At 34.7% G+C, this 72,089-nt stretch overlaps 2 protein-coding genes across 2 annotated transcripts; one reads left to right on the forward strand and one right to left on the reverse strand.

The window, feature by feature from the left end:
* Window positions 1–21,091: 21,091 nt before the first annotated feature.
* On the forward strand, window positions 21,092–21,756 carry LOC145064967 (Calcium-binding EF-hand family protein). The gene has a single exon (XM_079012324.1). The coding sequence runs from the start codon at window positions 21,187–21,189 to the stop codon at window positions 21,610–21,612; it is 426 nt and encodes a 141-aa protein (XP_078868450.1). The 5' UTR covers window positions 21,092–21,186; the 3' UTR covers window positions 21,613–21,756.
* Window positions 21,757–54,834: 33,078 nt separating this feature from the next.
* On the reverse strand, window positions 54,835–55,257 carry LOC145063948 (uncharacterized). Its single transcript, XM_079011498.1, has one exon. The coding sequence runs from the start codon at window positions 55,255–55,257 to the stop codon at window positions 54,835–54,837; it is 423 nt and encodes a 140-aa protein (XP_078867624.1).
* Window positions 55,258–72,089: the final 16,832 nt, after the last annotated feature.

The following is a 72,089-nucleotide window of genomic DNA, read 5'->3' on the forward strand; positions in this document are numbered from 1 at the left end:
TGAGATCCGGGTAGTTGTTGTTATGTTGTTGCTACGTTATGTTTGCATCCTGAGAGCTAGGATGGTATATAGAGACCTGTTTGAGATCGGTATCCTGAGAGATAGGGAGATGCTATGCTAGTGACCTGTTAGGTCGGTATCCTGGTTAGGAAGATGATATGCTATGCGATCTGTTTGATATGCCTGTTGCCTGTGAATTGCTATATGATTGTATGTATATGTGCACATGGTTGTTTGGACTGGAGTTGGGTTGAGGCAGGCCCTGTTGCGTGCTATAGGCCAAGATACCCAGGGCGGACCGGTTGTCCCGAAGGCCCAGCGAGCGGTCCGGATAGGTTGTAGGCCCCGAAAGGGCGGACCAGACGTGCCGAAGGCTCGGAGAGTGGACCAGATACACTGAAGGCCCGGTGCGGGCGGACCAGTCATACTGTAGACTCAGAGAGTGGACCAGGTGGATTGAAGGCCCGGGACCGGGCGGACCAATCACACTGTAGACTCGATGGATGTGGATAGACTCAGAGGGTGGACCAGGTGGACTGTAGGCCGGTGCGGCGGACCAGTCACATAGTAGACCCGAAGTGCATGGTTGTTCTGTGATCGGATATGTTATGGCATGTTATGCGTGTATGGTATTTGTGGTTGGTATTTTGGGGATATCTCACTAAGCTTTCGGGCTTACAGTTGTGGTTTCATGTTTTTCAGGTTCTTCAGGAGATCGTGGCAAGGCGAAGGCGTGATCGTACCGCTCCTCATGATTTTGTAGTGTGTGATTCTGGGAACACGTTAAATGTTTTGTATTGAAAACCCTTTTTGTAATGAATTAATGGAAGCGAGATGTTTTTGAAAAATTTAAAATTGGTTGTATTTTCGGTTGTTACAGAAGAGAAATAAGATCCTTAAATAGGGTACCAAGTCCCGAATTTAGGGTTTTCCCAACCCAGACCAACTCGCCGAGTCGGTCCCCCGACTAGTCGAGTAGGTCACTTAACCCGCGACCCAAATCGTGCTCCTACTCGTTGAGTCATCTCACCTACTCGACGAGTTGCTTCCTGATTTTGAGGGTTTCCTTTCCTTTCTTGGTCTTCTAGATTCAGGATGTTACAACTAACGTCTTATGTAAAGTGAAATGTGCAATTTCATTGATTAGCGTCAAATTCACATTTTTCCTAAATTAACTAAGTATGAGATTTTAGAAAATAGTTTAGTTACTTTATATCATTATACTTTTAATTAGATTATGTCCTATCAAACCCGTTCGACTAACGACCCGCCACCATACATGAGAGATATGGGTAAGAATGGATACCCAATGGCAATTATTTTATAGGCCGATTCCTTAAACTCCCCTTATAGTATGGCTTAGTGAATGAGGTGTACTAGCGGTTTGACTGACTTTTCTTATACATATAATATATATTAAACTTTTAATTATATACATAGTATAAGGTGTATTTTAAAACATTTTAAAATAATAGGTTTAATTACTAAATTTCAAAAACTAAAACAATTTTAATTTAAGTTTAAAATTAAACCAAATGATTTAATAATTATTTATTAATTAAACATTTAATTAATTATTAAATAAATTTTGGATTATCCATTAAATTAATCAACATAAATTAACCTAATCCACTCCTCTAATAATTTTCGAAAATATAGGAGGGATCCACAAAATCTTGCAATTATCTAGTTAAACAAGTAAGAAGATAATTACCAAAAATAAGAAATGTCTATCATATGTAGCAATTTTCAAAAATATGAAAGGGATCAAACAAATCTTGCAATTATCTAGTTAATCAAATAAGAAGATAATTGCCAAAATTAAGAAATCCCTACCAAAACCATAATTTCCAAAATTGGGAAAATCATGGGGAGGAAGGAAAGGATTTCAAATCCTTGTCATGATTTCGAAAAATCATAGGGTTAGGAAACCCTAAAAACGAAATCTTATAGGCCAACGGAAAGGGTTACAATCCTTTTCCAAAATTTTGAAATCCAGGGTTAGGAAACCCTAAATTGCGAAGAAAAAAGAACCTATGTCCAAAAGGGTTTATTTGCCATATACCCTAATTGATCAAATTCAACTAATTGCGTCATATTCAATAGAAAACAAATCTAGGCTCTGATACCATTGTGGGTTTTGAGCATAACAAACAATCCCTATGTGTGCATGCAACCCTAATATACTTGGATCTATGTTTTCTCTAATTAAACATACAAGTATTGAACATCAAAAGGAAAGCCCTAGGAGGTATTTACTATTTTCGAAAATCATAATAAATGATAGTAAAAGTATCTTTAATTGTTATGTAGTAATAAAAATTAAAATCTTTAGTTTTGTTGAAGCTTCGAGAGAACGCACCACAAATGTCGTGCCTCTAATGGTTCACACCCAAACTAAGCAAGAGGATGAGAGAGGAGAGAGGAAGAGAAGACCTGAAAATTTTGGCTATCCTTATTAGGTTTGGAGTGGCCAAAATCAGGAGGGTATAGACCTATATATCGTTGTGTTAGCTTAGAGCCAAAGCTAGGGTTTTAAGGAGGAAGCCCTAATTCTTTAGCTTAAGGCCTAAGTAGCCCAAGAACTCCATCCAAGAGGCCCTTGGACAAAATTTCTAGGGCCTTCCTAGAATATTTCATCCAACCCATCTAGGAGGGTCCTATAGCCCAATTCCACAACTATCAATAAATTGCCAAACAAGCTCTACACTTTTAATTAATTCATTTAATCCCAAAATTAATTTCACATTAATTCTGATTAAATATTAATTAAATAATATGATTTCTAATTAATATATTATTTCGATAATACATTAATAAATCAATTATCTCAATTTATTATCCAAATAATAAATATAATCTCTCTCTCCAAAATTCATCTTGCCCAGTTTCTAGTATGAGGGCAACTCAAAAGGATTGTGCTACTATCAATTTAAATATATATTAATTATAGTTATGGTTTAGACAGCTAATACAACAATCACCACATACAAAAAAATATTATTTTAGTTAATTAAACAAAAATATATAGAATATATATATATATATATATATATATATATATATATATATATATATATATATATATATAGAGAGAGAGAGAGAGAGAGCGAGCGAGCTAGAGAGAATATATATATATATATATATATATATATATATATATATATATATATATATATATATATATATATATATGATTGGGTCTGGTCGTTTGTGGAGCTGACCACATTTCACCACAAGATCATAGGGTGGTTTTCACATTCCACCACATTGCCACGTCAACCATATTTGTCGTCAGTGACGAGTTTCATTTATGAAATATTTATATACTAATTTATAATGATAATCGTAATTTAAAATATTTAATATTAAAATATAATATGTTAACTATATGATGAGGCATTATAGAACTTTTTAGATAATTAAGGATCAATAGTTAAATTCATAAAAAAAATATATCAAAAAAGTTTAACCATTGGAGGGGTCATAGAGGTCAAAATTATGACAAAACAGTTTTCTAAAAAAGTGGTTGATTGTTTTTCCATGCAAAATTTGGACGATATACTATGGAAGGAAAGGGCAATTTTTCCCTTAAGGGATTGGTGCACGTTCAATTCCTAAAATGGGTATGCCAGGGTAATTTAGTCTTTTCATCACCCCACCCCGATAGTTCTGACTTCATGGTCGTCGGTAATTAGTGACCTGTAATCATTTCACTTATTAGTCCTGTTAACTTTATTCCCCAAGAAATTTTTCATCTTATTCAAAGTAAACCCTACAGACAAACCTTTTTGAGTTCTTTCGTATTACAATCATCCAAAAAAATTTGGTTTACATTCGACGTCGAAACCAAAAGGCATTAATCCACCTTCCAAGAGAATTATGGTATGAGATTCTAGCATGTATAAGATCAAATTCTGTAGTTGATCTTTCTAATGACCAACTTGCGTAAGATTTATCTACGTTGAATGGTGTAATCGAGATTATTCCTATGAAATCATTACCATAAATATCTATTTGAAACCGTGATTGTTTTTTTTATGTAGTTGACATGTCGGTTTTTTACTTTATAGTTGCAGGGTTTTCTGAGATGCAACATCTGATGATGGTGTGTATAGATGTGTTTCACTAGAGATTTTGCAAACAATTTCATGGACATAAAGTGTATATAGTCAATACTTTAACTCATTCGTGCATAGATGTTTGGAGATTCGAAATCTTGAAGTCATATTTTGGGATGGAATGGTATGATCAAACATGCACATTAATATATAGTATTTTGATAACTTGATTTGGATTTCTCTAAATCCCAATGTATTACATCCCAAAGGGGAAATCTAAAGGCCACTTTTGTTGTAGGGATGATTTTCATTGCAACAACATTCCTATCCCATGAACAATGTTTAAAACTTTTGAATGCAAATCATTGGCCTCACTTTCTTTCTTGTAAAAGAAAAGTTTTTACTTGGTTTGGTAAACTCTTTGTCAATTATAGATTCCAAGGTTATTTCAGATTTGTTTTGGATGGCCCAATAATAGGCCATAATTTAGGTCGCTTAAGAAATATGGATTACAATCATAATGATCCTGAAATTGAAAGTTGCCCATCATGTAGGTGGTATAGACAGTTTATGTTGTTCAGTAGAGGTGTAAATGTACAAAATTAAAACTTTTTACCAATTAAATCATATATATGGCTACTGATTTGTTATATATATTGCCAATTACAATGAACTCCATAGAGTTTCATGGATTGCCACATCACCTTTCTACATTCCATGCATACTATGAATTATTTCCTACAATGCATCAACCTCTATAAAGTTCAATAGAACCTTAAATCCATTAAATGATAAGTATAATTTCATCCTCTTTCAACTCTCACATTGAACTCATCATTGTAGATGATGTGTAAATCTAGAAATGGTGTCTTAATTTATCTATCATTTCCATGTGCATGTAAAACTTATTGTTGTAAATTAACCAAAAAATGGTTTGAAAAAATAGAAGGGAACATTTAGAGTATGTACAAGGTTCCTTTAATTAAGGATATTATGACTTTTTGTATCTTAGAAAGTCATTAAGAGTTTCAAGAACGTAATTAGGATATATATCATACATAATTAGAAAATATTATAATATAATGTCCTTAATGAACCTCATGCACTCTTTATGGCTTTATTATGGATTTTTAAATATTATACGTAATTGGAATTTATTATTTTTTGTAAGTGGTGGTAGAATTGTAATTAAACTAATTTTAATGATCTTTTAATTTACAAAATTGAGTTTTATTTATTTAAATATTTATATTGAATTTACAAAATGGTATTAATTAGATTAGATCTTTTTTCTTGGAGTCTTTTATTTTAACTTATTTAAATTTTTATATTGAATTAATTTACATTATACTAAGCACCACTAGAGAAAACAAAAAAAACATAAATAACATTAATTTAAAAGTTAAAACTCAAACATGACAACATAGAAACAAAAAGTCTATGTTTCCTAAAAACTCATCTTGACTCAAGGTCTGGTCATCAATGGTTTTCATGGCCTTCTCAATCCTCTCAACCAATTCTGTCTTCCTCGTGATCTCTTCATGCAGATAAAACAAAGAGGCATTACATGCACCAACAGGTGGAGATTGCTCTAACAACTCTCTGTGCTTGTCCAGGTCTTCTTCTTTTTCATTAAAAAGTAGTTGCTCGAATTTTAATCCCTAATTTCTGCATTTCCCACGTTCATTGTGGTGTTTTATCATTTCACTTACTTTTACCTCATAGTTTTCTACCGTGACTTTTTTTTTTGCTTCTTCATCTTTGACGAGCTTGAAGAAAAGGACGCCATGATAAAGAAACACAAATTGTGAATGGAGAACCTCTCTATAACTTAATGGTTAATTTGATTGATTGCTTTGATTTATCTGGATTAGGAGTTAATTTATAAAGTCTATTGGAAAATCAATATCAATTAATGGCATGGGGGTAGGTAGACAAATTTGGTAACCAAACCGATATTATAAATGCTCTGTTAAATACTTTAGAAAAAACGGCAAATATTGTCAGTTCTACACTTATATATATATATATATATATATATATATATATATATATATATATATATATATATATAATATCAATCTATCCTTTTCATTCTGTACTCTCATATTGTTTTTTATCACACTATTTTGGAAGTGTGATCATCAAATATCTACGTAATTAAGTAGTCTAACGACATGGCTGCCAAACCGAACAATGTAGACAAAGAAGCTCTTCTCAAATTCATTGAGAACGTCATCAAGAATGATCTTGAACTGAAAGGTCGTATCCACTCCATGATCGCTAAGACTTACAAGGAATACGAAGAGAATGATGAGATGGTTCAATGCATCACTACCATCAAGTCATCTCTCAAACAAATGCATGCAACATTTTTCTTGATAAGTGATAAAAGAAAGGGTTTTCGTGCAATGGGAAAGTTGGCCAAAATCGTCATCCTGAATGACAAGAGGAATGAAGAGAGGCAAGAGTGACTTGAGAGGTTAAAGAAGGAATAAATGGGGTTTGTTTTGGTTTCTTTGGTTTTGGTTCTTTGATTTTTGTAAGGCTTTAATTTATAGTAGTTAGAGTGTGTTTTGGAATGCTTGTTTAATTTGGCATAGAATGACTAATGAGAGAGCTAGGTAGATATTAGGCTAACCACTAAAATAGATGCAACAAGTAAAGTCCATATATAAAAGTCAAGTCTAACAAAATGTTATGAATTTAAAAAAGGAAACAAATTAATAAAATTTAAAAATATCAATGAAAAATATTTTATTTAAACAGTCAAATCGGTAAGTTTTGTATTTGTACACCTTTAGTCTCAAAGAGAATCAAGACATTTTCATTTGTCTTAATAGCAAATTTGCAATGTACTTTCTTACAACCATTTGTCTTAACCAACATATCAAAAAATTTAGTCATTTGTCATTCCTCATATTCTCAAAATAGCAATGAACTTTCAGCGAAAAGATATTTACTTATCTAGACCAAAATTTTGTGTTTTAAGATATTGTATTGTAGAACTTTTTAAAGCATAAATTATTGTGTATTAAGGAAAATTATTGTGTACAAATCACTTTCCATCCTAATTCGTTATTAGTTTCACATATTTTAGTTTACGCACTTGGGGTAAAAGAGTTTATCAATTTCATATTTATACTCATAAAAATATATCATTGGACGAAAATAATGTATTGGAATGACTTAGAAAGTATAAGTACTTCACTGGCAACTCTTGTAGAAATATAAATATGAACATAACGAAAAAAGCGCTTTTGTTGAAATGTGGATTCGAGTAATCTGATATTGATTCTGTAAACATAAATATATATATTTTCAATGAAACTGTTGGTGTAAAAATTAAAATTGCGTCATTCATTTCTCTTTGTCTCTCGTCATCCTTTGATTGCTACCTCATCTTGTACAGTAATGGTATCAATTATAATAGGTTATGTTGATGGTTTGCATAATCATTGCTACTGATATTTGTTACTTTTTTCTAGAACAAGGACAAAGGTTTAAAAGGGCTATTGTATACAGTAAACGAATCAAAAAATATACACATGCAGTTTTGGTTTCTATTTTCATTTGTAATTATTAGAACTAAATTTTATGTTTCTTTTTTTCTTAGATTTGTAGTTGGTGGTGTGTGTGGCATATGATTCAGGTAAAAATATATGTTGAATATTTTTATGTGCTATAAATGTTTTTGACTATTGGTGTTTGTTATCTGTGTATCTTTTTTAGAGAATGTCCGCCATATTGTTCATAAGTTGCCAATTTTGGTCCCTTCTTTAACATTAATTAGAGTGAGTGACAATACTTTCTATAACTTGGCATAATCATTATGAATAATATGTTTTCCCTTTGAAATTTGAATTAACAAAAAAAATCACAAACACGCACTGTATAGTAATGTTTTTTTTTAAATGGTAAATTTTGAAGATACGAAATTTGGTTATGAACTTATCGTCATTGCACTTGCAACCCAAGATATGTGTAGAGCTCTTTTTGAAATTTAAATGTTGATTTTTAATAGTATGAAAAAAAAATTTGGTTAAATCTTCATTATTTAACTAAAATATGAAGAAAACAAATCTACTTTTTACTTCTATGTGATCTTAATAACTCAATGTTCATTGATGTCTGGGAGTATTAGGACTGGAATGGAATTTCCAATTCCCTTGAAGAGATCCACAAAAACATTCTCTCAAAGAAAATTGACATAATATAATGGCCTTTTCATGGCTGACTACATCAATAATTAATTAATTAATTAATTAAGAAAATTTAGAGCATAAAAAAATAGTAAATAATTAAGTTAAGTTTATAATCTTTGAATTGACTTTGCCCAACAGGCTTCAATCAATGCTGCCACTTAAGGGTTTACATCACGAGGAATCTCGATCCTCTTGCATTTAAACCCAATAATTGCCAAAACCTAAAAAACAGATTATATTTATTTGTGTATTTTGGCAATAAATATGAAAATCGAACTTGTGTAGGATTTAGGTTACCCAAGGGTTGTTGTAAAGTAACAAGCTCCCATAAAATCACACCAAAATTGTAAACATCTGATTTCTCATTTGAAGTTTAATCACGAAGAACTTTAAGTGCCATCCATTCAGGCTATATATTTTAATACACAAACCATGTTCAATTAATTATAATTATATACGTTTTTTTTGCGTTTATTTTATAAATAGTATCTGAGTTGAATGAACAGGAAGGAACTCATTGTTCCTGCTGCAGTGTTGGGACAAGTCAGGTCTCTTTTTTTTATTTATTTATTTATATTTTATTCTCATTTTGATTTTGGTCATGTACTTCATTAAAACTATTAGTAAATGTTTCATTTTGACTTAATGGACTTAATGACTCAATCAAAATCCTCTTACAATCTAGAAAGGAACCAGATTTATCCAGATAGACATCATTACTTACCTATGTTAAGGGGGAAAAGGGAGCAAGGGCTTACTTAGTTTTCAATTTTGAGCTTGCTTTTTAATAAATTACAGGTGGTTGCTGGAAATAGGGCACAGGATGCACTTGTTGCACAAGGTCTTATGTCACTAATTATGTCATTTGTAAAACATTAACCTTCTAAGCTCTAAAAATTAAATGAAAAAAAACAAACACAAAAGAAACTTTCCTTTTCTAGATGAAGACATCATTTTGGTTTTTTTTTTGTTAATAGAATCTTCTTTCCATATGCTAACGGGTCTATTTATAGTTGAGGCTATTAGGGTTTTATGGTGGAAACCCTAACTTCCTTGCTTAGGCCTTAAGCAATCCATGAAGCCCATCTAAAAATCCCTTGGACGAAATCTTCCTGGACTCTCCATAGATTTCATCCAATCCCTTTCTATTAAGAATCCATAAACCAACTAGCAACTAACATTTAATTGCAATCTCAGCCCCTTTTATTTAATCAGACTCTTTTGATTACCAAATTAATTTCTGATCAATACTAATTAAATAATATGATTTCCAAATAATATATTAATCTTGTAATATATTAATAAAACCATTTTGAGTATGAATTTATTATTCATATAATAAATTCTACTCTCTCTCCCCTCGTCATCCTATCAAGTTGAATGAGTGAAGGCAACCCAAAAGGACCATGCTCATAATCGGGTCAAGTACATACCAAAATAGTTATGGGCTTAGACACCTAATCCAACAGTCTCCCACTTGGATAAGTCTAATAACTATTTTGCAAGTATGACTTTAGAACCTGATTAGCAATCATAGCTTTCAAAAGCCGTTGTCGAACTCTGATCTTATCAGCAACGTGTCCTTTAGATAAGGGATCATATATTCCTCCATTCTAGATATCATATGAACCGAGACATGGATTATTATCATTCTCTCTGTTCACGTGTTGTTTCCCGATTTCCGATTGATGACGACTGACAACAAACTATAATTAAACACATCAACTTAGTCAAGGTTTGGCCAAACGCTTAAGGTGTCATCACTAAATCATCGAGAGACCCTTAGATATCGCTTTTATCTCTCTTAGGGTAAAAGGAACGGATAAACTTCGACTCAAATGGTCGCTTGTACTTACTCATCAAATCACACACAACAATATGTTTAATAACACTAAGTTACTGGTGCGTTTACATATGTCAATGTGCAACCGACTTGCAAACTACAATTCACATGTCTCCGTTTCAAGAATACAAGATATTATCGTCTCACTAATCACTCATGATAAAATCCATGAAGTGATTCAAGTGAGCGTGAGTTTAATCCAACACTCAAATCTTATTTCGGGAGCACTCATGAACACTGCAACTGACTTTTTCTATGTCTAGAACGCTTTAGACAATTGATGTGTGTAAAATGCACTGGTTTTATTCCTACTTTTAATTAATAAATTTAGCACACAAAGGCAGTGAACCTGTCTTTTAGTGGTATAGTTGGATAAGTAGGGTGTCGAACTCAGGGAACTGAAATTAAATTAATAAGTAATTTTAACTAAGCAAGTAATAAAAGTAAAAGGGTTTTTCTCTAGTTTTACAAGACTAGAAACTTAAACACACCACTTAAGCACTTAATTAACTAAATAACGAAAACAAGTAACTAATTCACCAAATTTGATAAAGATGTTTATGTTTAGGTTCAACCAATTCACTCCTATGGTTATTTTGAATTTATGATAGATTAATTGCTATTGGTTACCAACTATAGTGGTTAAGTTCATGTTCATTACTACTAACCCTTAGACAATTAGTTAATTCAAGCAGTGATCAAGTGTTTAAACTAATTAATTCCCTAGTTTAATTATTTGGATTAAATAAGATTTGTAATTGGTTAATCAAATTGGTGTTTCAATTAACCTCTTGTTTGTTAGTTTCTCAAACAAGCTCACACATTAATTTACCCATTCTCTTGTTAATCCTAGTTTCATATTCATTATTCCTAAGCATATGATAAAGTGTTCACATAAACATATGAGGTTAACAACTAAGAGATGTTCATGCAGCTTAATTGTCTTCCAATTAACAGAAAATAGTTGTGGTTAATGCATAAGATTCTTTAATAAACTTAATTTAATAGATCACCAATAAACAATCAATCAAAAAGTAATAATTAAACCATATGAGTTACTTGGTCTTCCCAAACAGAAACAAAAACGAATTTAGTTCATAGTTGCAGTAAAAACAAACACAAAAACAAGTTCAACTAAGCTAAACATGATTAATCTCTAAGATTAAGTGGAATGTATCACCTAAATTGGCTTAATTCTTCAAAGGATTGAAAACTAGGGTTTCTCAGCTCCTCAAAGGGTTCTTAAATCGCAGATGCACCTTCCAAAAAGCCAGAAAAGTCCCCCAGTTCGGATAAAGGCGAGTAGATCACCCAAATCGTCGAGTAGAAGCATGGAATCCGCATTTGGCCTGGAGTCTTAGCTTATCTTCGGGAACCTTCTTATGTACTCGCCGAGTACTCTCGTCTACTCGCCGAGTAGGAGTGTGTTATTCCTTCTTTCTTCAATCCTTGGTCTCTAATTGCTTCTCTTTGTTCCTTTTACTTCCAAGCATGCCCTTTTAGACTGAAAACATAATTTAAGCATTATTAAGTACATTTTGTCCATATTATGCACATAATTAGCTAAAAATGAATAAAAATGCATGCTAAACATATGACTAATTATGCAAATATCAACAATCTACAGTCGGATTCATGACAGTCTTACCTCAATACCTACTTCCAAAGTATGATTGACTATGGATATTTGAATAACCTAGTTATTATGGAAGTCAAAACATGCGAAGTGAAACACAATAATAATCGAATCCAATATGGTCTCAAAAGTTTTGAGTATAAATAAAACACATTTTATTTAATCACCATATCGATTACACATTATTCATTGTATAATGTTTCGAATAATCAACGTACCCCTTGAATTGAAACAATAGTAACCCAATACTCCAAGCATGCACACACTATGTTCTATGGTCTTTACTTTGTAAAATAGATCAATTGAACACATTTCCAATGATGCCCATTTCACAATTCCCAACCCTTATCACAAGTGTAAGAATACCAAATTCTTGCCACTATTAGAAATTTCATGCAATGACCCTTTTGTAATGTCACATCACAAAAGTCACAAAGACTTTGCCAATGATATTACAAAATACATATTCAAAGTACATTCCTTTGAACACCCTTCTTGCATAAAAGTTTTCTAATCTACATAGATTCTTAATATCCAACTCCTATTATGGAAACATTTCCATATTTATCATATGATAATTCATTCTAAACAGAATCCTAACTATTTATAATAATGTCGATATGTTCCATCCAATACTATACTTCCAACTGCCCACAAGTGACCAATCCTTGGCGAACCTTACAGTATATGCAATCGATCCTATACCCAAAGTGTATGGGATACGATACATAACGTCTTACATAAAGACATGATACTTTACCAGTCTCCTGCCATAATATTGCCATATATAGAATTTCCTATGTTGAATATTTTCAACATAGCATTCATATATGTCCTTTGACTAAATTTGATTAAAATTTCCCGATCTAAGCTTTTAGATTTGAAATGAAGTATAATATTATCTCCCTTAATTATGGTCAAACAACTTTTCAACCTCTGCGACTTTGCAAATTAAAACTCTTGTTTTCTATAATTAACATTGCTAACTTGCAACATATAATAATCATGCTCCCATTAACATGATGATTATATCCTTATCAGCATAACTCTTATGCTCCCACTAGCTTTGACATGTACTCAAAAAACACCTGGACTTCTAGAAATCAATACTTATTGACTTTCTTACCAAAGTTCATATTTCTGATATGTGATGCTTCGATAAGTCTTTATATAAGCTCATACAACTTTTATTAGAAAGCTCATATGTGTGTGTCTAACATTTCAGAACTTACAACAATAAGTCTTAAATATCAAACTAATTGCCAAATCTCACAATTCAAACTATGAAGAGGGATGTTGTAATCATAATCGAACTGGAGAATGCAATTTACACAATCACTATCTCCTTAAAATCTTCCTAGTGAAAGCGTTTCCTCACAATCATTTTCATGAAGCAGAGAGAAACCTTATCACTTAGGTTTTATGGTGTATGCGTTCCTATCCATGTGAATTTTTCATAACCATAATCATAAGACAATGTTTGTGACAAATCCCAACTCATATGGACTGAACTTGTTCAATTTTTATAGTTCTTGCCATCTGGCGACCCAAGGGCCTACCATGTCTTCCAAGTAGTTGCGCAGCTCACCCATACATATCAATGAACTTTCATTGATTAAGGTGCTTTGCCTTTATGCATTCAAATGACAACTCATAGAACTCACATGCATAGTCAACTCAACTGGAATGGCACAGAAAAAAGAATGTGTCAACAAGATAGGTTGCAAACCTCAAGTCGTGTGCTAGTGTTTAATAATAGTTTTACTCTTGATTAGTTCTTGAAACTTTTCAAGATCATTTAGACTCCTACTGACCTCTTGACATATAAGATTCTCTTGTCAAGAAACATTCCTTGACAAACAAATATTCAAGAGTTAGTGCGGGTTCTTATCAAGACAAACACTTCACACAATTGGTCTTAGCTGATCTTTATCTTATCCAAGACATCACAACTTACCTATTTCAAATGTGTAGGAACAACAAGACAATTTCTAGTCCACATTTGATGAGTGTGTTATAAGCCTTCTTAAAGATGATGTCACTCAAGTCACAATCTCGGAGGATAGCTCTAAGACTTGTTTTTAGAACGAAGTATGATTCACCTTTTGATTTAACCATTCCAACAATTTCCGATTCCTCTTCTTAGCCATGCTAGTGCGCTAAGGTGTCCTTAGAGGATCAATTGCGACACGGTTTCATAATCACTAAGTCAATCATAAAACAATATACTTAAGTACTTTCCCTTCTTTTCAGATTGGAGACACTTTTATCTTCCTGCCTAATTGATTCTTCCTATTCGTTCTGCTTTACATCGAAACTTTTTCAATGATTTAGAATCACACTTAGTCTTGTAAGCATAACCATATTTACTAAACTTTTAGCAAATCATGATGAATATTCTTATCGTTCTTTGTGGTGGACTTGACCTAATGCACAACAATGCGTACTAGATCTCCTAGTCCTTCACTTGACTCACATACTTTTGTGAACAAGGAATTAGTCTTAATTTCTCAAATATGAATATTCTCATTCATCATACAATACCAGTTGCATGATTCCAAGTTTCTGTCCAATTGAAACTTGGGTGATGAGAATCTTTCCTTATTTGGTAAATTTTCAACACTACCACAAATAACATAACTAAGAATCACATCCTTTTCAATATTGCTATCAATAGAAACATACAAACATCAATTTTCACAAATGCCATTGAAAGAATATATAAATAAGACAACACAAAATTTATTTTATTTATAAAAGTGCGGAAAAACTTGTCCTTACAATGCAATTACAAATGAAAACTATGTTACTAAACATTTCTAAGCAATCTATCCTAACTCTTAAACAACAACTCAAAAATATGATATTCAAATCATGCGATTGAAATCCATTTCTTCATGATCAGACTCATCACACTCTTCCTTTAAGTTTCTTTTCTTTTCTTCGATCCTACAAAACATCAAAATGCAATTTAATCACATCATGTATTAAGAATCTACAAATAAGAACTTAATAGAGTTAGATAGTGAATCTTACCTGAAGCAGAGTCATACATCTTGACTCTCCCATCTTCGTGATCCTTCAGGTAGATAAGGCAGCTTCGCATCTAATTCCCCTTCTCTTGTCAGTAGAAACAAATGGACTCTTTTAAAACAACACATGGGATAATCTCAGATTTAGCCTTTCTCTTTACCATCCGGTCAAACGGTTTGACCTTGACCAATCTCTTTCCATTGGGAAGAGAAGACTTTTCTAGATTTCCAATGTTGCCATTGCCAATATTCATGGAAATTTAGGAAGTTGACTTACCGGTCAAATTGGCTTTACCAGTGTGCCAAAGCATTTATGATTCAGCAGCAATTAGCAAATAGGTAAGATCAATGAGGGTCATGTTGTGGTCTATCATATAGTACTCTCTAATGAACTCACTATATGAGTCAGCAAGTGATTGAAGAACCAAGTCAACAGCCAGCTTCCTTGAGACATCGACACCCAACATTCCCAACTTGTCAATATGTGACTTCATCTCCAAGACTTGTGCACACACAGACCTTCCATGTTCATATTTGCTTGCCAACAGGGCTTGAGTGACCTTGAACTTTTCAAGTCTTTGAACACGTAGGTTAGGGAGAATTACAGGAGGAGGTGGAGGAAGTGAAGAATGATTTCTATTTCCACAATCAAATCGTGGAACATCATCTTCATGTGGAAAGCTTTTTCCAAAGGATTCGGGAAGACCATAGTTGTTAGATTTTGACATCTAAAAAACAGGCGAAATTCAAGTTAGTTGATTCCATCCTTAATATAACACCCAAATGAAATATTAAGGTTAGGATCCAACACAATATTCTACAACTTGGAAGAGGTATGTCGTAATCCAGTTGCAGAATATTTGAAGGTAGGTAAATAACAATTTACTAATTTCCACCATGAAAAACGAAAATCGAAAATTAGGTTTTAAATGAATTGAAACTCCTAGATCTTTTGAAATTTATTGAACTTTTCAATGGCATGTTTAATCTCGATTATGCCTTTCATGTTTGCAACCAGGATGCCGAGGATCACAAACAAGGTGTGGATAACCATGTAAATTTGCTTGGTACTCTCGAAGATGTCTATCACCTAATCAATGTGCCGGTTAACCACACATGCTAGATTGATCTATGATAATCTACAAGCTACCCATTGTCATCCTTCATTGGTCCCATATTAGTGTGTCGGTTAACCACACACGCTCCACTAACGACCAACAAGGTGCAATGTGCAATTTCATGGATTAGCACCAACTCCACATTTTTCCTAAAGTAACTAAGATTTGGGAATTTATAAAAGTCTTTAGTTACTTCGTATTTCATTATACTTATAATGGAAGATTGTGTCCTATCCTACCCGTTCGGCTAACGACCCTCCACTAGTCAAGGGTACGGTGGGTAAGAGTGGATACCCAATGACCGTCATTTTACATGCCACTTCTTTAAACACCCCTTATAGACCAGCTTCGTGAATGAGGCCTACTAACGGTAAGACTGACATTTACTCATACATATATTATATTAAAATTTTAATTCTATATAGTATAGGGGTGTATTTTATACTTTTAAAATACTAAGTGATTTAATCTACTAACAAATTACTTTTAATTTGATTAACCTTCAAACCATATTATTATGGATTTATTAATTTTCTCTTTTAATTAAACTCTTAATTAATTTAATAAAATCCATAAGGGTGTAATTTGAACTATTCAAAATACTAGGGCTCTAGAATTTAATATTTCAAAATTAATAACTTTTAATTAAATTTTAAATTCTAAAAATTGAGGACAAATTTTGAAACCTTTCAAAATATTAGGGTTTAACTATTTAAATTTCAAAAACTAAAACTTTTTAAGTTCAAATTCAAACTATAAAACCTAAATGGTGTAAATTGAAAATTTTCAAACTTACTAGGTCAAATATTTGAATCATAATAATCTTATATTATCCATATTTAACCAAATCCATTAATTTTATAAGGATAACCACACCAAACATGAAAGATCGATTTTAGGCAAGAAGAAAGAGTTTTGGTAATTATCCTCATCAAAAACTGCTCAAAAAATCGAAAATCCTGGCAACAGCACCCTGGACTCGCTGAGTCCACTGATGGACTCGCCGAGTTCATGCAACTCGTCGAGTCTACTGATGGAATCGCCAAGTCGGCTTCGTAGATAGCAAAAAATCGACTTTTTGATCCTTTGACAGTTCACTTTTGCATCTATTCAACTAGAAAAATGACCTAATCTTTGATACCACTAATGGGTTATAAGCATAACATCATTCATATGGTGTACATGCAACCCTAATTGCTTTGATCTATGTTTTTCTAATTTGAAATACAACATTGAATACCAAAGCAATAACCCTATAACTAGCATATAACAATCGAAATTGACTTATAAACTAGTTAGAATGATTACCTCAACTTGTTATGTAATAATAATAAGAACACCCTAACCTTTGAAAGCTTAGTGCTTTAAATGTTGCACCTCTAATGGAACCACAAACACTCTTGCAACAAGATGACTTAGGAGAGATGAGGAAATCGGCTAGGGAAACTCAAAGAAGACATATAGGGCCGATTTCCATATGCTAAGGGATCTATTTATAGTTGAGGCTATTAGGGTTTTATGGTGGAAACCCTAACTTCATTGCTTAGGCCTTAAGCAATCCATGAAGCCCATCTAAAAACGCCTTGGACGAAATCTTCTTGGACTCTCCATACATTTCGTCCAATCCCTTTCTATTAGGAATCCATAGCCCAACTACCAACTAACAGTTAATTGCAATATTAGTCCCCTTTATTTAATCAGTCTCTTTTGATCACAAAATTAATTCCAAATTAATTTCCGATTAATACTAATTAAATAATATGATTTCCAAATAATATATTAATCTTGTAATATATTAATAAAACCATTTTGAGTATGAATTTATTATTCATATAATAAATTCTACTCTCTCTCTCTCTCTCTCTCTCTCTCCTCTCGTCATCCTATCAAGTTGCATGAGTGAAGGCAACCCAAAAGGACAATGCTCATAATCGGGTCATGTACATACCAAAATAGTTATGGGCTTAGACACCTAATCCAACAATCTCCCACTTTGATAAGTCTAATAACTATTTTGCAAGTACGACTTCAGAACCATGATTTCTCGAAGATTATAAACACCATGGCCTCACGGTGGGCGCAAAATTTTTTTGGTCAAAAATTTGATCAAACAAAGATCAACCAAGTTGTATGAAAGGTTGTGGTGTTGTAGCTAATACAAGAATCGAATTGAAGTTAAAATGACAAGATTGGTTTACAAGGAAATCCCTTGATTCTAGTTAGGATCTCCGGCATAAAACCTTGGAAGGTGATAATCATCACCTAACTTGTTTGATTTTATTGATTGAAGAATGAATTACAAAGATAAGCTTGATAATACAATTACAAATGATAAAATGAGACTAAATGGGTAAGGTGTCAGAGAATTGTGACCTTGTGTACATGTTACAAGTGTATATATAGTCTATGTTATGTAACTAAAAGTCTGATATTTTCGGGATCTTGTTGAACTGGTATTTGCAACATGCTTTGACTTGGTATTCCTGGGTTTTAAGCCTGGTTGAAGTGATTCTTCGTTGTGAATGAGTCTTATGTTGACCATTTCTGCACATGTGAGAAATAAATAAGAAATAAACCCATTAAACTTGTTAGAAAATAATAATGACGATGTTCAAGATCCCGATGTATGTTCGGGATCCTAATTCTCCTTTAAGATCTGGGGTCCTGGATAGGTTTCAGGATCTTGACCCCTAACACGTAGGATATTGATGACTCTTGATCTAGGCTTTCTTGCATGTTCCTTGTTTGGTTATGGCTCTAGAGTAGGATCATTTGTCCCGGTTTCTATCTCACCTCCGGTTACATATGGCTATGCATTCCATGGAGATTTGATGGTAGTAAAACAGTGTGATGTGAGGGGTCGAGTAGGCAGTATGGAGTTGTTCGGCAGATAGATTCATAGTTTCATGTGCTTATGTGCCTAGTTGATTATTTTTTTTTAATATATATGTCGATATATTGTTATGGGTTGAGGCGGTCCTGTTGTGTGTTGTAGGCCAAGATACCAGGTGTTAGCTGGTTGTAAGCCGTAGGCATGGAGGCTCGGGAGGGGTGGTTGGTTTAAGGTAGCAGGTCAACATACTCGGGGAAATCCAGTCCGATGATTGTGGGCCTAATATGCATGCTTGTATAGGTTTTGTGTTGTGTGGTATTTTGGGGAAACTTACTAAGCTTCATGGTTACCCAATTGTTTATGTTTTTAGGTACTATCGGTGATTGTGGGAAGGCGGAGACGTGACTATACACACTCATTAACATCATTGAGGATTTCATGTTTATTATATTGCTCTAATTTTTGTTTACAAATATAAATTGGAACAAATGGTTCTTCTTAAAATGGATTTTATAACTGTAAAATTTTACCTTAATTAAAATGAAAATTGTTTGTTATTAAAATGAGACGTTACATTGATCATAATTAGATTATTCAAAAGATATTGGTTTCTTGATGTTCCATGAACAATAGACTTGACTTTGATTATATTATGGAAAGGTTAAGTAGGTATACTACTAATCATAATACTCAACAATGAGAAGCAGTTCAAAAAGTAATCAAGTATTCAAGTATCCCAAAGGAACAATAAATAATGGCTCGAGTTACTTTGAGATATCCTTTGGTTCTAGAATAGTATTTAGATTCAAGTTGGATATCTAATAAGTAGAATTATTATGTTGTACTTCAAAATTGACAAACAAACAATACGACAATAAGTATTATGAACTTATATATATATATATATATATATATATATATATATATATATATATATATATATATATATATATATATATATATATATATATATATATATATATTAGTTAGTAATATCAAACGGAAACAAGCCGAAAAATAATAAATCCAACTATTGTTATTAATCAAATCCAATATAAGAAAGGTATTCGGAGAATTGCTTCCCATACCTAATAGCCAAATAAAACTAATTTGTAAGACGTTAAAGCATAACTTAAACAAAATAGAATGATTTTTTAATGTATTTTAAATCATAAGAAATAAAAATATAACTAAAAGAAATAGTATAAATAAAACTATAAAAAAATATACAAACACTTAAATGAGTCCGTCGACCTCAAGAAACTTTAAAATCCTTTTTATTATCGGGAAATGAACTTAATAAGGTAATTAACTTTTCGGTTTGTTCACATCTTGGTAACTATCTTTTTTTTGTACACATTTAGGTAACAAACTTTTTGTAAGTGTTCACATATGACCATTATGACCGGCTGTAGCAGGTTATATCCGGTCATAATCAGTCATAATGGTCATACGTGAACACTTCTAAAAAGTTCGTTACCTAGATGTGTACAAAAAAAGATAGTTACCCAGATGTAAACAAACCGAAAAGGTAACAGTAAAATACACGAATGGTCCCTGTAGTTTGGGTAATTTGTGCGTTTGGTCCATAACTTATTTTTTAACTTAGACGATCCTTACTATTTATTTTTGTTCTGTATTTGGTCCCTGTGCTACCTCAAAAGATTATTGTGGCACCCAATTTAAATTTCTCAAATGTGGTTTCAGATTTAGGGTGAGGAGATGCAGATATATGGGGTCTATTAATTTTTTTTAATATATAAAAAATAAATACATAAATAAGAAAAAAAAATAAAAAGGGCACAATAGTCTTTTGAGGTAGGACAGGGACCAAATGCACAACAAAAATAAATAGTAGGGATCATCTAAGTTAAAAAAATTAGTTATGGACCTAACGCACAAATTACCCAAACTACATAGATCATTCGTGTATTTTACTGTTACTTTTTCTGTTTGTTCACATCTGGATAATTATCTTTTTTTGTACACATCTAGGTAACGAACTTTTTGAAAATGTTCACATATGACCATTATGACTGGTTATGACCGGATATAACCTGCTACAGCCGGTCATAATGGTCATATGTGAACACTTCCAAAAAGTTCGTTACCTAGATGTGTACAAAAAAAAGATAGTTACCCATATATGAACAAACTGAAAAGTTAATTACCTTGTTAAGTCCATTTCCCTTTATTATCTAATAAAAAAAAGGTCTTATAAGAATACTTTCTTAAAAAGGGAGAAAAAAGAAAAAACTTTACATAAATTTATAGTAAATTATATCTCCAATTATCCATCACTCAACAGTACATGCGTCGTGTGTATCTATCTCTATCTCTACCGTACATGTATATAAAATATCTTCGTCACCACTCAACTCTGTGTGCTGCAAACACGTTTCACCAACTCTCTCTCTCTCTCTCTCTCTCTCTCTCTCTCTCTCTCAAACATACAGATATGGGTGTAATAATCATCGACGGGTCCACCGTACGAGCCTTCGTGAACGACGAAACTCAGTTCAAAACCAGCGTCGACGCCCAGTTCGATTCCCTCGATGTCAACAACGACGGCGTTCTATCCAGATCCGAGATGCGTAAGGCTTTTGAGTCCATGAGGTTGCTGGAAGCTCACTTCGGAGTTGACACCGCCTTGCCCCCGGAGGAGCTTACCCGTCTCTACGATTCTGTGTTTCTGGGCTTCGATGAAGACCAGAACGGCACCGTTGATCTGGAGGAGTTTAGGTCGGAGATGAAGAAGATCATGCTCGCCATTGCCGATGGGTTGGGGTCTTCGCCGATTCAGATGGCGGTGGAAGATGATGATCAGAGTTTTCTGAAAAAAGCAGCTGATTTAGAAGCGGCGAAGATATCTGAGAGTTCTTAGATCTGACGGTGGCACTATTAGCTGTCATTTTGTTGCTCGTACTCTTTGTTTAGGAAAATAATATTTTATATAATGGCATGTTCGGAAAAATACAAATATATGAGATAAATTAATTTAAATGTTAGAACCTCAACTTTTGTTTAATTAATCCTCTAATAATTGCGAATTTGTTTTTGGTTTTAATATTTAACCGTTAAAACCAGCAAATCTTAAAATTTGGTTAATATTAACAAATAACAAATAGTGGTTTACCATCCCAACAAGACTCCGCTTTGGATCAGGGTTGGGCCTAGAGTATGGGCAAGCTGGGGCGATCGTCCCAGACCTCGCCAAATCTTTGGGCTCCCAAAATTTCGATTTTTTTATATATACATGTAGTTTATATAAGATATAATATGCAAAGAAAAACAAAAGCAATATTGGTTAAGGTGGCTGACATGCATAAGTTTAGGTTTGTGAAGTCTCGTGTTCGTTCGTTGTTTTGGTAAATTTATTTTAACTTTTACTTATTTTACTTATTAATCTATTAAAGGCTAAAGGCCCAACAACGTATTCCAAGAGAGGACGCTTCAGTTTTCAATAAGCAATCAATGTCTCATCATACTACACAGCTTCACACAACAATTTTCAAGAAGACAAAAACTTAAATGGGTGAGAAAGAGACCGAAAAGCTGCCATATTGTTTCTCTATTTGTTTAGAGGGTGGTTCGGTGATTATATTTTCATGTTCTTAAGATTTGGTTGTTCTTTATCCTGTTGATGGATTTTTTTCCCCACGTACACGGTTTTGCCTCTGCCACCATTTGGCTCCAGATGTGGTTTGTGTGTCTCCCCAATGTTTTGCTCATGATGTGGAAGGGTTTATATGATTTTGATCTTTATTTTGGGATGATCTATAACATGACTATTAGATTTTTTTTTTGCCATTTTGGACAGCTTTGCCACTTGCTCCAATTTTGCACCTGCTGTGGTTTTTTTTCCCTATTGTCGGCCTTACTCATTGTTTTTTGATTGCTTGCTGTTTTCATGGTGCTTATAGATAAAGTCATATAAATGTTTTTTTTGTTCTCTTTTGGCTTATTGTTTGTTGTTTTTAACTTTGGTTTGTAGCTTTTAATTTTCTTTTTCCTTTGTTGTAAGTTGCTTTGTTTATTTCTAGCTTTCGACTGTTGTTTATATAATATCTACTATGTAATATTTTGTTTCTCTTAAATGCATCAGCCCTTTTTATATTTGTTGTTTGTAATTTTTTTTTAATAGATTTACGTGTTCCATTTTTTTTCCTCATTTTATTGTAGGTAAATTGAAAGAGAAAAAGTAAATAACAAGATGGGAAGATGGATGAGTTTTGAACTACTAAACTTACGATTGGTAATTGATGATTATGCCCACTTTACTTTGCCAATTTTCATATACATTAGTTCTAAAAACCAAAATAATATGATTTTGTTTGTCATAGATGAAACTTTTTGATATAAATGATGGACAACAATAAAGTTTGAATAAATATAATTCTTTTTAAACTGGTGTGTAAGCTTATACTATGTGCTTTGATGATGAAAGAAAAAATGGGATTATTTTCTAATTGTTTTAAACTGCCCTTACGTATTCTATCCATTTTGAAGGTCAAAAAGGGGCCTCATTTTCGATTTTGCCTTGGGCCACAAATTGACTTGGAACGGCCCTGCTTTGGATAAAGACCCTAACATCCGAAGTCGGGCCAAGCTCTAACACATCCGAAGTGAGTATGAGGCCGAAGCGCCAAAAGGTCCGGTCATAATCCAACAAGTCACAATTTTGTTGGAGAATTTGTACTCAACATAAGATCACGCCCACAATCACCACCAAAAAGCACATAGCACACATTACGACTAACTTGATAGCCACAAGCACTATAATTATCTTCAACTCAGATGTATGAGTAAGCAATTCTAGCTATAAAACTTTTGCTTTAGCTTTTCTCACTTCAACATTTTAACTTGAGTGTCAGAGCATAATCACATGCTACACCCCTAGATTACGACCATGCCTAGTTTTCATTGGTGATCAACAGATCCAGAGTTTGAAGCTATTCTCAGAAAAAACCCACATTCTTCCTAAATATTCCTTCACTTTCTATCCCTTACAACACTTGGTTCCATCGTCATTATCATCTGTTGATTGATAAATACATTGAAAAGACATCGAACCCACAAACAAAAAAGTGACGGAAATTCAAGTCTCATACATCATAGGCCGTCTCCAATGGGAGTTGCATAAAGAATTGAATGGGAAGTTGAATGTCATTAAACTCAAAATCCTCATTGTGGATTAATTACATGGCACTCAATAAATGTTGGTGATTTTAGTGTCACCATGTCATTTTATGTAATTGAAACTAACATGTGAGCTAAAGGGCTTCATAATTTTGTAACGCCCGAAAATACGGGCCAAAATTTTCATTTTTAATTAAGTGATTTGCAAAACGTTTGTAACAAAATATCATTCGACCATATCATTTAATAAAACATGTCTCGTGTCTGTAAACCAAAACGTAAATCATAATAATGTCAGAGTACAAATCCCAGAATGTCTCATAGTGCGGAAAAACAAGAGCGTGTATGTGATATGCCGCTACCGCGCCAGCTCCTTCCCCTTGGCTGAAGAGGTACCTGAAACAACAACTAAAAACCGTAAGCACGAAGCTTAGTGAGTTCCCCCACTGTACGACATACCATATAACCACATATCATACATATATTGCAGGCATATACGGGTGCCCGACCTACCCCTTCGGTCCTCTCGACCGGATATTAGCTAGCATATATGGGTGCTGGCCTCCCCTTCGGTCCTCTCGACCGGATACTGACTAGCATATTTGGGTGCTGGTCTCCCCTTCGGTCCTCTCGACTGGATGCTGGGGACTATTTCACCCTACTACTACCATATAACACATATCACATAATCTATCTAGCATAGTTGGGCATGACTGCCCCTTCGGCCCTATCGACCGGTAAACCGGGGACTATCCCCTACTGTCACTAGCACATAGCATCATATCATACTAGCACATAAACATATCACATGTAGTAGCAACCCTAGATAAATATCACAGAGACAATCATCTAATCATACAACTCCTACTGGTGGGCCGACATTGTGGCCGTAGACCCACTGCTACCGGAAGGCAACTCACCTCGAAAGTAGCTGTTGAAAGTCTGCTTGCTGAGCGCCTGACTGCTGAACCGGTAATCCTCCGGCTATAAATCATGAACATAGATTAGACACTCATAAATACCCTTAGGTCAAATGACTGACCCTCCCCTGGTCCAAGGTCAACTCCTTGGTCAAAGTCAACTTCCAGTTGACTGGACTCGCCGAGTCATGGCATAGATTCGTCGAGTCCTCCTCCTACTAACCCGGTCTTACTCGAAAAGACCCTCTTCCCACTCACTGAGTCACCCTTGGCTCACTACTTGGGACGATTGAACCGACTCGCGACCCGACTCGCTGATTCCCCACGAGCAGATCTCCTACTCGCTTCCAAATCCTCACCAAGCATCCTTTTTGAGGATTTGGGTTTCTGGGACTATTGCTACACGCTAAATTGCTAATTTCGCGTGCAGATACGAAGGGTTGGACCTCCAACACTTAAACCCCTCTCACTCAGTAACAATTCATCTGACTCGCCGAGTTTGAAGAACAACTCGTCGAGTACCAGTCAATCTTCATAGGACTCGCCGAGTTGTTCGTCCAACTCGCCGAGTCTAAGGCCATCTTCATAGAACTCGCCGAGTTCCACTTTGGGACTTGCCGATTCCCTTGACCCATTTCCCATATAGACTAAATCTGAGACATGCAACGCTTCAAAACCATAGATCCATGTTCCTAGGGCATGCTTATCACGTAAAGTTGCAAACTTTACGTGCATGCATGGCCCTACAAGCTCCAAAAGGCAAATCCAAGCTTTTTATGAGGTCATACACTCCATGGGGACCTCAATCACTCTAACTACATAAACTTTATACTTCTAATACGTCCATAAGGTCTAGATCTGAAGTCCTTTCGGATCATTAAGCATAAACACAAGGAGTATGGTGTTTTAGGGCTTGAAAACCACCATTTTAGGGACAAAAGGGGAATCTAAAGAACTAGTGATCAAGGTAGGGGCTTTTCTACCTGAATGGAAGCCTCTTGCAGTGTAGATTCCGGATCTACCTTCCCTCCTTGCACACTACAACCTCTTTCTTCTTCTTCTTCTTCTAAGCTCCAAACGTTCTTCACAAAGCCAAAATCACGCTCAAGAACAAAATGGGGGCTAGGGTTTCGCTCTTCAGCTCTCTGGAAGTGTTAGGGACAAAGGAGGCCAAGTTAGAGCGTTTAAATAGGGTGCAAACACCCGGATTAGGGTTTTGCCCAAACAGGGTCTACTCGCCGAGTCCAAAGTTTAGTCCCCGCGTCTTAACCCGCTCCTACTCGGCGAGTTGGTCCATCAACTCGCCGAGTCCAAGGCAAAAATGCATTATTTTAAAATGTTAATTACAAGGAGTACGTACCAGGAACCAGGTGCTACAAATTTGTACTCTAATATATGTATGATTTTGTGCGGAGTACACACATATATAAGATCAAATTAGAAGTCGGTTTGACGACAATTCGGGGGTCCGGCCGTCTGGGGGCAGTGCCCATGGGTACGGGGTTTCCAAAGGGGCGATGTCGTGGGGTCTAGGGGCAGCGCCCCTAGCGGGGTCCAAGGGGAAGAGCCCTTGGCTGGGGTCTCGTGGGGTTTGGGGGCAGCGCCCCTAAGGGTCTCCGAATTTTACATATGAGACCATAGTGGGAAATTCACATTCTTGAAGGTGAGTATGGTAAAACTAACGAAATTTGTTAGTTTTGGAAACCCAAAATCCTCATTAAAAATCCAAATTTCCCTTACTTGCTTCCAAAGCAACCCATGACGGCCAACCCTAAGAAAAATCCTAATCTCGTTTATTATATAAATGACTCTTCTCTTTAAGAAGAGACACACATAAATTATTAACTTTCTTTTTCTTCAAACGAACACAAAATCCTTTTATCAATTTGGCTTACGTTTTCTGTGCCTAGATTTTGTAAGTGTTCTCTTGGATTATCCTAGGCTGAATTTCTTGCAACCCAGACATAGGATAGAAATATCAGTTCAAAAAGCGTTTACACGATCCAAGGGGTATCCAGATTTCCAACATAAACCCTAATCCCTCTAACAATAAAATGGTTAATTTGATCCCTGAACTCTACACTCTCTCATATCTCTCTCTCTCTCTCTCTCTCTCTCTCTCTCTCTCTCAAACACACACACATTTATATATATATATATATATATATATATATATATATATATATATATATATATATCAGTGTTGTAAATATCGATCTAGGTGGTTTGCAACTGATTACACCAAAATTTATAAAATTGTAAATTTTTAAATAGTCAAATTTTCAAATATGATAACAAATATTTTAAAATTTAACAATGTAACAATTTTAAAATTTTAAATATTTTTTTTTTTGGATATATTAAGTTTTAAAATAGTTTTATTACTAATTTAGGGTCCCCGATTGATCCCCACCAAACCGATTAATCGCTTGTCCTCAGTTAACCGCCGAGCTATGACCAAACAATTTTTATGACCTATATATATATATATATATATATATATATATATATATATATATATATATATATATATATATATATATATATATATGAGGATAGAGAATATACATTATAGCTCCGTCTAAACTTAGATACTAAACCACTAAATTGTATCATTTTAACTTAGTAAATATGAAACGTCCCAAAAATTAAGACAAAAAATTTTCATTTTTAAAATAACAAACATCATTCAGAGCATGTTCATAAAACCATGATAAAATCAGAGTATGATCGAAACATCCAAATACATTAGAGTCAAATAAAAAGCATAGCGATATGGTGTGCGCGATGCGATCACCCCGAGCTCTTCCCCTTGGATCCGGAAGTACCTGAAACATAAACTGGAAACCGTAAACACGAAGCTTAGTGAGTTTTCCAAAACACTACATATCATACATATCATACATGTAATGGGCCCCACCCGACATCGAGTCCCACTCGGAATAGATCTGTCAGTAACATGAGATCGGCCCCGCCTCATCACATTCATCAGGCCCCGCCTGATATACATACAAATACATAAACACATGCAAGAATCACAAAGATAAATTGCATATAATATAGTCATTAGGCCCTGCCTGGCATCGGGCCCCACCCGGTATACATATCAAATATCATACATGAACGAGTCACGCAGACAACTAGCATCCTAATCATAATAAACTATGGGCCGACATTGGTGCCTTCGAACCGCTATACACAATGAGGAATCTCACCTCAAGCTGCCGAATAGCTCAGATAAAGCTCGGACTGGCGATCCGGAAAAATTATCGTGCTAGTATCATCAAATAATACCCAATTAATAATTGGTTCACATCCTATAGATGGAATCCTAGTCCGATTGTCCAACCCTCATGATAAAAGTCCATTTTAACCTTTCCTCACATGTCCCAAATCTGAGGCCCAATCCACTAGCACCAAAAGCCTAATATGGTCCAACGTCCTAGTTAGGCCCAAAACCCATCATGGACTTATATCCAAGAAGACCCAAGGCCTAGAAATAGCCCAAAAATCAGAAGGCTAATGGACCAATATAGCCTAAAACTCTTTTATCCTAAAGTGGCCGAAACTGTGAAAGTCAACCGAAGTCAAGGTTGTTAAGTACGCCCGACGTACGAGCTGGGTACGCCCAACGTACGACACAATTGACCACCTTCACCATTAAGCGCTTAAACGGTTAAGCTATCACGTCCAAGTCTTAGATATGGTACGACCAATGCACACGGGTACCTCCGCGGCTAACCCTCGAGCCAATACGCTCAACGTTTATTACTTCACCCCATACAATTTTTCATTATCACAAAGTTCGAAGATAATCAATATTCTTGCTTTCTTATCAAAATGATTGCTTCAATCTTGAATCTGCAGCTTCAGTGTTAATCGTGAATCCTCTAATCGTAATATTTAGATAATAAAATGATGTTGTTTCATGAGGTTTAGTACCCAAGCTTAGGTGGGGATGTAATGTATATTAAGTTTTTTCGCTCTCGCTCTCTCTCTCTCTCTCTCTCTCTATATATATATATATATATATATATATATATATATATATATATATATATATATATTATGGAGTTTAATGTAGTGTAGAGTTTAGTAAGGTGCTGTTTGTTTTTTCGAAGCAAAAATTCAAAGGGTCTGCGGACCACCTTTACAAACCTCTGCAGCAGAATAGGTGGACCAAACGACTGCAGACTGTAATAAGAAGCGCGTTTGTTTTTGTTAACATATGCAGACTGCTGCAGACATTAAAAAATTAAAATAAACTAATTTAATAAACCGAAAATTGTTTTTAAACACAGAAAATTTAATAATTGTAGTCTTAAAACATTGAAATAATAAAATATAATATGTTATATGTTTTGTTACAATCTGTTTTTCCATTTTATTTTTTATTTCATCATTAAAACAAAATAATAGACACTTATTTAAAAAGAAAATAAAAAATGAAATTCTAGATACTTATTTAAAAAACAACATTAAAATTAATTAACGTATGTAAATTAAATGGGAGAAAAGAGTTAAAGGGATATAAATTTAATGTATTAAATGTTAAAGGGATGAAAATAGAATTTAATATATAAGTAAAGGACCATAAATGTAATATTAAATATACTTCATGGAGGACCACTACAAAATGTAATATTAAAGACGTTCAATTTTTGGAAAAAAAAGGAACTGATGGTTTTTTGGAATGAATTTTTTTAGGTTTAGGTTTGAAGGGGTGGGAAGAGGTATAACAAGTGCTTACCCAAGAAGCACACATGCAGAGGTTTTAAGCTCCAAAGACTTCCGAAAAACAAACTGCTGCGGGACAAAAAGTGTTGCGCGTATGCTGCGTCGCGCAGCAATAAAAGTTTTGAAGATGTTTTTTAAGAAAAACAAACAGCACCTAAGTAAAGTTATATAATAAATAAAATCTACATATGTCAATCCATTGAAGATGACTTTATATGAATCCTTGAATTAACTCCTCTACCATACACTCACGTTTACCACCCATGACTTTCTTTTATTTTTTTCCTTCCAAAATGTATTTTGGTAACGTATTTTTAAAAGTATATAATAGTCAATCTTCAATGTTATCTCTTTTATGATATCAAATATGACTTTTTTTTAAGAATTGCTTTTTGTGTCAGAATGGTTAGATTTACTAAATAGTTCGTTTTTGGATATTATGTTGGGAAATCTTCGATAAGATGTTAATATTTTGTGTTAGTTTATGGTTTAATTCCAATATTTGTTTTTTAAACTGAAAAATCCCGAGTATCTAATTTTATACAATAATTAGTCATTTATGTTGAAAAAAATAAAGATTGTTTTTTTTTTTTTTTTAATTTGGACAAAATATAAAATATTGAAAACTATTCGGTTTAAAAAATAAAAGTTAAGATTAAACTGTAAACTGTCCACAAATATTAGAACTTTATCGAAAATTTCCCTTTTATGTTTGCTACAATTAATCCTCTCCATTTGATAACATTTTATTTTACTCCTTTTATATTATTTATCATTTAAATTTTTATTATTTTTTACTATATTTTATTATTTTTTACTATATTTTATGAACAATTACCGAAAACCAACTATTTTATTTAATCTGCACATTATCTCCGATGAGACTTACCTCAACATTTGGCTAAAAAACACCAATTTAACGATACCTCATTTAGTTATTTTTTTATCAATTATTTTTATATAATTTTAATCTCAAATATTGAATGTTATATTTATAATTATTATATTATTATTTACTTTTCGAACTATAAACATAATAACATTATTATATATTTTAATAAGAAATGCAATAATGTAGTATATTCTTATAATTGTAATTATGTAATATATTAATTTTATTTAATAATATTGTAAAGTACTTTTTAATTTTATAAATATTACATATATTTAAAATTAAAAAATACATAAGGAGTTTTATAAAAAGATATCATAAAAATAAAGTAATTAATTTTATAAAAAAATTTTAAAGATTTTCGATATTTGAAGATTATTCAAATTATTAAATTTTTTTAGTTGGGATCGAAAAAGAACTATTGATGATGAATATACTTTTTAATCTTGAAATCTTATTATATTTTTATTAGTATTTTATATAATTTTAATTTTCAATATTAAAAATTAAATTAGTAATAACCATATGATTTTTTATTTTTAAAATTATAAATACAAAAGTTTTATTATATTTTTGTAAAATTTAAAAACATTCCATTATTGTAATATATTCTTTAGATTTCATTTTTGTAATACATTATCTTTATTTAATATTATTGTAAAGTAGTTTTTAATTTTATAAATTTACATATATTTAAAATTAACAAATTAAATCTCGAGCTTTATAAAATAAATAATTTTATAAACTTTTTAAAATTTCTCGTTAATCAATAAGTTATTTTAGTTAATATATGCGGCCGTTCTAAAAAAAAGTTATTTTAGTTGAGATCTAAAAAAAAAAATAAAAATAAAAAAAATAAAAAAATAAAACTATCGATGAAATAAATGATGGGAGATACTCTCAGTCTTACTTGAAAAAACAAATAATAATAAAAATAAACAGAAAAAACCAATCACCCATAGCGGCATAGCCTATGCCACTTTCTCTCTCCTCACGATCCTCAAAAACAACACTCGCCTAATTCCCCAAATCTTATATGGCTTCTCCAACCACCACCACCACCACCACCGCAACTACCGCTTTCATGGAACGCCTGACCTACCGCTGCCATTGTTGCAACTGCGACGTATCCCCTTCACCATCCTCCTCCTCCTCCTCCTCCGCCACAACCATCTCCACAACCTCTCTCCTCTGCCCTAACTGCAACTGTGACTGCCTCGAACAAGTCATTTCCAACAATAACCCTAACCCTAATTACCCAAATCAACATTCTTCTCAATTATCATTTCCATCCTTTGATCCATCTATACCGACAACAACCGCCGATTCCTCCAGGACTTTCCCCTTCCCCTCCGTCACGGCTTCCGACGACAACTTCCTCCTCGACAGCCCTTACCTCCACCGCTTAATCAACCATCTTACTAATTCCAGTGACTCGTCACCTTCCACAACGACCGTCACAACATCTCTCCATCACTCCCCTACATCGAAGTCTGCCATCGAAGCGATCCCTTTGGTTAAGATCACTTCCGCGTTCCTTGACATCGATCCGATCGTCCTCTGTGCTGTTTGTAAGGATCAGTTTGTAATTGATGACGAGACCAAGCAGTTGCCTTGTAAGCATATGTACCATCCAGATTGTATACTTCCATGGCTTTCGAATCATAACTCGTGTCCTGTATGTCGGTTCCAGTTGCCAAGAGAACCGGTTAACGGGGATGTGAAAGCACGAAGGAGGTCCAGGTCTAGGGTTTTGAGATTGGGGGATTTGATGGAAGATGTTGATGATGAAGCAATGTTGGGAATTGGATTCAGCAATCTTCAGCACCAATACATGCATTCAGAGTTCGACCCTGACGTTATGTTTCCCTTGACTCACATCGGGCAAACTGTTGAAGTCGATGTGCTACCTGATTCCGGACAGGAGAATGGCTTAGAGACACAAACACCGAGTTGGCCAAATTGGCGTGTGAATGGGGTAGCTGTTGATGGTGGAGACACCGGTGTAAATGGTGGTTGGATAGATGATTCTGATTCTGCAAATTCAATGCCTTGAAGAATGCAAATTTCGGGTATGCCATGCCTAAACTTGAGCTATATAGTGAAGTATTTATGATCATGACTCTTAATGAAGTGTGTTACTTTTTTTTTTCTACCGTATATATATATATGAATCCTTATAATCCATAATCGTATGTTACCTTGTTGCTGGAAATTGAAATCAGCATGTTGGTTCACTTTCAGTTGTTTATGCAGATTTACCCAATATCAATCACTCGTGTTCTTATAACTCCATAATTGTGTGGTATTCATCTAGAATCTGAGTTTGATAAGTTCATGTTTTCTTTTTTACATACCTTTTAGTTTTCATTAACGAGGGGAAATTTGTTAAAAAGTTTAAAGACTTATTGGGGAAAGCCTCATTTCTACTTTTTGGATTAGACAAAAAAATTGCAACTTTTGTTCCACCACAATTAGTTTGAGGTCCCATTATATGTATGATATGTGTGTTTCTTCTGTTTGATATATATATATATATATATATATATATATATATATATATATATATATATATATATATATATATATATATATATATATATATTAGTGTATGTAGGTTTTAGCTTTTTAGGGGAAAAGATAAAAAGCACCATGTATCTTCACCATGACTCAGTCATGCCTTGACTCATGACTCAGTCAGTCAAACTCAATCAGTAACTATCACATAACTAACTAACTAACTGATAGCTGATAAAACAATAGAGTTTTATAAAAAAGTAGCTGATAAGCTAGATGCCAATTGTAAAATGACATAAAAAAAGGCATGTAGATATATGGAGAAATGAAAATATGAGAGTATATTTGGAAAATTTGTGAAAAAAGTACCCATGAAGCTTATTAATAAGTTTTTCAAATAGCTTTTTAAAATTCTAACTCATAAAGTACTTTAATGGGCTCACTGAATAAGATATTGCAATAAACACAAATATTGATGAGTTTTATAAAAAGAAAAAAGATAAATTTAGACAAGTCTCATAACTATTTAATCCCCTAAAAAATAATAATTCTTATTTTTCATTTTCTATTTTCAGTGGAACAAAAAAACGTTTTGAAATGTAAGGTTCTTTGGTATTTTCACATAGATTTAACATTTGCACGACAAAAATTAGGAAAACATTATATATATATATATATATATATATATATATATATATATATATATATATATATATATATATATATATATATATATTTGTCGACCTTCTTACAAAAATACCATTTTTTGTGGGAAGACAGCTAAAAATACCATATTTTTGCAAAATCTAGGATGTGAATTTGGTTTATTTACAGGCTTTTATGTGAAAATACCATATTTTCCAAAGCAAATATGGTATTTTTACATGCAGGGTTGATAAATAATACACGATACGAAAGAAAGTGACGATAAGATAACAACATATTATTGCATTTAATATTATAATGATGATATTGATATATTAAATAAAAGTAAACGTATTTTTAGAATAAAAGAAAACATAATTGTTTTGAGATTGCTACTAGTTTTTTTATACAAGATTAAAAGGAGCTGAATTGATTATAAAGAATGAAGGTTTTTAAAATCTTGTCCGTTTGTTAAACATATGGTAGTGCTTTTATTCATTTCTAAATTCAGTTTGTAAGTAGCATGGGTGGTTGATGGCAAAAAGAATACAACAACGAGAATAGCGTGATGCAATAGAGGCGTTCACATCTATAATTAGAAAATAACATGAAAATGATCGCTTTTTCTATACATAAGTATCACCCAATAATCATTGTTTTTAGAAAAAGCCAAAATAGATATTATGTTCGAAAATATACATTTTCAAACTCGATTGTGAGTTGTTAACTTATTTTTTCTGAAAAGAAACAAGTATGGAAAATAACTTCTATCATAAAACCTGAATTTCCAAACTTGATAATGATTGTCGAACCTACTTTACGGAGAAAGAAATAGTTCGAAATATCGAACTTGACAAAAAATTTGAACTTCGATTTAGATTTATATTGTTATAAATGCACAATGTGTTCCTACTTTCAAATTTCTTTGAATGTGGTGGAACTTGGAAGACAAAATATCGATGTGCAATGCTTATTTCATGGCATGTTAAAAAGTGGCGTCTGAGTGGGTGAAACTTGTTTTTAACGATTGTTTTAATAGCCTCGCGGGTTGATTCTTACTAATGATTTGAGCCGCATTTGGAAGATAACATAAAGACCCAAAAAAAACAACTTGTAAATTGTGATCGTCAGGTTGTCAACAAAACAAGAAACACACACACACCCTATCCTACTATCCCCAAAAAAAAAAAAAACTAGGAATGTGTATGTGTATCCACTTCTTTGGTAGATAATAAGTCACGAGAATGATAAGTCCCCGACACACTTTCATCCAAATTATTAAAAAAATATGTAGATAAACACATATGGATATGTGGAACAAATAGGCTTGAGTTAGCAACAACTTTTGTAGATTTAAGCACCGAAAAGAGACTAATCATTCCATCTGAAAATAACGTCTGAAAACAACAAGGACCTTTCGCCATATGTTCCAAATCATTGTTACGGTGTACTCCTAACACCATAGACTAGGTGAAGGATGTTCGATGTATTAGGATTTACGTTGGAGATATGAATACCACTTGGATCGTGTGAACACTTTTCAAATTGATATTTCTACCCTTCACCTAAGTTGCAAGAAATTCAGCCTAAGATAATCTAAGAAGATATTTATGATTCTACGCACAAAAATCGTAAGTCAAATTACTAGAAGGATTCTGTGTTTGTTTGAAGAAAACGAGAGCTAATAATTTTCATGTCTCTCTTTTCAAAGAGAATAACCGTTTATATAATAAACGAGATTAGGGTTTCATTAAGGTTGGCCGTCATGGGTTGCTTTAGAAGCAAGTCAGAAAATCCAAAATTTAATGAGGATTTAGGGTTTTCGTTAGTTTTATTATAATCACCCTCAAGAATTTGAATTTACCAACCACTGGCTCTGCCCCTTGGATTTCGCTAGGGGCGCTGCCCCTAGACCCTGCCAAAGGGGCACTACCCCCGAACCCCCGACTTGTCGTCAAATCGGCTTCTAATTCGATCTTATACATGCGTACATTCCGCACAAACCCATACATATATTAGAGTACAAATTATGAAACCCCTTAGCTCACATGTTAGTTCCAATTACATAAAATGACATGGTAACACTAAAATCACTAACAAATGATGCATACATACATCCAGTGTTCTAAAAGGCGTGCCATGGCGTTAGACGCAACTTCACCGTTACGGAAAGCCCCATAATGTTGCTGTCAGGCGTGACGTTTGGCTAGGCGTGATATGGCGTGTTTTTTTCGTTTGAGAAACATTTTTTTTTCTTTTTTTTAATTATTATTATTATATTTATGCCTTTTTTAACCGGACATACAAATATTGTGTTTTTTTTTTTTGTTAACTTTTTTGTTATTAGTTATTAATATAACACTTCTAAAAACTACTTATGGCTTTGAAAAATATCATGACTCGTTAAACTTAAGGTTCCATACCTCACGCCCTTGTAGAACCTTGCATACATTTAGTCGTCAACTTCAACTCTCATGGGTGGTGGCAACTAAGATCATTTAGGTTTCCATTTAGTAGACACGTATACCTTTGTGGTCTTCTTCATTTCCTCTTGTTTGATGATAACTCAAACATCAACAATCTAATATTTTTTTTATGAAAACAAGATTAACAACTAACTAAATTTTAAATGAAGAAAAATTATATAACCTATGAGTTTCGAACATGTTCTTCCTATGATATTCAAACATGTTCGTCGTATGAGTTACAACTTACAAACATGTGCTTCCAATGAATTCAGGAACATGTTATTCATTGGCTATGTGTTTTGAACTAGAAAGGTATGTTATTTGTTTGTATAATTTCAAATAGAACGTAGATAGGCCCAAAATAAGTTATATATTCATTTTAAAGGCATGTATAATAGTTGAATTAACTAGAATGTATATCGGTTTCAAATGTGTTTTCCTTCGATTTTGAATATGTTCTTCATTATTTATGAGTTTCAAACTTAAAAAATAATTATAATTTAATAAGCCTGATAGATGGAGAGAAGAGCTTACTTCCATTATGCCAACTTCTTCAAATTTCGAATCTTTTATTCATATGTAAAACCATTTATAGGGAAATATTATGGAGTTGCAAAGAAACAATATTCGAACTTGTTTTTGTTTTGTGAAATTCGTACAATTTTAGGAGTTCACAACTTATAACGGGTCATTTTCTGAAAATGATAGCTATTTTGTTATATGTATTTATGGAAAGCATCCCAAAAATAAATACATGCTTTGTTAAGAAAGTCATTATTTTTTTTATGTTGTTAAAGAAATATAAGAGTTTATTATAAAAAATATCCATGTAAAATAATAAAAATTAGATAAAATTTCACAAATGATCTTTTATGGTTTTAATTTTGCCCCAAAACAGTGCTTATGAAAAAAAATTACATGAATGGTCTCTTTGGACAAAACATTGCGCTCTAGTGATTCTTATTGTGGATGTCTGTTTTGATGGAGTGAATTTTAGATAAATGTTTTGAGATTTTGTGAAATTCACCTAAAAATCATTTGTGCTTATTAAGTTGAGTGAATTTTAGATAAATGTCATTTTTGAGATTTTGTGAAATTCACCTAAAAACCATTTGTGAAACTTAGATAAATGTCATTTTTGAGATTTTGTGAAATTCACCTAAAAACCATTTGTGAAACTTCGCTAAGGACCATTTCTAACATTTAGTTATATAAATATTCCATTTTCTATATTTTAGTTTATTACCTTTTTTATTTGGTTCATTAAATTTAAAAGAAGCCTATTAAATTTTGTATTAATTATCATATATCAAATAGAAAGGTAAAAAAGTAAAATATAAAAAATATAATATTTATATAACTAAAATACAAAACTTACTAATTTAAACTTTAATCATCATGTAGATACTTTTGTAACATTCAAAATTTTCAATCAAAATTTTCTTAATTTCATATAAAAACATTGCTCATAAAAATCATTACAAGAAAATCACAGTGTCAACTATAAATCATCATCAAATTATCAGTGTCCCAATATATCCGGTATCATAAACCGCAAACGAATGTGTACAATCAAGTCTTCGCTTTCTCGCGATTCTCAGAAGTACCTAAAACACATTTAATCAACAACGGTAAGCACGAAGCTTAGTGAGTTCCCCAAAAAGCTTCGTGCTTACAGTTATCAACAACAACTGTGGGTTATCAATAACCCTGGAGACTACTGAAGTCTCAACACATGTAAAGTAACACATATTACAATAATAACACATAGACCCAGTTGGCCATCAAATATATGAATCTATTCTACCACACATGTAAGAATAAGTGAGGAGACTCACCTCGCACAGACGACTGATAGAACTCACATCCGAAACTAGACTCCACCTAATAATTACACCAATTAACCCTAATAATTAAGGTAATGTTCATACTTCACTAATACCAAGCCAAGTCTAATCCATAAATTGGGTAAAAGACCATTTTTCCCATCCCAAGATCCAAAAACTCACAAATTGTCAAAAAGGCACCCTTGGTCAAAAGTCAACGAAAGTCAACGACGGCCGTACGCGCGACATACACATCTCTGCGCTGGGGTAGAGTGTAGGGCAGGAGGATTCGGGTTCGCAACTGGCTACGTCGGGCATAGCCAAGATTATGCTCACCGTACGCGGCCTTGACTCAAAATCCAAATTTTAATGTCTTAATCATTAAGACATTTACTCTAACCTCATATCTGATTCTTAAAGGATGTCCTAATCCATAAAGTATTTGACTTTATGCCTTTGCATGGCTAAAGAGAGCTTAATCACAAAACCCTAACATTTCACTTCACCAAAATCTCCATAACTTATGCGTGGAAGATAGGAAGTGACCAAGCTAACATTTTTATGACTCTAAGCACCCTAAAATGTCTGAAAAAGATAGATCATATGCTATGGAGTGTTCCCAACTCACAAAGATCAAGGTTTTTGGACAAAATGAACTTAAAACCAAGTCTAAAGTAGATCTATTAAAACAAGCGCCAAGGTTTGAACTTTATACCTTGAAAAGGTGAACAAGGAGATGTAGACTCAGGATCCAAAAACTAGAATGCGCCACCACCTCTAGAATGATTTTCCTTCTCTATCAAGAATACTCAAGGATCACTCTCAAGCTTCAAATCTCACTCACAATAGCTAGGGTTTCGATTTTAGGGTTTGGAGGAAATGGAGGTTGGTCATAAGGAGGTCCAAGGGGATTAAGATGCTTAAATAGGGGACACAACTCTAAATTTTAGGGTTTTGGAAGCTGCACAAGGGTTTAAATGGAAATACCTAGAAACGAGTATTACAATTCTCCCCAGTAGAATCAAACTTCGTCTTTGAAGTCAGCCTCCACGAACAGGTCAGGATAATGCTGACGCATCTCATCCTCGATCTCCCAAGTCCACTCAGAGCCTTCCCGATGCTACCACTGAACTTTGACCAACTTCACTACCTTGTTCCTCAAGGTCTTCACCTTCCTATCCAAAATCGCCACCGACCTCTCGACTTAATTCAGGCGACCATTGACCTAAATGTCCTCCAAAGGAACCACTATTGTCTCATCGACTACACACTTCCTCAACTGAGAAACATGGAAGGTGTCGTGAATCTGGCTCAACTCCGTAGGAAGCTCTAACCGGTATGCCACCTTGCGTACTCGAGTTATCACTCTGAAAGGGCCAATAAAAGTGGGGCCCAACTTGCCCCTCTTCCTGAATCATATAGCACCTTTCCAATGTGATACCTTTAGGGGAACCAAATCTCCAACCTGAAACTCCTTCTCAGAGCGTCGCCGGTCCGCATAACTCTTTTGGCAGCTCTGGGTCATTAGCAATCTCTATTTGACCTGTTGAATAAGCTCTTTCGTCTTGAGCAATATCTCAGTGCTCCCATGACTCTCTGTCCGACCTCGCCCCAACAAATAGGAGTCAGAAACTTCCTCCCATACATGAGCTCAAAGGGAGGCATGCCAATGTTGGAATAATGGCTGTTGTTGTAAGAAAACTCAACCAAAGGAAGGTATATCCTCAAGCATTTGAATAGTCCGCTCGCTTTGCCCGTCTATCTGTAGATGATAAGCAGTACTGAAGTGCAATTGGGTGATGTTAACACGCTGTCGCACGCGTATTAAGCAAATAAAATTTATCACTGTTGGTTGCACTAAAAATATAGCACATGGAAGTAAGGTCGAATCCTCAGGGATATAGCCTAAAAGTCAATGTCTTTTTGCATCAGGCACAATCTAGACAAGAAACAGAAATATAAAAGGGGGGGGGGGGGGAGTTTGAATTAAACCAAAAACTAAAATTTGAACTGATATTAAAATTAAACAAAAATCAATATTAAAAACGGTCTAAGTTTTGCTGCGACTTTCCTAATCATGCAACTAGCCCATATCTGATTATTTGAGATGCGTTCTATCTAAAGTGGTGCTGAGAAAAACTAACAAGATCTAGTATAATCTATTTTACCTAAAATAGTTAATCAAAATAAGCTCTTTGAATTAACCCTAACTTTTTTCTGTTCAGAAACAAACTCTTAATTAAATCAGAAAAATAACTTATGATCTGTGTAAAATTCCTAGCAATACCTAATACTTCTTACAAGCTCGGAAGCGTAAAAATATGATTTTTACAGTTTATATTAGAGTTAAATCCCAAACACAGAACCAATCTGATACTTGTTACTTTTACCAGTTGACAAGAACAATTACATATTCTATTAACTGATTAACTGGAATGATAAAACCCTAGCTAGGTGATTAGAGTAACAAAATTTCAAACCAAACATTCATTAAGCTCAAAACTGAAAAATTTAGATAGAAACACAAAACGAAAATCAGATTTGAAAACTAATCACATGAAAGTACTAGTCTATGTAGAACTGAAAACTGACATTTAGGCAGACATGGCTAAAAACGAAATTAAACTAGATAAAAGAAACATTTACAGATAATTCTTCTAAACTAAACGTGTGAGATGATTCGCAGTCTTTGAATCTTCAAAAGTTGCTGAAAGAATTCAAAAATTGCCTTTTAAAGTGGTTTTCTTCGTCTGTAATCGTCAAAACCTTACAACTGATGATGAGGGTTGTATATATACTCAAGGTGGAAGCTTCCGGAGCAAGAATATGATAGCATGTGATCACATGTATCTAAGTTGCGATTGCATGTATTGAAGAAAACACTTCTCAGGCCTTTTTAATGAAGTAGAATGCTATTTTAGAACTTTTTGGCAAAGTTGCGATCGCATGAAGGGTAGTTGTGATCACATTTTTTCATTTTTTTCTCCCAGATGAACTTTTGGCATGAAAAAACCTCGAAGACAAGTTGCGAGCATACATGCAATCTCATGGAGCCAAGTTGCGATCGCATGGACAAGATTTGCGATCGCATGTTTTGCCTAAGTCGTCCGGAATTTCATCTAGTTTTCAGAACATTTTGAATCTCTTCAATCGGAGTTACGGTTCATGAGATATGGTCAAAATACTAACAGGGGTCAAAGCTGTCAGCAACATCCTTTAGCTTCATATTGTAGAATCTATCTTCGTACGATCAATTCGATCGAATGTTTCTTGACCAAAACAAGTCCAAGCATTCCTCAGAATCCTTCATAAGTTATTACTCAATTTTAAGCTCCAAACACGCATCCAACTGCTCCCAAAGCATTGTTCTACTCGAACTATCTAAAATTGACATAACAAAAATGAGTAGTACGAGAGTTCTAATAGAATATATGAGCTGAACATTATTTAAATAAATCACATGCAAATATACAAAATATGATGCTAAATGCTTATAAAAACTGCCCTAAAATATGCATAAAATGGCATCTAACAATTCTTCCCAAGCTTAAACCTTACTTGTCCTTAAGTAAGAAAAAGAATAAAACATTATACAGGTGGAAAGATGTAGATGACATAAAAAATAATTTAGAATAAAAAGAAAATAAAATTCTTCACTTTTTTTTTATTCACATGATTAGATTTCACAACGAGGAAGCTCCAATGAAATCACTACCAGACAACAGTCTCGATACTTTAACGATTCAGATTTCATATTTAATAAGTCAAACCAAGCTAATCAATTAGGCAGGAAGATAAAAATACTACGATCTGATAGAGGAGGAGAGTATCTTAGTATCGAGTTCCACAACTACCTCAAGGAATGTGGAATAGTTTCACAACTGATTCCTCCTAGGACACCACAACTTAATGGTGTAGCTGAGAGGCGTAATTGAGCCTTATTGGACATAGTTCGTTCCATGATGATTTGAGCCACTCTTCCCATTTCCTTCTAGGGGTATGCCTTAGATACGGATGACCATATCCTCAGTCTTGTCCCTACTAAAAAGGTTGCCAAAACACCTTACAAGATGTGGACATGGAAAGTTCCCTCGTTATCACATATCAAGGTCTGGGGTTGTGAAGCTTTCGTTAATGAGAGACTCATGACAAGCTAGAACCTAGAAGTGGGAGATGTATTTTCATTGGCTATCCACAAAACTCTTTTGGATATTTATTCTACAAACCTAGTGAAGATATGTTCTTTGTAGCATGAAGAGGAATCTTTCGCAAGAGAGAGCTCATATGCAAAGAGGATAGTGAGAGAAAAATTGACCTTGAAGAGATTCAAGAGCCAACCAATAAAGGAAGCTTAGAAGAACCTAGAACTCAATCGGAGGTAGAAGTTCCAGTTGATCCAGTTGACAATTCATTACCTCTTCATCGTTCCGGTAGAGTTAGCGTGCCACCTCAGATTTATGGTTTCCATATAACTGCAGAAGGTGATACATTTATCAGTGATCAAACAATGATAAATTTGTAAGAACCGGCTAATTATGAGGAAGCGATGACAGGCCCTGAGGCTGCTAAATGGAAAGACGCAATGGACAACGAGATCAACTCCATGTACGACAACCAAGTTTGGAATTTGGTCGATGAAGAACCTGGTCGAAAGACAGTTGGTTGCAAATGGATCTTTAAGAAGAAGTACGACATGGATAGTAATGTGCACACATCAAGGCACGACTGGTTGCAAAGGGCTTTACTCAAACCCCAAGGATTGACTATGATGAGACCTTCTTACCAGTGGCTAAAATAAAATCTATTAGGATAATGCTCGCCATAAATGCCTTTCATGATTATGAAATTTGGCAGATGGATGTCAAAATCTCTTTCCTTAATGGGAAGTTGGCTAAGGATGTTTACATGAGTCAACCAGAGGGTTTTGTTGATGCAAAGTTTCCTAAGAGAGTGTGTAAGCTTGAGAAATTCATTTATGGATTGAAACAAGCGTCTCGCAGCTGGAATCTAAGCTTCCATGAAAGAGTCAAAGAATTTGTTTTTTCTAGAAGTGAGGATGAGTCTTGTGTGTATGTCAAAGCTAGTGAGAGTATAGTAACTTTTCTAGTATTGTATGTTGTCACACCCCCAAACCAGAACGGCGGAAACGTTCGAGGGCGGAGGACGTCATGCTCAGTGTCACAACAAATGTAGAATAGTAAAACAAGAAACCACAACCATTGTATAAATATTAAAGTGTTTACATGTATTCGATCCACAAAAGATTACTACAAAAGTAGATAACAAAACAAAGACATGAAGCTATATGCTCCGTCTTATGAATCCCTGAGCGCGTACCTATCTACTAGTTTCCTGAGAATACAAGTTATTGTGAAAGCGTAGATCAACATTTAAGTTGGTGGGTTCAAAATTATTTAGTTACAAAATGTATACTATAAGTTCTTTAGAAAATTTCGTCTGTTCCTCCAGAAAAATCCTATATTTCCTGATATGATGAATGATAAGTAAAAATGACTCTACAATTCCGTCTATGAGTACTTAATGAGTACAGGTTATATAAAATCCGGATCAAGTGGACACTCGATTGTGTGAATCTGCCTTAAGCCCACAACCAAACAAGGAACAGGAAATGAGGCGGAAGTCACACATCCCATTGTTGGTTAGATCTTCATTATATATAACCCTGGTGTATTCACTAGGTGCTTACGAAGTTAACTGTAATATTTCTTTTATATTTGATGAAAACATTCCTTAAGAAAATCATATATTTCCTTTAGTAAAAATCGTAACCATAATAGTTCCTTCTATAATCACTTAGTTTATACTAGCTATATATAATCTAATATCGAACGGACAGTTAAATGTGTGAATCTGCCCTAAACCCACAACCAAACAAGGAACAGGAAGTAAGGCGGAAAGCACACATTCCACTGCCTATCAGATATTAATTATATATAACTTTGATGTATAAATTAAAGAATTATAGGATTAACCATTCAAGGTCCTTTATGTTATACTGGTTTAATAATACGAATTAAACCTTTTACATATAAGCTTCTAGTTTCACCTACTTAATGTTCTATCCGAAAAGTATGTTTTTGTACTAGAAAGTAGTATGCTGTGTTTGTATGTTTTGACTTGACCCATACCTGTTACTCCCTATGATTACTTGGTGTATACGAGTTATATATATAACTAAGATTGAACAGATAGTAGATTGTGTGAATCTGCTCTAAGCCCATAACCAAATAAGGAACAGGAAATGAAGCGGAAAGAACACATCCTACTGCCCGCCGGATCAGATTAATATATAACCCTAATGTATCTACCGAGGAATCATAAAGTTAGCATTATAGGCCCCTTTCAAACTGTATGTTCATGTTAACTAGAAAATAGTTTGCATTTCTCAAAGTGAGAGTATCATTACATGAATGTAATGGAAAAATGAAAGTGTACAATAGTGTTGTATAATATAACTATTGAAGCACTAAATACCTTAAAACCAAGTTGTTAATTAAGGTTAAAGTGTGATGTGGTCGTAACCATGCTTGATTGACAAGTATGAAACACGACGTTCAACAGACATTGAAAATGGTATGACATTTGTCACCCGTAGACCTGCAGGTCCCACTGTAGCTAGTAGCAAGGTGTAGGATGGTCAATCCCGTATAGATCTATACACAAACTCACGCCCTCCCTCTAGGAGAGTCTGGTTACAAAATGCAACATAACAAGTATATTTCTATGCCGTGAAGTAGTGGTTTCACATTATTTTTATCTTGTTCTCGTTATAGTATGCTTGTCCCTTTCTGTTCTGGTTATAGTATGTGTTGTAATGTATAGCAATATTATGAATGTACTGACTCATGTATGCTTCTCTGTTCTAGAAATAGTATGTAATGAACCTCTAAACTATACCTATTATAGTTTACTAGTACCTTTGTTTGAACTGCCACTAATTTGTAGAAAAGACTCAATTAGTAACTGAGCTAAGCATGTACTTTGAAATAGGGCTGTATAAACAACAATCTAGCATCTTTTAAAAAGAGCTTTTGAATTGATTGAATAACTTATAAAAACGTAAGAATTTCCTTTTGTGTGATGGTTATCACAGGTAAATATTAACACAATATAATTGTGCTCAACTTGTATTCCCCCCCCTCCCTAAAAGCATTTGAAACTGTTTAAAAGATAGATTATAGGGGTATGAACTCACCTATAGTGAGTGATTCGAATGAAAGATCAATATAGGATGGTTGAGTTCACAAATGAAGTCCCGAAGAACCAAAGGATCCTATATAGCATATAATAACATATATATTCTTGCAATTAGTGTCTATAACAACTAATATGCAGATTAAACGACCTTAGGAAGTAGGGATCACTTGCAATAAGGTGTTGGAATCGAAACTAGAAGGCTGGAAAGTGATCACGGCCAAACAAGGGGGAGTTCACGGCCTAGGGTGGTTCACGGCTCAAGATCTTATGAAAGGTTCACGGCCAGAAACCCTTGAAGATCTTGAAGATGGTGATGAAACATGATGAATCAAAGCTTGATTAAAAGGGTTTCTAAGCATGAACAAGAAAAGGGACAAGATACTTACGTTTTAGGGGTGAAATGAGAGCCTTTGTTGGATGATACTTGAGAGGTTTTCGGCCAAAGATGGAAGAAATGGGGAATAAATGATGGAAATATATATATATATATATATATATATATATATATATATATATATATATATATATATGGAGAGGGGTTCACGGCCGTGAACCTAGTTTACGGCCGTGAACACCCTTTGATGAGTTTTCTGGTTCGATTGCATTCCTCTAATCCCAAGCTAACACTTCTCAACATCCAATCCTCAAGTGTACTAGGCTTAGAAACTCTCAAACAGACCCTTAACATAGCATAAAGGTAACAGAAACAAGTTTGAATTTTGATTGCATTGATTGACTTCTCAAGATAGATGGAATTTCGTCCTGAAATTAGCTTTCTCATCAGTACTCTTGGGTTCGTGTTCTTTTGAATGTTAGAATACCCTCTTGTAAACCTAGGCAACTTTGCCCTGAAGTTCATGATATGATTCATACCTGGTCCATCTATCATTACCTCGGGTATACAAGTCGTATATAATTAAGATTAGTAAGACGATAGGATGTGCGACTCTGCCCCAGGTCCACAACAAAACAAGGAATAGGAGATAGGGCGGAAGCACACATTCTCAGTCCGCAAAATCTTGATTATATACTACTCTCGCGTATACACTTAGTAGTGATAGATTAACCGTATTCGTCCTTAGCCTCTATGCTCGAACTTGACCTGTTGGTTGAGTGGTAGTTCTGGAAGGTTTGCTGAGTATACATCGGAAGGGTTTCGGAGGGCAAGGTACTCCTCACATGAGTACTTCGGGTTCGAGAATATGAGAGAGACGATTCTGAGGTCTGATTCGGGTTGTCGTTACGAGTGACGAGGGTTTTGTTAGTCGTTCGGTTACGACAGAAAGTTTTTATAGCACATGAAATTGGTATGGTGAGGACCACGCCAATCTATGACGAATGATAAGATGGGAATTCCTTATAAAGACAAATGTTAGGCCGATTTGAAAGAAACGTTTGTTATATGATGGTGTATCCCTAGTGTACTCGATAAATGTATTCTGTGAAGACTTTCTAATGCTTTCAGTTTTCTCCTTGATATTACCACTGCCATAAATTGTACCGCGATAAGCGAGTACTAACAGTGAAAGTGCTTTGATAACTAGTGTCGATACTTTATATTATGATCCTCCTCGGTACCTCTATGATCGCTTGGCATATACAAGTTATGTATAATTAAGATGAATCAGATGGTCGACTGAGTGACTCTGCCCTAAATCCACAACCAGACAAGGAACAGGAAATAAGACAAAATCACTCACTCTAAGTCTGCAAAATCTTAGCTTATGCACAACCCTGATGTACATACTAAGCCATCATAGCTCACCTGAATGGATCTTTAGTGTTCTCATGAATGCTGTGACTTGTTCATACGAGTTAATAATTTATAATTACTTTTGAATTTTCCCCAAGTTTTAATATTAATATTAATATAAACTTAAATCTTTAAGGTAATTTTTATTTAGAAGGCGTACTGCTGTTCGCTGGTGGCTCTGGGGCAGCTTCTCCTGTGGTGATCATCAGAATTCGTCCATCTGCGTCTGAGTTCTTCATTATCGGGTAGTCCCTCTTGTAGTGCCCAGTCTCACCACAACCATAACAGGCCTTGTTTACTTCTACTATGGGGACTTGGGAGATTGGTTGTGCTGACGCCCTACATAAACGAGCAGTGTGCCCCTTCATGCGGCAATTCATGCACTGCATTTCCCGGAAAACTCCGGTGTGGTGGTAGTTACACTTGCCACACTTCAGGAGGGTTCCAACATATCGACTGACAGACGCTGGAGTGTCAGGTGTTGTGGCGGCGTGTACAGTAACCAATTGTTGCTCCTGCGGGGGTTCCTGTGTTGTTCGCTCCTTCCTCTTGTTCCCCGACTTTCATTTATAGTCCCCTCCATTTGATGGCTCGGGAACGGGGACCACCATGCCATGGCGGACTCCATGGTCAATGAGTCTTTGAGCCAAGTGTTTGGCGCTATCGAAGGTAGTTGGATTAGAAGACAGTACATCCCCCTGAATCAGGGTAGTTAAGCCCCAGATGTACCTTTCTATCTTCTTACTCTCTGGGGTAACCATCCCGGGACATAGCGCTGCCAAGTCGCTAAACCTGTCAGTGTAGGCTACTATATCTGAGTCAGCCATGGTATGATCCCATAACTCTTGCTCCAACTTTTGAATTTCGCCTCTTAGGCAATATTCTTCCCTCATCCTTTCTTTCAGGTTCTCCCAACCCATCGAGTTACCCACTGTCAGGGTCAGTGACTTAACATGGCCATTCCACCATGATAGGGCTCTGTCGGAGAAAGTGCAGGTAGCAAACTTCACTTTGCTCCCTTCTGGGCACAAACAGAGTTCGAAAACCGAATCTGTTTTCTCGATCCACCGCATTAGAGCGATGACTCACCTAATTCCATTAAAGGATTTGGGTTTGCAGTTCATGAAGTCCTTATAGGAACACTCCCGTGGGTGTCCGTGGGTAACTCCGTAGGTGGGTACCGCTACCAGATCCACTGGTACCACTTGCGTGGATCTGGGCTGTTACCATTTCTTGGAAATCCGTGGGTATCATGTTGTGGTGGTGGGTTCTCTGTTGTGTTATTGACTATGCGCCTTTCAGGTCTACAACGAGGCATCTTTTTCTAAAATGAATACAAAGTGAAATGGCGATAAGTCTTTACCAATGGTTATAAGTCGAATGCTGACTGAGTAAGTTATCCTAGTTCTGAGTGTATCAAGTTCTGCCTTTCATAAGGTTATGAAAAACAATTCATAATGGGAGTCTATATAAAATAGACTTTATGAATCAATAGCGACTACTCTCGAATGAATTTCTATGAATTTGAATCACTGACACAAGTTGTTCACGAAAGATGAATTAATCCCAACACATAGTGTGAGTAGTGTATTCACTAGCTCACCAAGTCATTTTAGGTTATTAGTTATTGGTTTGACGCATAAGACGTTTGGTTTCTTCATTTGGTCCCTCCTTGGAAAACTCTTCATGAATCTCTTCTTGTTCTTCCTTGACTCCTCTGCTAACTGCCATGATGGAGTGGTTACCTCTATCTAGGTTTGTCATGCGAGAATGGAAGTGTCTAAAGAATCTATGAGATTAAGTGAATCATTATGGGGTGATCCTTACCGAGTCCTCCTATAATTGCGTAGTGTACACAAGTTGTATATAATTTAAGATTAAATAGACCTTCGAATAAGTGATCCTACTCTAAAACAACAACCGAACAAGGAACAAGAAGTAGAGCATAGATCACAAATTCTAAGTCTATAAAATCTCAATTATATAAAACCTTGGAAGTATACACTACGAAATTATAGACCTACTAGTAAAGGTCTTTTTAATTTTCACATATGTTACTTAGTGCCTACAATTCTCCTATAGTATTCTAATGGTATGAACTTAGTAAGTTATATACTTGTTGTTATCTTATACTATCATAAAATACTCCTATAGTATTTTAACTTTTATGTTCTGTTCTAGTAATCCCTTGTACATATAGTTAGGTAAGTTTTAAGTCTATTGCAACACCACATCACTCCCAAACACATGTTGGTCATATCTCAAATAAATATAGTTGATCAGGCTATATTGATCCCATATATGATTACATAACTGTCCAAGCTTGACCGCGGGGTCCAACATTTAAATACTTCTGTTTTATTCTTCTTGTGATACTTGTTCTAGAAGGTATATATATATATATATATATATATATATATATATATATATATATATATATATATATGCGGGTATGTATACTTTCATAAAATTATTGCTATATTTTAAAATTATACTTTTAGTCAGAGCACTTCGGCCCCATTGTATTTATAGTTGTATATCTTTTATAGGTTGATATACTTAGTTCAATATAAACAATGCTCTGATACCAATCTGTCACAACCCCAAACCGGAATGGCGGAAACGTTTGGGGCGGAGGACGTAATGCTCAGTATCACAACAAATGTAGAATAGTAAAACAAGCAACCACAACCATTGTATAAATATTAAAGTATTTACATGTATTTGATCCACAAAAGATTACTCCAAGTGTAGATAACAAAACAAAGACATGAAGCTATATGATCCTTCTATAATCACTTAGTTTATACTAGCTATATATAATCTAATATCGAACGGACAGTTAAATGTGTGAATCTGCTCTAAGCCTACAACCAAACAAGGAACAGGAAGTAAGGCGGAAAACACACATTTCACTGCCTATCGGATATTAATTATATATAACCCTGATGTATAAATTAAAGTACTATAGGATTAACCATTCAAGGTCCTATATGTTATACTGCTCTAAGCCACAAGCAAACAAAACAAAGTAGTATGTTGTGTTTGTATGTTATGACCTGACCCATACCTGTTACTCCCTATGATTATTACTTGGTGTATATGAGTTATATATATATATATATATATATATATATATATATATATATATATATATATATATAAATTAAGATCGAACAGATAGTAGATTGTGTGAATCTGCTCTAAGCCCACAACCAAATAAGGAATAGGAAATGAAGTGGAAAGCACACATCCTACTGCCCGCCGGATCTGATTAATATATAACCCTAATGTATCTACCGAGGAATCATAAAGTTAGCATTATAGGCCCCTTTCAAACTGTATGTTCATGTTAACTAGAAAATAGTTTGCATTTCTCAAAGTGAGAGTATCACTACATGAATGTAATGGAAAATTGAAAGTGTACAGTAGTGCTATATAAAATAACTACTGAAGCACTAACTACCTTAAAACCAAGTTGTTTATTAAGGTTAAAGTATGATGTGGTCGTAACCATGCTTGATTGACAAGTATGAAACACGACATTCAACAGACATTGAAAATGGTATGAAATTTGTCACCTGTAGACCTGCATGTCCCACTGTAGCTAGCAGCAAGGTGTAGGATGGTCAATCCCGTATAGATCTATACACAAACTCACGCACTCCCTCTAGGAGAGTCTGGTTACAAAATTCAACATAACAAGTATATTTCTATGCCGTGAAGTAGTGGTTTCACATTATATTTATCTTGTTCTCGTTATAGTATGTTTGTTCCTTTCTATTCTGGTTATAGTATGTGTTGTAATGTATAACAATATTATGAATGTACTGACTCATGTATGTTTCTCTGTTCTAGAAATAGTATGTAATGAACCTCTAAACTATACCTATTATACTTTACTATTACCTTTGTTTGAACTGCCTCTGATTTGTAGAAAAGACTCAATTAGTAACTGAGCTAAGCATGTACTTTGAAATAGGGTTGGATAAGCAACAATCTAGCATCTTTTAAAAAGAGCTTTTGAATTGATTGAATAACTTATAAAAACATAAGAATTTCCTTTTGTGTGATGGTTATCACAGGTAAATATTAACACAATATAATTGTGCTCAACTTGTATTCCCCCCCCCCCCCTAAAGGCATTTGAAACTATTTAAAAGATAGATCATAGGGGTATGAACTCACCTATAGTGAGTGATTTGAATGAAAGATCGATATAGGATGCTTGAGTTCACAAATGAAGTCCTGAAGCACCAAAGGATCCTATATAGCATATAACAACATATATATTCATGCAATTAGTGTCTATAACAACTAATATGCAGATTAAACGACCTTAGGAAGTAGGGATCACTTGAAATAAGGTGTTGGAATCGAAACTGGAAGGCTGGAAAGTGATCACGGCCAAACAAGGGGGAGTTCACGGCCTAGGGTGGTTCACGACTCAAGATCTTATGAAGGGTTCACGGCCAGAACCGTTGAAGATATGGTTGGGTATTTACATTAAATGGAGGAGCTGTTACTTGGAAAATTTCCAAGAAAGGCACTATGGCTGATTCTACGTGTGAATTAGAGTACATAGTAGTGAGTGGAGCATCAAAAGAAGTAGCATGGTTGAAGAACTTCATTGGAGATGTTGGAGTTGTCCCAACCATTCAGGAACCAATGAAACTCTTCTACGATAATGAAGGAGTGGTTGCTTTGACCAAATAACCAAGAGATCATTGTAAATAAAGACATATCGATAGAAAGTACCACTATGTTAGACATAGAGTTGAAGAAGATCATCTTATAGTGAACAGAGTTTCATCAGAAGATAATTCTATATTTCCTCTCATAGAGGCTCTGAGTAGGATTAAGCATAGACATCATGCTATGAGCATTGGATTAATAGATGATGTTAGTTTTAGTTGTTAGATGATTAGTTTGAAACTTGTAACAAAATAAATATAATTGAATTTTTGTGATTAAATAATAAAGATTATTTATAATTTTGTTTCTTGCTTTTGTCAATTATTTATTCTTGTGTTTTATTTTACATGTTTTACTTCCCGAATAATTTAATTATTCAAACTCCACGGTTAATCATACATTGGGAAGTAAGTAATCAATTAAGACTATCATGAATTGTATTGTAGATTGTCTAAGGAGTTAGGCATAACAATTATATCGCTACAACATTCATGAGTACTTAGAAATGGAGATTTAAGTATTAGATAAACCCACACTCAGAGAATTACTTCATGGGTTACATCATGAGTAATTATGAGACGATAATATCTTATATTCTTGAAATGGAGATATATGAGTTGTAATTTACAAGTCGGTTATGCGTTGGTGTTGCGAAAACACATCAGTAACAAGATGTTATAAAACGCAATGTCGTGTATGATTTGATGAGTAAAGGATACAATCATATGAGTCAAAGTTTATTCGCTCCTTTTTTCCCTAACGGGAAAAGCGATATCTTTAGGCCCCTCGGTGATTTGGTGTTGACTTATAGTGTTAGGCCCAGCCAAGACTCAATTGATGTGTTCAATTTGAAGTCTTATGTCGTCATAACAAATCGGGAGATCAGGAAACAAAACTTGGACAATGAAATTGATTATAATCCATGTCTAGTGTCTGTATGATATCTATAGGACGAAGGAATATTGGATCACTTATCTTAGGACCAATGTCTGTTTATTTCAGAGTTCGGGAGTTGCTATGGAAGCACTCTTTGTTGTTTAATTTAGAAGTTATATTGGTAATTGCACTTATATACTTATCCAAGTGGGTGACTGTTAGATTAGGTGTCTAAGCTAATAACTGAATTAGTATATACTTGAATTGTTAGAAAATTCCTTTTGAGTTGTCCTCAAACTTGGTAATTGAATAGGATGACTTTTAGAGAGAGAGAGAGAGAGAGAGAGAGAGACTAATTTATTAATTTATTGTATGATTAATAAACTAATTAGAAACAAAATGAATTTATTAATATGTTATAAAATAATATATTATTTATAAATCATATTATTTATAAATCATATTATTTAATTTAATAATTAATCAAAAATTAATTAGAATTAATTTTGGGATTAATTGGGTTAATTAAAAGTGCATGGACTGTTTGGTTATTTGTTGAAAGTTTAAGCAGGAAGGCTCTAGAACCCCATGGGATGGAATGGACAAAAATTGGCTAGAGATCATCTAGAATTTTCGTCCAAGGGTGCTTGGATAAGAAGATAAGGTAGTTTGATTATTATACTAATTAATCTAGGCCTTATCCTAAAAACCCTAGCTTTAGCCCCAAGTTTCATTCAACTATATAAAGGGTCCTATTGTCTTCAAAATTTGGCAACTCCTGCTTCCCTAGAGAAAGCTCAAATTTTGCTCACCACTCTCCTCTCTTTTCAAGTATTCTAGCTTCTAGGGTTGGGTGTGAACCATCAGAGGCACAACACTTGTAGTGCTTGCTTCCAAAAGCTTTGAAGAAAGGATTCTTGATTGTTTTTTACAACAATTAACAAGGTATGCAATCTTCGTTATGAATTTAGATTTCACTAGGGTTTTGTAGTTTGATAGTTCATAGTATGTTTCCGTTACATGAAAGACATAGATCCTCTTTAGCTTCTAGGGTTGGGTGTGAACCATCAGAGGCACGACACTTGTAGTGCTTGCTTCCATGGTTATCTTTCATCTAATTGCACATTGGTGAATCGATCAAACAAGGTTTTTCAATTTTCTGGATCTCATGCAATGAGAGTTTATGCTCACGATGTGACATCTATCAAATTCGAAAATTTCGATTTTATCTGCCTAATCTGTTTTACATGCCTTTTATTTGGTAATTATCTGTGTCTTTGCCTACCAAATTCGAATTCGCAACATATTTGATAATTAAATAAAAGCCTACAAATTAGGAGATCAATATTTGACTTGATTAATTATTTAATTGATTAATATAATTAACTTTTTTCAGTGTAGATAGTACACCGAACCCCATAAAGACGGTGATGCCAAATCTTGAGGGCGAAAACCACTGCCCCCAACTTCAGATCATGGGTAGGATACTTTGCCTCATGAGGCTTTAGTTGCCTCGAAGCGTATGCAATCACATACCCTCTTTGCATTAACACAACACCCAATATTGAGATGGATGTGTCACAACAGACCACACAATCATCAACTCCCTCAGGGAGGGCAAGTAACTGCGCCTCGCAAAGTCTCTATCAAAGGGTCTCAAATGATGCATGCTGGTTAGGCCTATCTAAAAACAACATCCTTCCTCATCAACTTAGTGAGAATGACTACAATCTTGGAGAAGTCTCGAATGAATCTCTGATAATATCTCGCCAAACCGAGGAAACTCCGAATCTCAGATGGAGACTTCAGAACCTCTCATCGCATAAACAACTCTATCTTAGCAGAGTCAACCAAAATACCATTATGATTGATGAGGTGTCCTAGATGCTGAACCTCGCGCAACTAGAACTCATACTTGGAGAATTTGGCATATAGCCTCTCCATACTCAAAACCCTAAGAATCTCGTGTGAATGCTCCTCATGCTGCTCCCTGGTCTTCGAATAGACCAAGATGTCATTAATGAAGACAATCACTAACCGGTCCAACATGGGCCTACACACCCAGTTTATGAGATCCATGAATGTTGTCGGTGCATTGGTGAGCCCAAAATGCATCAACATGAACTTGTAATGCCCATAACGAGTTCGGAAGCCCGTCTTATGAATATCCTCCTTTCGCACCCTCATCTGATGGTAACCAGACCTCATATCGATCTTGGAAAACCAAGATGCCCCCTATAACTAATCGAAAAGATCATCAATCCTCGACAACGGATAACAGTTCTTCACTGTCATCTTGTTCATTCTCTATATTCAATACACATCCGATGCGAACCGTTCTTCCTTTTGACGAATAGGATCGATGCTCCCCACGGTGAACTAATTGGCTGAATAAACTCCTTCCCTAACAACTCTAGAAGCTAAGAGGATAGCTCTTGCATCTCGGGTGGCGGAAGGCGATATGGTGCCTTGGCAATTGGTGTCGCACCAGGGATCAAGTCGATTTGAAACTCCACCTGCATCTTGGGAGGCACACCTGGAAACGTCTCCGGAAAAATATCGGGGAAATCACACACAATAGGAACATCAAAGATGTAACTCGATCTATTCTCATCAATCCTGGTATCCACCACATATGCCAAATAACCCATGCACCCATGATGAAAACATTGCCTCGCCCTGGTGGCATAGCATAAAGCCGATCCTGACCTGGTACCCTCACCGTAAATGGTAAGCCCTCTCCCATTAGGATCTCGAACTGTCACCAATTTCCGCTCACAGTCAATCAGATCCCCAAACTGTATCAGCCAATCCAAACCTATGACAACGGATACATCTCCCATCACAATATGGAAATCCTCAATGGTCTACTCAAAGCCTCACGTGCAATGCTAAAATCATGGCAAAAGGATGATGACATAAAAGTTTGACTCGCACCCGAGTCAAACAACGCTAGAGCAGGTATAGAATTCACAAGGAAAGTACCTAACAGGAGCAATATCATAGGAAAACATAAAACAATACAACAAAAATAATATAGAAACACATACCAGCCATGACACCCAGTGCTGATCGGACCTCCTCTGTCATCAACAGTAATGCTCTCCCTCGAACCCTCGGATCCTCGGCCTTCCCCTGCCGACCATCAGTAATATGCAGGGTAGTAGGAGCAGGAGCCTGAACTGTCCTTGATGCAAGATATGGACAATCAGACCTCATATGACCCATCTGGTTGGAATTGAAGCAACCCAGAAATCCCTTGGGGAAATCCTTTGCCCTATGCCCTTCCTTACCATACATGTAGCAGATAGTCCCTGAACGACAAGGTCCCTCAAGCCCTTTGCCACACTTGCTGCAAGTGCGTCCCTTCTAGCCTTCAACTCTCGAGTCAGCAGGTTTGATCCCCTTATTTGTTGGCTACGACTGCACTAGCTTCTTATCTCTCCCCTGAGTCTCCCTCTCCTCTCACGCCTGAGTCTCCAGCTCCATCTCCCTCCTCCCGACATTGGTCTGCAAATCATCCAATTTCCAATATGAAGTTTTCAGCACGAACTTACGGATATCCCTCCTCAGGATACTTAGATACTGACTAACATGTGCCTTCTCTGAAGAGACGTGCTCATGGAAGAATAGGGCCCTCTTATGGAACATCCTTATGATCTTAGTCACCGTCTCTGTCTTCTGCTTGAGAGATAGGAACTCCTGGGCCAACATCTCTCTCTCTCTCTCTCTTTCTCTCAACCACCGACACAAACTCATCTTTGAACATCTTGGTAAATTTCTCCCATTTCACTGTAGAATGCTCGACAAGAGAATAGTCAGCCATCACAAACTTCCACCAATCCTTCGCTCCCAAGCGAATTAGGTTCAACGCAAAGCGAACCCTCAAATTCTCTGGACAGGAGAAAGTGTAGAAACAATCCTCAACGTTTGAAATACATATCATCATGGCAATTGGGTCTTGGGTCCCATCAAACTATGGTGGCTTCGTGTTGTTGTGCTCCCGATACCACAATGAATCACCCCCATGCGGTCTCGTAGCAACAACAACTATAGTAGCTGTGGAAACAATTGCCTCAATGACGATGACATAACGCTCATCTAAATCTTGATCATCATGGTCTTAATAGACCCGAACATCTCTGGTATGACCTCTCTAATCGCCGCGGCCACCTCGGCGACAATGATCCGATAGATCTCATCATCACTGGCACTCGGCCTCTCGGGGTGGCTAGAGCCTAAACCTCGAGTAACCACCATACTGAAACACACAAGAAAACCATCGGAAATAGGCTAAAGCGCATACCCAACCACTTACACACTCCTGCAAGCTCATTAGTACTCTAAGATTCCTTTTTGAGTCGTGTATGGATCCAGTGCTTTCAATAGTACGACGCTAATACTACCTTCCACAACAATTCGTATTTCCTCAAGTCGTCTTCTGAAGACCCTAAGTCACAAGAACTTTATTTATCAAGAATAGATCTACAGTCACCATGCAGGTTCCCCGGAACCACTACTAAGCATATAGGTACTCATCCTAGACTACTCCTCTAGCACCACTCCACCTTGTAAAGATCTCCGTTATCCTCGCCATTTGCTTCCCGCATGCCAATCATACATAATATTGGACTAGATAGACAGTCGAATAAATGATTCTACCTTAAGTCTACAACCAAACAAGGAACATGAAGAAAGGCTAAATCAGACATTCTAAGGCTATAAAATCCTAACTATGTAAAATTATGCATCATACACAAAGAAAATAGCATGGATAGGTTCAATCTTGTAGAAGAAATCTCTTAAGCTAAAGTCATCTCAAATTAGGAAACCCTAGCACACTCTTCCTTAAGGATCCTTAGCCTATCACCTAGCATGCAGTTCCATCAATTCATAAGATAACAGCTCAACACTACACATAGAATAAGTAGAGATATTTTGGGAAACTATCACTCGAGCTCTGGCTGATTGTACACAATGCTTCATCGAGTTTTCTCCTTTGAAATCCTTTGTTTCGTTTGAAAAGTTTTTATGAAAATCCTCAGATCCTTAGTTTGAGTTTGGAATCCCATGAGTGTTCATCCAAATCCCTCAAACCAGGGCTTTGATACCAACTTGTAACATTCAGTTTTGCAACCAAAATTTTCATTTTTAATTTCATATAAAGACATTTTTCATAAAACCAGCACAAGAAAATCACAGTGTCAACTACAAATCATCATCAAATTATCAGAGTGTCCTAAAATATCATAAACTATAGGAGAATGTGTACAATCAAGCCTTTGCTTACCCGTGATCCTCAGAAGTACTTGAAACGCATTTAATCAATAATTGTAAGCATGAAGCTTAGTGAGTTACCCAAAATACCACATACAATACATCACAAAATAAATAGTTATGGGTTATCAGCACCCTGGAGACTACCCGAAGTCTCAGTGGGTAAACAGAACGCCATGTGGGTTATCAGCAACCCTGGAGACTACCCGAAATCTCAGCACACGTAAAGTAACACATATCACATTAATAGCACATAGACCCAACTGGTCATCACATATATGAATCTATTCTACCATATAGGTAAGAATAAGTGAGGAGACCCACCTCGCACAAATGACTGATATAACTCACACCCGAACTGCTGGAATTAGACTCCACCTATTAATTACACCAATTAACCCTAATTAATACTTAAGGTAATCTTCATACTTCACTAATCCCAAGCCAAGTCTAATCCATAAATTAAGGCAAAAGACCATTTTGTCCCTCCCAAGATCCAAAACCCTCACAAATTAACAAAGGCACCCTTGGTCAAAAGTCAATGAAAGTCAACGATGGTCGTATGTGCGACGTACAAATCTCTACGCCGAGCGTTGAGTGTAAGGCAGGAGGATTCGGGTTCACAACTGGCTACACTGGACGTAGCCAAGATTACGCTCAACGTTCGCGACCATTACCCAAAATTCAATTTTTAATGTCTTAATATTAAGAAATTTACTCCAACCTCAAATCTGATCCTTAAAGGATGTACTAATGCATAAAGTCTCTTACTTTATGCCTTTGCATGGATAAAGAGAGCTTAATCCTAAAACCCTAACATTTCACTTCACCAAAATCTCCATAGCTCATTCGTGGAAGATAGGAAGGGACCAAGCTAACATTTATATGACTCTAAGCACCCTAAAATGTCTGAAAGGACAACTCATATGCTCTGGAGTTTTCCCAACTCACAAAGATCAAGTTTTTGGGACAAAATGAACTTAAAAAAAGTCTAGACTAGATCTATCAAAACAAGCTCTAAGGTTTGAAGTTTATATCTTAAAAAGGTGAACAAGGAGATGTAGACTCTGGATCCAAAGACTAGACTGCACCACCACCTCTTGAATAATCTTCCTTCTCTATCAAGAATACTCAATGATCACTCTCAAGCTTCAAATCTCACTCATAAGAGCTAAGGTTTCGATTTTAGGGTTTGGAGGAAATGGAGGTTGGTCATAAGGAGGTATAAGGGGATTAAAATGCTTAAATAAGTGACACAACCCTAAATTTTAGGGTTTTGGAAATTGCACGAGTACACCCGACATACCCATATATACGCCCAACGTACTCCTCCACCACCACGATCCTTATCCTGGCATACGCCCGACGTACAAGGATGGTACGCCTGACGTAAGGGGGTTAAATGCTAAAATTTTAAATTGCCAAGGGTTTAAATGAAATAGCATGAAACGGGTGTTACACATTTTATTTAATATATAAATAATTTTTGTTATTAAACTTTATCTAAAATATTTAAATTACAATACATCATTAAATATTTTCTTTTTCTTTTATTAATTTTTTTTTTCTAAAAACATTTGAAATATAAAACATCATCTTATTAATTTTTAGTTTTTAGGTGATGTGATTTCAATGTTTATCTTTATTTTTCTTATAAAAATATATTTACTTTTACGAAAAAAATACAATGTGTTATCATAAAAAAATGTTATTATAAAAATAATAGTTTGCCGTTATTTTTTTTTGAAATATAAGTATATTGTTATGCTTAAAAGTAAAAATATGTTTCCGTTTTAGTTTCATAATATAAGTATGTTGTTGTCTCCAATTAAAACTAAAAGTTAATAATTAATGAATTGTTTTAACTTTAAAAATATTAATTGAAGTAGAACCAAATGAAATTCAATTTAATTGGCTTAATTGGTTTGGATAAAAATTAAATCTGAATAACATACATTAAATTTTGTATTAGTTCGATATAAACTTTTGATATTTAATTTAATAAAATTATTTAGCTTTATCAAAATTTAAATATATTTCATTCAAGTCATTTTCTTTAAAGAAAAATAAAAATATTTTATATGTTTTAAATGTTTGTATTTTAGAAATAATATTGTATCATATTTGTTTTATAAAAATAAATATATTTATATAAAAAATAAAGATTCATCTTGAAAATAGTATCACATTAAAATTAAAATAGATAAAATGATGTTTTTTTATATTTTAAATAATTTTAGATAAAAAATAGAAAAAAATATTTAATGATATATTGTAGTTTAAATAATTTAGATAAATTTTCGACAATCCAAATTATATATATATATATATATATATATATATATATATATATATATATATATATATATATATATATATATATATATGAAATTAAAATATATTTGTAGTATTTAATAAATCAAATAAAAAAAAACTAAAACTTAAAAATGTAATATTTATATAACTAAATTTTAGAATAGTCCTTAGACGGAGTTTGATAAATGGTCATCAGATGAAATTTTACAAAATGTAAGAAACATTTTTTTAAAATTACATCAACTTAATGGTTCCATCAAGCCGACATCTACAATAAGGACTATTTGATATGTAAAATTTTGTTCAAAGAAGCTATTCATGCAAAAAAAAAAGTTTCAAAATGATGTTTTGGGGATAAAATCAAAACCATTTGTGAAAATTTGTCTAAGAATACGAATATTGTTCTTACAATTTTCTTTTACATGTAAAATTTTTAAAATGAGACGTTTGTTTGTTATTTAAACAAACCAAATCGGATATGTCAATTTCTTCTTTAGTATCCATTCATCCCAATTATCTACTAATCACATCAACTCAATATCATTTTTTTTTCTATCTTTCTTATCTGGCATCACATGTAAACTTCTCTCTTCTAATTTATTCAACCACTTGACACATCACTATTTTAATTTAATTGAATTAGAATATGTAAAATAAAATATAATATAACATATTTTTTATTCTTCAAAATAAACTTTTACTAATTTAAAATAAAAAAAAATTATAAAATAATATTAAAATAAAATTCAATTAAAAAACATACTACAATAAAACAAAAATTACATCTAAAACGACAAGTATGATAAAAAGAAATACTACAAGTATTACGAACGAGGAACGATAAACTAAAAGAAATACTTAAATTCTTAAAACAATAATGATTTTTAAATATTTTATGCTGCCTCGTAACAAAAATATTTTATGTTATGGTATTTGCAATGCTAATAATTTGTTATGTTTAATACATTTTCGTCGGAAACTCTAACCTCCTGAGTATTCATATTGTGAGTGAAAATAACACTAAAAAGTCTTTCACTTTCTGTATATCTTTCCATTTGGCAGTAATTTGATTTGTTGAACGATCTAAACACCCAAGTTGCTGTTTAAAAATATCTAGAACAAATCGTTAAAAATATGACGATCTGTGTTGAGTAACCTGCCTATTTTCAAAAATGTCGGTGCTGACCAACTCTACTTTTTCGATTTCGGATCATGTGACTAGCTTAAGAATAACAACAATTTTAAAAAAAATTTGAATTGAAATGAGAATGAAATCTAAAGAGGAAATGAATTGGAATTGAAAAAAAAAGAGTATAAGAGAATTTATAACCGTGTAAAATGATTTTTTTTTTTGAAACTATATCCGTTGGAGGCGGGTTCCACAACCATATGAAGCTTCTTCAGGCAGCACCTTATATGCTCGGATCCATCTTTTCGACGATATCGCCGCCTATCGGCAGGAGTCTGCTTCCAATACTGTTCACCGCTAAAGATTTTTGTGATCAAGATTTTTATTTTTATTTTAATCAATTAATAAAACCTACTCGTTGACTATTGACTTTTCCAAAGGATTTTGGCTTATTGCCACATAGTGGGGACGTTCGTATCGATGTTAGGTTGTAGACGATCAGCCTATCAATTATTTAATGCATTTTAGTTATGTGGTCAATTTTCATATAATTTCCTTGCAATTCTCCTTAAAATGTCATTATCATAGATAATATATATCCGTCGAACTGCTAATGTTGAAAAAGATAATATATGTTCTATTACCAATTAAAATAATATTTTATTAGTGCATGTTCATTTAACAATAGAAGGCTGAAAACTACTATTCAATCCCCATGACCATTGAGTTTTGCTCTAGTGATTTTTAGTTGTGTTAGTAGCGATTTTGAGAGAACACAACCTAATGTTCGCAAGTGGAATTTAGTTGTTGCACGAAACTGGTCTAAAAACTCTTATTAGAGAAGTTCTCTTAAAAAAAGTTAAAAACCAATAAATACGATTTTGAGTTATAATTTGAGTATTGTGTTAAATGTTCATGGTATGTGCGTATTTTGTGATTTACCGTTTTTATTATATTTATAGTGTACTTTATTGTTATCATCTTTTGTTATGTATTATGTATTACATAAAAAAAGTTTTGATTAGTGTAGATGTGTATAAATTTATCATTTAAAGGCCAACTTGGTTCGACCAATGAAGTTTATTGGGTCTAATAAAACCCTTACACATAATTATATTTGTTTAGATCGTCGTATAATATATTTAGGAGTCTAATTAGAAACTTCTATAGTCAATTGCCTCTACATTTTGACTAGGCGTCAAAAGTCAAGACACATGCATCTACTAGAACAAACGAGATATGTAAAAAAAATAAATTTATATTTGTCACACCGTCCCCGCCCGATAGCGAAAAATGCCGAGTGGTGACCGTATAAAGATCTCTCAAATCATAGAGTGCCAATTATAAATACATATCTAACAAAAGTCTACAAGTCTTCATGTCGATAACCATTCATTGATTAGATCTCTATTTCATCCTAGGAGCACATGCGATTTTTGAAAACGTCAACATATTGTTGGTTAGTGCATATGTTTTTATAGTTTTCAACTTTTATTAGGCTGTATTATTTTAAGAATCATTTTTCTTTTAGAAAAACATTTCCTAAAGAATTTTATCAACTCTTGCTTACTATCTTTTAAGATATTTAACGTTTCTATCTTATTATCTTTTTAGGATATATTTATTAATAATAATTTACTATCTTTTCAGGATATCTGACGATCATTTATTATTATCTATAAGATATCTAACGATCATATCTTATTATCTTTTTAAAATATATTTATTTATCATAATTTACTATCTTTATAAGATATCTGATGATCATTTCTTATTATCTCTAGGATATCTAACGATCCTATCTTATTATATTTTTAAAATATATTTATTTATCCTAATTTACTATCTTTACAGGATAACCGACGATTCTAAGGTGTCCCTAATGGTAGTCATACTCTAAGGTGATCTAATGTATTACCATGAGCCCCCATAATCGACGTTGTTTGACTAACAATTGTGCCCGCCACGACGCTTCATCAGACGTTGAAGAGTGAATAATAAGAAATTTATCATGTTGGGATTGTAGCTAGCAATCGCAGGTATGATTGTTAATCCCCGTATATATGTATACATATATTTCTAGCTCTCACAAGATTAACGATTATAGGTATCTGAGGAATGCTGAATTTAATCAAGGCCTTTGGATGAATTAACAGGTCGCTAATGCATTGACCTGATGTATTTATCTTTTTATCTTTTATCTTAATCCTTCTTAGGGATCTCGTATAACTATCAAAATATAAATCTTTTATCTTATATTTGATAATGATCACATTTGATCTTATAATTTTGTATATAATATGTATATATTCTATTTTGCGATACATATCTATATACCCTAATTATGGTTATTTGAAAATAGGATATTTCGGCAAGTAACAACTAAGTACATTACATATCCTTATATTTTGACCAAGATAACTTCTAGGTACTATGTTATCATATGGTTTTGATCATTATAACATCTAGGTATTATCTCTTCCTAGAATATCGAGCATCATATCTCCTAGGCATAATATCATAGTTTAACACTTGGCATAGTATCTACAACTACATTAACTTAAGGCTTTAAGATTTATAAAACGATTTGATATTTATACTATAAATATATTTTAATAAAATCATTTAATAAACATGTATCCCCCCACTAAAACATTTAAAATAGTAAAATAGAGGTCGTATACTCATTCTAGTAGTGTATTCTGAAGCATCCGAGCCATTGCATACGAAACTTCGCGCCATCGAGAGGGTCTCTGAAATAGCTTGAGAGGTATAGAGAGAGTGTTTGGAAGAGTATTTGGGATGAGAAAAATCAGAAAGTGAGCACCTCTACTTATAGGGGTTATGCACGCGTCACACTTCATGTGCGGCGTGCACTCGCTTCATGGCTCCATCCAGAGCTTGCCACGTGTCACACTTTTGATTGTCTATGTCTCCCTAATGTTCGACGAATCTGGGTGTCAGGTATGCACGTCGGTCATGACGTGAACCTGTGTGCACCCCTAAATCTTTTATAAAAATTCATATCTTCTTTATATGAATCTTGTTTCTTACCCTCTTTATATATTTGTGTAGCCCACTTCTAGTACTATAATTTTCCTTAAGGCCGCGTTGCCAAATTTTGACTTTCATTTTTTACCCTTATTTTATATTTTTCTAAAAATCGTATCTCATTCATAAGAAATTCGTTTTTGACATTTTTCCTTTTAAAATTCCTTATCTCACGGGTTACTACGATGCTCCTTTTTATGACATTAGCCAAAACTTAACCGATCTCTTTATGTTATTTTGACGCTAATAGTGTTATTAACGTAGTTGCTTCTTATCCTGATAAATTCATAACTCCTCCAATCGGAGTCAGATTTTTACAACGTTTGTATCCTCGGGATCACTTTGTTGTGTACTTTTCAAATATACTAACCATCCTGAAAAGTGGCATAAAATTTTGGTCACTCATTTTGATCCTATTATTATCATTTAACTGATCATATTTTCCTTTAATATGAAAAGTTCTATCATTGGTTGATGCTAATCTTTAGTAATAATTGGTGTCGGGAAAATTCCCAATTGTTACATTCTCCTCATCTTTTAGGAATTTCATCAACGAAGTTCGGACCTTAAGGTAATCTTATTAGGGGAGACTGACTTCTTAACCAGGATGTCGATTCCTTTTTCCTACTTATTGGGATAACTAAATTTCTTTTTTAGTTCTCTACTTCTAATTCTTTAACTGTATCATTAACATCTAATATTTGTCTTTTGAAATCCTATTTGATCTTATCCTTATTTTACACCAATAAGAAACCTAAATCTCTTATCTTGATATTGGTGTGGATTTCTGGAAGGATTTCTATTTTTATTTGCCTATCACAATAATGTACTAAAATTAGACCTTTATATATAGTAATCTTGAGTACAATTTTTAAGGGTTTCCAATCCCCTTGCTTAACCATTACATAATTATTCCTATGGAGCTTTTTCCTAAATCTCCTTATTCTAATATCCAATATTTGCTTCTACCGGCCTGGTTGACTGTTGCAGACGTTGGCGATGTGCCCTTGGCCTTCCATAGTTGTTACACCTAAACTTCTCACATTTGCCCAAATAATGAAGTCTACAGTTACTGCACAAAGGGAATCTTCCCAAGTATCCCCTTAGTGAAGTGGGTGATCTATCATGAGGCTTCCTTTTTCCTCTTTTTCCTTCCACAAAGGTCGACTAAACTTGCCCTTGACGATTCCTCCCTACTTGTTCTTAAGCTTTTTGGACTTCTTCCTACCCCCTCTTGGGTTCTGGGGTACATGATCCTTGAGACTGAAGGCTAAATATTTATCTTCCTCATAGGTATTGGGCTGGTGTGACTATAGTTCGAATCTGATACGGGGAGCTTGATGGGTTTGAGCAACAAGAACTTTCCTATGTGCACATGCAAACCCTAATTGCTTGGATCTAGGTTTCTCTAATTGAACATGCATTGAATCCAAGACTTACAATACTAGATCTAATGTAAACAAGTGATTCTAATAATATGAATTAGGATCTAGAACAGTACCTTGGATTACTTGCTTGATACTTCTTCTTCTTGGAGCTTAGAGTCACAATTGTCACTCCTCTAATGGCTTACAAACACCAACTAGCAAGAAGATGATTTGAGAGAGAGAAAGGAGGGTGAGAAATCGGCCATAGGGTTTCTTGCCTTGCATGAATGCCGATTTCCCTCACCCTAGGGTCCTATTTATACTATGAGCTACTAGGGTTTCACCTTTAACCCCAATTGAATAACTTAGGCCCTAAGCAATCCACGATCCTCCTAGATACTAGGCTTGGACGATTTTAAGGTTCCCAAACCCTAAATTTCGTCCACCCTCATATCCATAAGGATACATAGCCCAAAACACAACTATCATACATTTGATAGTTTATGCCCCTTTATTCAATTAACCTCTTTAAGTCACCAAATTAATTCTTAATTAATACATGACTTATATTAATCAAATAACAATATTATTCCTTTAATATATTATTCTCATAATATAAAAACAATAATATCTCTTATCTCTTAACAAATCATCATGTCAAGTTGCTATAGTGAAGGCAACCCAAAAGGACCATGCACAACCGGGTCAAGTACTTACCAAATATAGTTACAGCCTTAGACACTAATCCAACAGTCTCCAACTTGGATAAGTCTAGTAAGTATATATATGCAAATACAAACCGATTAGCAATCGTAGCTCTCAAAGACGCTTCCAAATCTGATCTTATCAATCTTCTGTCCTTTAGATAAGGAATCGTACAGTCCTCTGTTTAGATATTATGTGGACAATCTTATGGAACTTATTTTCCAGCAGTTGGTTTCTCGATCTCAGATTTATTTGACATAGAACTTAATTGAACACATCAATTCAGTCCTGACCGCACCCGACACATAAGTCAAATGAAATCATCGAGCGGCCGTGATATCACTTTTATTCTATTAGGATAAAAGTAATAGATAAACTTCGACTTATATGCATTTACTATCTACTAATCAACTATACACAACAATGCGTTTTATAACATCAATTTACTGATGTGGTTTCGCATTATCAATGCACAACCAATTAATAAACAACAAACCATATATCTTGGTTTTAAGACCATATGATATTATCGTCTTGCGATCACTTGTGTCACATTCCATAAAGTGATTCCAGCAAGCGCGGGTTTATTCCAATGCTCAAAACTTGTTCATAAGCACTCGTGAACGTTGTAGCAAACCTTTGCTATGTTTAATACCCTTTTAGACAATCTACACACCAATTCATGACAATCTTCATTCATACCTACTTCCAACATATGAACGATTGTGGACCATTTGAATAATTCAATTATTCTTACTAACTTGATTATTCAGGAAGTCAAAACATGCAAAGTGAAACAATAGTTAAACAATTAACATAAGACATTATCTTTACTCATAAATAATACTCTTTTATTTAATCATCAAATGTCAATTACATTTATCTATTACATGTTTCAAAACTATCTAGTCTAAACTAATATCGTTTTTCAGCCTAATGCTCCTAGCGTGCTGCATATGCTTAACCCTACTCAGTCCCTTCGTAAGCGGATCTGCTGGGTTATCTTCTGACGATACCCTCTTCACTACGAGGTGTCCTTCTTCTACTCACTGTCTAATAAAGTGATATTTTCTGTCGATATGCCGAGATCTACCATGATCCCTTGGTTCCTTGGTCAAGGCAACCGCTCCCTCATTATCACAGAAAATTTCCATAGGCTCCTTTATGGCAGGCACAAGTCCAAGGTCACTAATGAAGTTCTTCAACCGCATCACCTCCTTTGACGCTTCGCTCACTGCAATGTACTCTAATTCTCATGTTGAATCAGCTACGGTCTCTTGTTTGGAACTTTTCCAAGTTACTGCGAACGGTAGTTGTCCCTGTCGGTCTGGAAACTGGCGTCACTATACCCTCGCACTTTTAATTCATCACTCCCTCCAAGAACTAAGAACCATTCTTTGTTCCTCCGAAGGTACTTAAGTATGTTCTTGACTGCAATCCAATGAGCTCTGCCAGGGTTCCCTTGATATCTACTGACCATGCTCAAAGCAAAGGCCACATCAGGGCGAGTACAAGTCATATCATACATGATTGAGCCTACTGCGGAAGCGTAGGGTACTCGGCTCATCTCAGCTATCTCGGCTTTGGTACTCGGACTTTGAGTCTTACTCAACTTGGCATTACTTTGTATCGGTAGTTCTCCTTTCTTTGAGTTTTCCATACTAAAACGTTTTAGTACCTTATCCAAATAAGTATTCTGACTAAGTCCTATTAGTCTCTTACTTCTTTCTCTCACTATCCTTATTCCCAAAATATAGGAAGCCTCTCCGAGGTCCTTCATAGAGAAGCACTTCCCGAGCCAGGACTTAACCTCCTGCAAAGTCGGGACGTCGTTTCCTATGAGCAGTATGTCATCGACATACAAAACGAGGAAGCTAACTATACTCCCACTGGCCTTGACATATACACATGATTCATCTTCATTTCGTACAAATCCAAACTCTTTGACTTTCTCATCGAAGCAAAGATTCCATCTGCAAGACGCTTGCTTAAGTCCATAAATGGACTTCTTAAGCTTGCACACTCTATTAGGATGCTTCAGATCGATGAAACCCTCTTGCTGAGCCATGTAAACATCCTCAACCAACTTCCCATTAAGGAAAGCGGTCTTGACATCCATCTGCCATATCTCATAATCATGAAATGCAGCAATGACTAGCATCACCCTAATAGATTTTATCTTAGCAACTGGTGAGAAGGTCTCATCATAGTCAACTCCGGGAGTTTGAGTAAAGCCCTTTGCCACTAGTCGTGCCTGATACGTGTGCACTTTCCCATCCACGTCGGTCTTCTTCTTGAAGATCCATTTTCACCCAACCGTCTTACGTCCGGGCACATTGTCAACCAAATTCCAAACTTGGTTGTCATACATGGACTGAATCTCGCTGTCCATTGCCTCTTTCCATTTTACAGACTCTGGGCTTGCAATGGCTTCCTTATAGCTATTAGGTTCATCTAGATTTATTAGTGTACCATCACTAATATACGTATCCCCTTCGGTAGTAATATGAAAACCATAGAACTGGGGTTTAACTCTAACTCTTTCGGAACGTCTAAGAGGTAAGGACTCGTCAATTGGTTCAACCGGAGTTTCCTCCTCGGGTTGAGCGCCAACGTTAGAGGTTCCTTCATCGCTCGACTCTTGAATCTCTTCAAGATCGATTTGCCTCTCACTGTCTCCTTGGCTTATGAGTTCTCGCTCTCGGAAAACCCCTCTCCTTGCAACGAAGACAACATTGTCACTTGGTCTATAAAAGAGATATCCAAAGGATTTCTGCGGGTAGCCGATGAAAATACATCGCTCACTTCAAGGTTCGAGCTTGTCGTGAGTCTCTCGTCTTACAAAAACCTCACAGCCCCAAACCTTGATATGTTCCAACGAGGGAGCTTTCCCTGTCCACATCTCGTGAGGTGTTTTGGCAACCTTCTTTGTAGGGACTCGGTTAAGGATATGGGCAGCAGTCTCTAAGGCATACCCCCAGAATGAGATAGGTAGTGAAGCACGAATCATCATAGAACGGACCATGTCTAACAGGGTTCGATTACACCTTTCTGCCACACCATTCAACTACGGTGTCCTAGGTGGCGTCAATTGCGAAACTATTCTGCATTCCTTGAGATAGTCGTGGAATTCAAGACTTAGGTACTCTCCTCCTCGATCGGATTGAAGCATCTTGATTTTCCTGCCCAATTGATTCTCCACTTCATGTTTGAATTCTTTGAACTTTTCAAACGTTTCTGACTTGTGCTTGATTAAGTAGATATACCCATATCTACTATAATCATCGGTGAAAGTCACGTAGAAACGGTTCCCATCCTTTATGGTGGATCTAAAGGGCCCACATACATCGGTATGTATGAGATCCAATAAACCATCACCCCTCTCACAAGTGCTAGTGAAGGGTGACTTGGTCGTCTTTCCAAGCAAACAAGATTCGCACGTGTCATCTTCCCTAAGGTCGAATGACTCCAACACTCCATCCTTTTGGAGTTTGGCTATGCGCTTCTTGTTGACATGTCCAAGACGACAATGCCAAAAGGATGCTTTATCCATACTATTGGAAGAATCCATACACAACACATCATTTCCTAGGTTATCTACAACCATAACAGTTTCATAAATTCCATTACAAGGTATTGCTTCAAAATATAAAACACCATTTAGATAAGCATAAATCAAACCATTCTCATTATTAAACGAATATCTAATCCTTGTTTAAACAAACCATGAAAAGAAATGATGTTTCTTGCCATATCTGGAGAGTAGAAACAATTATTTAAATCTAAATTCAATCCATTACTAAGTACTAAAGAATACACTCCAATCTTGGTAACAGGCGACGATCTTCTGTTCCCCATGATTAGACTTATTCTTCCAAGCTCCGCATCCCTATTTCTTCTTAGTCCCTGCAAATCAGAACAAATGTGGTAACCACACCCTGTATCAAGAACCCAAGAAATAGCATGGGATGAATCATTAGATTTAATTGTGTATATACCTGCAAAAGACAGCTTGATCTTTCCATCCTTGATGGCTTGCAGATATTTCGGGCAGCTTCTCTTCCAATGCCCTATTTTGTGGCAATGATGGCACTCTGCCTCTTTTGGGTTAGGGTTGGGCTTAGCAGGATCAACCTTGGTCCCACTAGAAGAGGAACCATCTTGAGACTTTCCCTTGCGGTGGTTCTTTGAAGAAACCTTCCTCTTCTTGCCCCTTCCCTGCCTAATAGCCAAAACAGGAGCAACAGACGGAGTGGGAGATGGTGCAACAAACTTGTCCTTTAGGTTGCTCTCAACAGTCCTTAGGAGACCTTTGAGTTTGCTTAGGGTGACCTCTTCCTTGTTCACGTGGTAGGTCATCCTAAATTGATTGTAGCATGAGGGCAAGGAATGAAGAACAATGTCGATAGCCAAATCTTTCCCAAAGTTGACATTCAACTTGCGAAGACGATCGACATACCTTTGCATCTTTTTGACAAAGGCTCATTAGCGTGAATGAGCTAGCAGCAGCGTTGTTTGTGTTAGACATCTACAAATAGAAAGGAACAAAGTTTATTAGAGTTAAGTCCCTAATTTACACCCAAAATGGAAATTTAGGGCTAGGACCCAACAACATTATTTACACATTAGAAAAGGGATACCGTCATTAGAAAAGGGATACCGTAATCCAACATGCAAATAATTTGGAGGTAAGTGAATGACGATTCACTAATTCTTCACCATGAAAAACATAATCTTTATGTTTTAAATGTATTGAGAATTCCTAGATTTTGAGATTCATTGAACTTTTCAACGGCATGTTTAAATCTCGATATGCCCCTCTAGTTTGTGACTGGGATACCGAGGATCACAAAGCGGGTGTGAATAACCATGCAAATCTACATGGTGCCTTCATTGTTACAATCACCTATTCGATGTGCCGGTAAACCACACACGCTCCATCGAACTATGACAAACAATGAATCACCCTTTGCCACCTTTGCTTAGAACCAATTAGTGTGTTGGTTAGCCACACACGCTCCACTAACATTTAAATAAGGGTGCAAAGTGTAATTTCATGGGATTGCATCAATTCACTTTTCCTAAAGTAACTAAGATTGGGAATTTTATAAAATAGTTTAGTTACTTTAAATAGATTCATTATACTTATTAATGAGAGGAGGTTTTCCCTATCCTACCCGTTCGACTAACGACCCTCCACCAGTCAAGCAAGCGGTGGGTGTGAGTGTACACCCATTAAGCGCCATTTTATAGGCATCAACTTTATACCCACCTTATAGACTGGCTTCGTGAATGAGGCCTATTAACGGTAAGACTAGCATATTTAATCATATATATATATATATATATATATATATATATATATATATATATATATAAAGCTTGTAATAATATATTAGTATAGGTTGAATTTTAAACTTGTAAAATTCTAGGGTTTGAAATTTAAATTATTTACACTTTTAATCACAAAACTAAATTTCAAAACTTGAGGACAAGTTTTAAACTTTTCAAAACATAAGGATCAAATAGCAAATAATGTAAATCAACAATTAGATTATCTCAATTTGATCTTATTCAATATTACTTGCAAAACAATTCACCAATTCAATTCAAATAATCAATTATTATCACATAAGGAAATTATTATTCAACTAATTGGTAATTATCTTTTGTTTGGTCAAGAATATACTCATATATATGGTTAAAATCGGATTTTAATGACCTAAAACAGTTAAGACAAGTTTCCTCAAGTAAAACAACAAGAATCTCGAAACTCCCTCTTTCTGACGCTCGAACTCGCCGAGTCCATAGTGGAACTCGCCGAGTACAT

Source organism: Lactuca serriola, chromosome 7, assembly GCF_051521515.1.
Source record: "Lactuca serriola cultivar US96UC23 chromosome 7, Lser_US96UC23_V15, whole genome shotgun sequence".
NCBI classification, from domain to species: domain Eukaryota; kingdom Viridiplantae; phylum Streptophyta; class Magnoliopsida; order Asterales; family Asteraceae; genus Lactuca; species Lactuca serriola.

Bases quoted from the DNA above. Each gene is read 5' to 3' on its own strand.
- LOC145064967 (XM_079012324.1), top strand. From the start codon at position 21,187: ATGGGTGTAATAATCATCGACGGGTCCACCGTACGAGCCTTCGTGAAC.
- LOC145063948 (XM_079011498.1), bottom strand. From the start codon at position 55,257: ATGGGAGATGTATCCGTTGTCATAGGTTTGGATTGGCTGATACAGTTT.